We start from the raw sequence: 72,089 nt of genomic DNA on the forward strand, positions 1-72,089 counted from the left end.
ACAGGATGGACTCATGGTTAGAGAGTCCATAACTGGACAGATACAGTGGGTAGTACCCCTTTCATTTAGAGGGCTAATGCTACACCATGCACATGATGCCATAACTGCAGGCCATAGAGGTTCACAAAAAACATTGGAAATACTAAAAGATTATGCTTATTGGCCACATATGTCCCAAGATGTGGAATTGTATTACTAGAGGATGTCTAGTATGTGCCCAATTTAAACCTGCTTCACCAATGCACAGAGCTCCACTAATGAAAAGAGGCCTAACCCTTCCATGGTCAGATTTGCAAATAGACTATGTAGGGCCTTTAAAAAGGTAGAGCAGAGGAAACCGTTATATTTTGAGTGTGTTATGTTTGATGTCAAAGTGGATTGAATGTATTACTGCACCAGATTGTAGTGCGCAAACAGCAACCACATTGCTAGTGAATCATGTGTTCTCAAGGTTTGGGTTGCCACAAAGAATTGAGTCAGACAGAGGAAGTAATTTCACAAGTGCTCTAATGAGCAAGGTATGGCAAATACTGGGTGTGAAAAGGAAACTCCATATCGCATATCGGGCGGCTTCTTCAGGTAGAGTTGAACGGGGTAATAGGTCTGTTGTGGACATTTTAAAGAAATTTGTAGCTGAAGCAGGTTCCAGCTGGGATTTACGTTTACCGTTGGTTTTGATGGCAATCAAATGAACCTCGGGGAAGACGACCTTTTACACAGCTGGGAGAAAGACCTGGCTGGTGGCTGGGGAGTTTCCTGATTGAAAAAGCAGATCCCAGTGCACTGCTGCAGAGACTGGGAATTCCAGTCAATAAGCCCCGGTTTGAGTGACGGCAGATGCTCGTCCTTGCTGGGGTGATTTAAGAAGAATTCATTGAACCACTGCCAGAAGGCGACCAGCCGAAGAACTTCACATGCTGGACAGGCTTGGTAATTATATGTGGGGGCAGTGTGTATGTGTGCGAAACTATTCAGTCAGCGTGGAAGAGGGAACTCCAGTGTTTTATCAACATGTTTAATGTTGCAAATTGAATATGTTCTCGCCGCTCTCTTCTCATTTTGTTACAGATAAGGTTGTTACTGTGCAATTTCCATTTATTTCTGTAAAAAAGAGTAAGATCGTGTTGAAATGCAATTTTTATAATACACAAATATATCTGAAAGCAGACGGGTAGTGATTTTTATTTTTATCCTTTTATTTGTGCATCTACCATTACAGTACTGATAATATGGGGAGAGGTTTAGACAGTGCAATTGTCATTTTTAAGGTAGCTAAAAATAAGACTTAGCGGTAGCTGTGTGCATGATTCCATTCAGTATATAAGTGTGTGTTTTCTGAACGGAACATAATAATAACATAATGAAATAGACTGCTGCTGGAGGTACATGAGTCAGCAGAAAGAGAGGCCCTGTTAGCTCGCTGCCGTAGATAAGTCAGTAAGGACAGCCCATGGTGGCACTCCAATTGAAAATGTGGTGTTCCTGAAATGTAAGCCTGAGGCCTCTCTAGTGATCACACGAACAAACTAAGCAAAAATAAGGGGTTCTGGATATTGGGGCCACATATAAAACAAAGGAATTATGCTCACCAGAAATACCACCAATAACGCATACCAGCATAATGTATACCACCAAAATGTATCTGTGTGCTGAAATCATGTATATATACTGTAGTACTATATACAAAATCTAATCTGAATGCAAAGAGTGATTATTACTGAATTATTTTCATTTTGGCGGTAAGAAAATACCGCTAGGCCCCAAATCTATACAAAATACCCAACAGGCCTCAAGCATGGGTGAATAGGTACTGCAGGTGGCTTGCTAGGGACTGAGGCTCAGCCTTTAGCCCTGCCCAGACAAAGGCGATATGTCCTGCAGCCATCACCAGATGCCCATGGGGAAGTGGTGACAGGTTTGCAGCAGGCCCGACACAGTGGATACTTCGGTTGACCTGACTGAGGCCATTGCCCAGGCAGATCCGCCAAAAACCATTGGATGGGAGGTCCAGTCAGTCTCTCCTATTCCTTATAACTGTGATAGTACCTGCAAGGTCTCCAGATGCAGCACTGCTACGCGGGTCACACAGCCTATGCCACATCTAGGATGCCAACATTTAGAGGTTGTCCCGCAGGCCATGCTTTCCAGTTAAACTCCCCAAATGAAAATGCCCTCTAGGAAAGCACCAAATAGTGAAGGACCACTTGTAAACTGAATGCTACGCAATTCCAGCACTATCACTTTACTTTGTTTATTTGTTAGGCGTTACGAAAATGGCCAGGAGGAATATGGGCGCCGGGAACTAGAATCCCTAGGAGGTGGTTATGGACAAAAACGACACAGGGCCTAGAGGGTGCTTGTTGTACTGCCACAGAAGTTATCTAAATAGGTGGGTTTTTAAGTTTATTTCTTAAAACTGTCCAGGGACATGCAGCTTCTGAGTTCAGGGGGCATAGCATTCAACCTTCTGGTACTGCCACCCTTAAAGCGCTCTTTTTAAACCATATAACACGACACAATTGGTTTTTTATAACGCACATAATACCCACACGCAGATCAAACCTGTGTCGCTCTGTGTCGTATTGCTTTCAAGGAGAGCATGTTGTCACTGAGCTATCCTCCCGAGACAACCATAGCCAGATTAGCTCTTGGTACTCCTAGGAGTTTTTGGTCGTTTGAGCTAAGAATCCTAGTTTCCTTTGTTTTGTTGACTCTGCCAGACGTGTGAGTTATGATGAGTAGCCGAAACTCAATCATTGCCTCCATCGGGAGCCAATGGAGGCATCTCTGAATGTTGGATACAAGCTCCAATTTCCTCAGCACCATTATGGCTCCGATGGTGCAGTTTTGTATTACCTGTAATGTCGCCACTTCTCCCTTCCCACTCCCCACCAGCAAGCTACTGCAATAGTCTATCTCAGATCCAATAATTGCTCGGGCCACTGGCTGCCCACTTTTTGGTGACAGACTACTCATTTGAGCTTTCATGCAATAAGACCCCCAGCGTTTTTATCTTGTCTTTGGTTGGTATTTCATGATCTGCAATTAGGAGGCTTTTATACTCACCACTCAACCTATTCAGCCTATGATCATCAATTCAGTTTTGTCATGGTTCAAAGCCAACCCACTACTACACATCCAATCCTGAATGAGGTGATAGATCTCTTTAACCACTTTGGCATCTTCCTCGTAGTTTCCTGTCAGAGGAATGAGGCATCGGGTGTCATCCCCATAATTTGAGAATCAGATCTTTTCCTCTAGCATCTGAAATAATGGTGTAGTAAAGATATTATATAAAACCAGCGGCAAAACAGCGCCCTGCGGGACTCCACTTCTCAGAGAGACTGGCTGCGCCTCTGCCATGTTACCCAAGAAAGATTGCATCCATGGTACAGATTGATCACAGAGGTTGGCAACTTTTTGCAATCCGTTTAAAAGTAATGGGTTATCCACTAAATCAAAAGCAGCCACCAGATCCCAGGCCAGCAACATCATGGTTCGGCCTTCATTTATCTTTATCAGCAAGCAGCGCTGATTCCATACAGAATCCTGGCCAAAATGCAGACTGCCAATTGGTCAGAATAGTGTGGCTCTTTAAATGTTCCAGTACTTGTTCATAGGTCACAAAATCCAGTATTTTTAGCAGGAAAGGGAAGTTGGTTATTGGCCTATAATTTGCAGGGATCGTAGGATCAAGACCTTGCTTTCTAAGAAGAGGGTTGATCCAAGCTCCCTTCAATCGTGTAGGAACATAGCCATTAACAATTTTGGTGATAGTGCCGATCAATAGTTCCGAACATGCCATAGTGGCTGTAGCTGGAAAGATATCCCCTTTACACAAAGATGGTTTGAGTAAGATGATTCTTAGTTCATCCTCCGCAATGCTCTGCACTGGATCAGATCAAAAAGTAACAATAAAGTACAGGCCACAGCAGGTAGGCTCATATTTGGCTTAATGAAAGGACGCTCACCAAGTCTGATAGATACATAGGCTTTCAGCACAGGCCAGGATCTCTGCCAAGAATCTGTGAAATGCATTAAGTTGCCTTGAAGGCCACCTAGGAGGAAGGATCTCATGAGACGCATGCACTGAAGCCCTATCCGCTGCGCAGGCCATCCACCTGTTAAACCCACAATTGGCATTGAAGGGTCGAGGTGCCAGACTATTCACCACAAACATCCCCACCTCAGGAATAACTTCCCAGAAGAAATACACACCACCCACACGGTGCAAACTCAAATCACGCTCCACTCTGATAAGAAGGCAGAGACAAACAACTGCTGAAATAGCACAACAGCAACAATAACAAATCGAAGTTATGCAAGCGCACTTTACAAATAGACAAACAATTGCAATTCACTTCTATTGCTTTTCTGTGTGGGTTTTTTCTTATTTTTTTATACGGGTGTCCTCTTTTTTCCCTACACATCTGAACTCGAGGATGCTCTGTGGGTTTACTACCACTTATGTATGGACTGGAACAAATTAATCCCAACGAAGCATTAAATCAGGAGACAAAAGAGCCTTTGGACAGTAATTTACTCTCACTTGGAGACTGATGCAATCCAGTGAGAGAGTTTTGACATTTTTTCCCTTCAAATGAGACCATTACTGTGTATCCTTTACCTATTTCTTTTGCCTCAATACTTACCTTTGGCCAGTGCTTTAGTATCCAGGCTTGACTATTGAAACAGGGTATATGCTTGGACCTCTGTAAGACTGTTTAGATTACAGCTCATACAATGCTGCAGATAGCCTTCTGTGCCATGTCACCAAGAGGTGCCGTATTACCCCAGCCTTTAGAAGCCTTCTTTGGCTGCCTGTTGCCAGCAGGATTTTGTTTAAAACAGAATGCATTGTTTACTGAGCCAGATTGGGAAAAGGGCCTGGAGTTCTACGGTCCCACTAGACTATGGTCTCTCGATGAATGACTTCTGATATTACCAGTGGTGTTGCTAGGTCTGGAAAAGATCTGGGATTGTGGAAATGTCGGGGCTAGCTATCCTTTTGGTTGTAGCTCCTGAGCTTCTATCTGGGTCTACAGCCAAAAGACCTGGTGCTATAGCCCCCTCTCCCCCCCTCACCAGCAATGCCTCTGGATGGTACCAACTGTCAGGACAGCAAGGCTCAGACCAGGTCTTCGGGAGCAAAACAGCTGAGTTGCAGAATTCTCTTCCTATCGATATCAGATTACTGGATGATCAATCCAAGTTCTGGAAGGCTCCGACAACTACTGTATTCAATTGCCATTTCCGGCACGGACCCGCTTTTGGATTTTACACTTTTTACTCTGATCTCTCTCTGCATCAAGATGCATATTTGGCGGTAGAGCACCCTACAAACTGACGTAACATGACATATGTGTGAACCTTGCAAGTCTCGAATCTTTAGTTCAAAGAGAACCCAGACGGAACAATGCAGGCATCTTCTACTTGCTTTATTCTTTAGGGCATTTCAACAGCTCCAATGAATCATTCTCAAAACTTAATTCCAATGGGTTTCTCAAACATACATTTCATCCCCTCCCTCCTATCCATAATACTTTTGCGTTTTTACACAGTTACGATCCCCACATCGCTGGATCTGCAGAGGAGCAATTTCTGTGATGTGTGCATTGGTAATGCAAACTTATTTGGTCTTCAGGTCTTGCTCCCACGGACATCCAGTTAGTCCTCACAACATTGTCCCATTCATTAAAAAAATTGAGGTCAATCAGAAATGATAACACCAAGGACATAACCAGCTTCCTGGAATTAAAAGCCACTATTTCCATGTTGTGCTGTTAATGACTTTGAAGCCTCTATTAAACCAATCCTGTTTCTGTTCCAAGACAAACTCTATTTTATCATACTCCTGTGGCATCTCCACTAGACCAGAGCCATGAACGTATTGTACAAATGCACTGGTTTCCTCAAATGGTGGTACATATATAATAATGGCATCACAAGTGTGCTCCCTGCAGTATGATTTCCATTTATCACTCAGCCTATACCTCACCTAGTTTACCAACCAGATGGCCACACCAATGCTAACTTCTTAAAATGCCTTACTAATATGAATACATATTAAATCTATTGCTCAATAGTTAATTCAATTGAAATAGTCGGTTATCACGATAAAAGCATTTCATAAATAAGGTTTTGCAATAAAGATACAAGATCTTGGCTAATAAAAAGTGATCTTGTATAGCACACTTAATTCCATTTTGGTAAAAGCATAGCGGAACAAAAGAACTAACAGATTTGGATCTCAAACTTCATCAGCAACTTGTAGTTTCAATTGAGGGTGGCAATGTCAGAAACTGTCAATAGTTTATAGGGGTTGAACTTGCTTGGAGCTATTTAGTTGCTGGTTATAGCCCAGAGGCGTTTAATTAGCTTAATGCCAACAGCTACTAGGAGCTACTTTACGTTTCCCAACACAATGGTCGCCTCAAAAATATACCCAGGTGACATTTGGTCGCTATGTACACAAGGAACCTCTCAAAGACAGTTAAACTATTTGTAATAGACAGTTTTAAGTTTTCATGACATTGGAAGTTAGATTTGCTGCAAACTATATACTACCTACTGTATTCCTAGACGAAGCACCTGTTGACGGGGCGATGCCCGATACCAACAATCAGTGTTTAACTCATGCTCTTCAACTCATATTCCAGCACCTAGATCATTTGCCTCTTTTTCAAGAGAGACTTCTACTACATGAAAGCACACGCGTGATACACTCGCTCTGCAAAAGGTCATATGTTACAAGAGAGTATGCTCTATAGGATGTAGAGGCAAGGAAAAGTAGCAATATTTATGGTTGTGGAATGAGAAAGAGAGCATGAAGATGTGGTTGCGTTTTGCCAAATTAGATAAAAGACTGAACACTATCACTTCAAACTAGTGCGGCCAGCATCAAAATGATCAAATTGCAGCATTCTTGCAAGTTTATAAACCAACCGGAGGACATTAAGCCGCTCAAACATTTGAGGCAAACCAACATGAAATTAAATGCCATAGGTAGCTCAATCCGTCGTACACGTCCACATTGAGAATGCAGAATGTGCTGGCAATTCCAGTAACAGAACTAGGAAGGAGGGGGGACTGTACAGGGCAACAGGAGCGTTATTCCTGGCAGAATCGTATGTGCACCATGAACAAAATATTCTAACCTTTTCCCCAATCTAATAAAATACATATATAGTCTGTGCTAGTGCAAGCCAGGGGGGCACACATTTCTGTACCACTACTGTCTGGAAGAGAACATTTTTCTTTTCCAAAGTGTGCACCACGAGAACAAACCAACTTCAAGGCCTGTGACCTACCAAGGTTCTGCATAAAAAGAGCCTGTGCAGTGGGTTAATAATGTTCTAAATATGGTATTTGTCCAGCATTTACTCACAAGAGTAGACATATTTTAACTTCAAATGTGTGCAGCGTGATTAGTAGTCCCGGAGTAGAGTTTCTAGCGCAGTTATGTGCTCATGAGTTGGTGGACAGGACATCATATCTGTACTTGGATATTGTGAAATGGAAGAGTTTCCCATAAAGTGAGGGGATGTCATCGTCAAGATACTTCCTGAATCCCACACCCTCATACATCTTCTTGGCTTCATGCTGCACCATTAATGTGTTCAACACAACGGATTCAAAGTCATGCTGCCGAGCAAAGTCGATCACAATCCTGGACAGGGCCTTGGCTACACCAAAGCCCCGAAAGTCCTTTCTGACCGACATTCGCTTCAGCTGTAACTCTGCGTCCTGGCTTTCTATGGGCTTGGCTGCCACAGTGCCTACAATAACGTCTTCAACTTCTGCGACCCAAAAGCAAGAGCCCTTACTTTCCATGTACGTCTTCTGAATGTCCTGCAAGTCTCCGGTCAAGCACTGGTCAATGTAGAGAGACCAAACATAGCCCACAAGTTGCCTCCCCGCAGCCAGAAGCAGCGTGATGGCCAGAATAGGGAGGAGGAGGCTTTTGGAGCTGACCAGTAGTATAGAGAAGATGCACAGGATTACGAAGATCACCCAGGGCTGCTTCAGAACATGCAGACACACCGAAGGGATATACTCGTTCATCCCAGAGGCAAACATCGCCCGCACTGCGTCATAGTCCGAGTCACCATATTTCCTGATCTTGTACTTCACCATCTTGTCCTGCAGAACAGAAGAAGAATAGAAACGTATTGTGTAAAGCCAAACCATATTGTGCGGCAGGTAGAGGGAGACGCACTGCATTGTGGAACCAGCAACCTAGTAATATACTTCTGAACACTCATAAGGTTATTGCATTTGAGAAACATCTGCAATTAAAAAGATGATCTAAGAAAGCTGAAGTATGCAGAGGTATAGCACTAAACATCCTTTTAACATTGTAGACCGATGCCTAGCACTTCTGGTAATTTGTTCCGCTACTATGGCATTACTAAGTGATGGAAACAATCATGCACAGTGCGACCCGAGAATTGCCTATCCAGAACCCAAACTAGGCCAATACAGCAATCCAGAATGGGAAACAGAGGAAATGCAAAATATGAAAAGGATGCAACAGAAAATAAAAACAGTATACTAAGCACAACAACAGATCATTAATGCTTTTACAGCGTCCCTCCTTCCCCTCCCCCCTACCCGCGGTATTTGCCTTCAGGGGACCAGATCACAGAAACCAAAGTATTAGAAAACTGTTTCACCGTGACCAGTGCAGTGCGGCATGTTATAAGCAGCAGTTTTGCCATAGTGCATAAAAGATTGGCTAATAAATATGTTGCCCTGGTGCAATAATGGAATGAAAATGCATCTTTTTTGCCCTGGTGCTTATTGCACTTGTCATGGTGCAATAGTTTTCTAATATTTCCAAGTGTTTTTATAAATAGGGAAAACTTTGCCCTAGTGCTAATACGGTGCAAACTTTGCACTTGCACAGGTGCAAAGTTTCTGCAATCTGGCCCCAGATATCAAGCTGTTTTTCCATTAACATTTTCTTTGACTTTTATACAAATCTTGCTGAAACTTTTACGATGCTTGAAAGTCTGATACAACCCGACGGCCCCAATAGATGGGGCAATATGTATGTAGGAGGATAAGTACATTCTACCCTTTCTTAGGAAATTAATACACAAAAAAACACACAAATAAAAATAGATCCTAAAAGAGACTGACCACTAACTATTGTAGTTATCACTCAAAAAAAAAAAATGCAAACATTTCCAGGTGGAAAAGACAAAATATTTTTGGTTTTTTGCTAAGTTTTCATACATATTTATTTTGAAAAAAATAAATAAATAGATTGGTGGGATAAGGGTATAACTTAAGATAGTGAACGTGGGAGCATGCAGGGGGTCACCGCCCACATTTTGTTTTTTAAAAAAAGTGCAATCAAAAATAATTATGGTAATTCGACCAAAAAAAGAAAAATAAAAACCTTCGCACCTCCACATTTTTTTCGTCACATTTTGCACGTACGTCCACTATTGTCCGAGTTGTACAATCACGGTTTGGTTATACTGATCACTTTGCGGCTGTCGGGTTGTACCACCTGCTTAGTAGATGATATAAACTATTAATTCAGACTAATCCCACTACACAGTGTCTGGTTATGCCCGGCAGAAGACAAGGTTCACTTGCAGGGAAGTAATATTTGTCCTCGTTATGGTGAGCCTCCCATCAGCTTTGGACACAACCGAGAAGGAGAGAGAAGAGAGACCTTTGCGGTGCATACCTGTATTCCAATGATGGAAGTAGTGTGCAGGGTATGCGAGACAGGTAGTATGTGTGCAGCTAGGTGAATGTATCGTGGGGGGATAGCTGCATTCTAGTGTTGTAGGTGCCAGGCGGAAAGTCAGGGTTGATCACAAATGCAGTTAGCATGCAGGGACAAAACAACCATACAGTGCCATGAAAGGACATCAGAGCATGCCTCCTATACAGGCTCGCATGCAGTCTCCATGGCATACCGACGCAGATGAATCTAAACCTTATATACAGATACTTATCTTTCTAGGATAAAAAGAGTAGATTTTAGTTGGACCCTACAACTTAAGGTTAATTGGGAGAATCTCCTTAAATAACTTACCGGTTCACTTGGTCTGGCTAAGGTACTCTCTTGCATTTATGATCACCCGTCATTGGCCAACAAATTGCTCAACATGAAGCTGGCCTCAAAATGTGCACAAGCCAATTGACTTTTGGTAAGTAAGAAATGGTGTGTTTCTGTGTAGTTGTAAAACTGAGGAGGGTTGTAACTTTTTAGGACTGGCTAGTGGCTTCCAACTTAAAATATACCAGTGATTAGACTTATGGAGTGTCCTGTATGTTGGTCTTCCTCTAGAACTGGTACCAAGGATGGACTGGTGCGGCTGAAAAGGAGGAGATGGCAAACTTCTACTTTCTTGCTTTCAGCAGGAAATGGTAGCAGGTTGTAGCGCTGTGTGATGTTGGTATAACACTACGTGTTGGTGGTTAGGTTTGCCAGTCTGAATTACATAGCAATCACTCCACAGAACCCTTATTGACCCACATCTCCAACATTCATACCACACACACTCATCCATCCTCATCCTTCTCAAACCCGTCATACCATCAACACGGTTTACCAAATCACTCTCCTCCACTTCATAAATCTCGGAATCCATGACATAACGCTGATCTAGATGGCCTGTCTTTTTCCATCCACTTGGACATAGGAGATCTCCTCCGACAGCGCTCTCAGAAGCGCAACAGGTTTGGTATTTGGCCCATGCCTTGAGAGGAGAAACGGCACCGGAGATCATCCCCAAGACAAGTCCCACCTGCATGAAGCCTCATTTACAGGGACAACAGAGTGCAAGTATAGAAAATAGCCCACCAACCCAGTGCCCAGAATTAGGTACATAAAGAGAATGTTACCAAAAGTAAGTTCAGGCTTCCCCAATCAACCCAGTGAGTGCAGGTCTTCCTTTTAGGTGTGGAAAATGGGATCTGAACAGCCAGGGACTTGAAACGTGGACCAACAGCAACCCAGGTGACAGAAAAAAAGGAAAGTTGTGGAGTGCTTTGCTGGATGGTATCTGTAGAGAAAAAGGAAACCGAAAAAAAAAGAAAAAAAGACAAAAAAGGAAAGGACATTTTTTTACTTGCCGATTTGTTTTCTCATTTTTGTGTTTTAAAAAAAAGAAATAGATGGGGAGTGGGGTAAGAGCATAACTTGATTATGGGGAAGTGGGTGGGGGTGGTCTCCCCACGCATTATTCTTTTTTCTTAAAGTGCAAAAACACCCAAAAAACATTTTGGTTATTCATTAAAAAAAAATGCAGATTTTTTTTTATTTCTGTCCCCAGTTTTTTCATGGACTACCTTGCTGTATGGATGGATGTAAGCTTGTCTGGAATGCATTAGGTCAGAGAGAATGTTGGAAGGTGTGAATGTTGATGTAGTGTGCTAGCTTTCCAACCCAAGCAGTAGGAAGATGTAGCCTGGAAGGGTTGGAGCCAGTGGGTTTCTCTCCTGTAACTTAAGTGTAACTAGAATAAAGGGACTGTTAAGCAACTTACCAGAGTATCCTAGGAGTGGGACCCTCAAGCCAGAAGCAATGGTGAGGAATGACCAGAAAGGCAGGAGAACACAGCAAGGGAACTCCCAGAGGCTCGAACAAAGGAAGGCAGCCCACCAACAAAACAAAGCCCTATAACAAATATTACAGTGGGGGCAACCCGTAACAGTCGGAGGAGAAGCAGAGGCATTGTACTGGGGTTTCAATACCTTTCCAGGCCATAGCGGCTTTCAAGACCAAGCTGTATGATCAAGGCGAGCAAGTGGCCTGGAGATGGTCCCAGCATGGAAGGCCACACACCCAAAAAGGGGGGCTAACAGGAAATCAGCACAGCGTCCAGACAGTATGGCCAGAGCTGCTCCATAAAATGCAGAAAAGGCCCACAATCAGCAGGAATCCTCCAGCAGGTAAGTTAAGTTACCCGATGTCCAGAGAAATCCAGTCAGATTTGCATATAGGCTCAAGATCTCACCTAGGTATACCCGCCACTCACAGGGGTTGGCCTAAGAGCCTGCCAATCAAACTCTGGGGATAAAAACAAAGGATTAGGCAGCAGGCACTTGTGTTGGATCCTAAAACTGCCACTCACCCCAGACCACATCCACAGCAGGTGAAATGGCTGGGCCAGGATCTGCTATATACCTGTAAAACCACTATGGAGGGTGCAAGCTGGGCTCACAATGAACACGTGCACACAATGGCCAGTTAAGGTCTACATCGTTAGATCTCTTAAGAAAGAAAGCTCTAAAACAAAAAAGTCTAGAGCTGGATCCACAATTGCTACCAAAAGCGTACAATTTGCTTGCACCCCTTGCAAAACCGAAACTAATCCCCAGCTGCCAACCAGTCTACTCCGAAAAACAAATATAGGGCAGTAAATCAAATATAGGGCAATACATTCATCCAAAGGCAAAATTATTTGCCTAAAAAGCACCCCTGGCCCATGAGCCTTATGGACAACCCAGGACCATATAATAAAAAAGAGTTGCAGTGAAAGGGCGAGTTCAGTAGAGGTCCCTCTGGTGCCACAAATAGGTAAGACTCAAAAAAAGCAAAAGGAAAGCTACGGAATTCACAAAGAATGTATAGTGTCTGAACAGCGGCTCCAACTCCACCTGCTAGGGATGGAAGGAGATTCTCAAACTCTTCTATCCAAACTAACCGCCCCAGACCACCACTCATATTGTTCTTTTATCCAGTCCATACCCCAGTTATATATTCTGTTGGAGTAGATCAATCTTATCCCAATAGAAAAGAGACAGTGTTGCAGTTTTGCATGCATCTATTATAATTGAGGGTTACTTTTAATGTTATTTTGTGTCTAATGCGATACATTTTAGATTTGCATCCATGTAGCAACATAAATTGTGAGGATATAATATGGCAGCACATTGTGAAATTTAGCAGGATGAGATGTAAAGCACAGATGTTTCATATAAAGAAAGACATTTTAGCACATGTACATGAAAATAAATGCGCCCATGCTTGTCCGGGAACTGGCAAGCCAAGGGAGGGGATATTGGTTGGCAGCGTTACAGCTGAAACCACGTGGGAATGGTTACTGGGAGCTAAAATATGATGGCCCAGGCTTTTTGGCCTGCAAATTGTTGAGCGGGGGAGCCAGAGAAGCATCTGCCACCTGGTACTGTCAATCTAAGGGTGGTAGCTAAATGGGAGCCAAAATCATCATCACGGGCCTATGACAAAGTTAAATGGATTAGCTGGAAAAGATTATAATGGGAATAGAGGCCACATGGATTGAACTGTTTGTAGAGCATGATGGAAAGTTGAGACTAACGCAAAGAATAAATATCTATAGTATCAGAGTGCGTAGAGTAATGAGTTAGTTCCCGATTAAAAGAGCCTTTTGTTTAACTCTTAGCCTCACAAAAGTGTCCATACATAAGCCATGCGTGTCAAATTTAGCATTGCACATCTGCGTGGAAGCTGTACTAAACATGTATTCTATACCATGTTAGGGTGGGGTCTCAAACTAAAGAACAGGTTTGGGCTTGCATTTGCAATGTCAGGAACATTGTATATTCAAGGGTATGGTGCTGTAGTGAAAGGCAGTCAATGGGATTGTGGGGATTAGATTTCCTTGTATAGGGCCAACCCATTTATATTTTGGGTAATGACTCGTTAGGGAACATGAGGGAAATGTGGGAGTGTGCTAGGTTTTCGGGGAAACTATATATTCTGTATCTATTCAGTGGTTGAAGAGAGACTCTGGTCAGTTCAGTCTCCAAGGAGTTGTCGAGCCATTCTCCCAACGACCGTTGAGAAATAAACCTGGTTTAATGGCAACGTACATCACTTCTTTTTTAAGAAGTAGGCTATTTTAGAGCGTCAACCCTTCCTTACAATTCTCACTTTTAACTCTTCACCACGCGGTATACATCAACAAATTAAACAATGCCCTTATGTAAAGGCTCCTAACTGTAGGACTGTATATACACCCAGTTATTACTTACTGTACAGTTTTTGTTTTATTTCTGTTCAAGATAATAGTTTCTTTTTAGAACTAAAAATATACTTTCTCCTGACCCAAGGTTCGCAACCAGTGGGTCATATTTGACAGCAAACGTTGGCAACATCTGCTTATCTTCACTACCAGCTTCAAACTGTTCAGTCTCCAAAACTGAGCGCGCGCGCACGCACACACGCACACACACGCACACGCGCACACACACACACACACACCCCCCTCTCTCGTTAGTTTATTAGGTACTCATAGTATTTAAATGAAATGCTACTGTACATTGCTCTTGTTCCAAGACTATGCCTGCGAAAAGGCTGGACCATGGTAACCTAAAAAGAAGCCTAATGCTAGAAAAAAAGGCCTGGTGACAGTGGAGAATCGACTTCACTGTGTGGATGGTTAATCTGAAGAAAGAAGAAATGAGATGAAAAGAAAAGACCAACGAGAAGGCCATGAATGTGCCCAAGAGCTGCCTAGTTTGCAGAGGGGAGTACAGGTTGGTGCAAGGTATCCTGGGCATCCATGCCTACCTTTCAGGTAGATTAGCAGAGGTGGGGAGAGGGAAGGAATTAGAGAAGAGGAAGGTCTTGAGCAGCTTCCAGAACCTTGGGCGATCCAGCTCAAGTCTGAGAGGGGGAGGCCATTCCAGACTGACGCACTTGCAGAGGAGAGATCTACCCTCCAACTCTGTTTGGAGAAGCGTCTAACCCGCAGAGACTTTGAGGAAGCTGAGCAGAGGGCTCCAGAAGGAAGGTATTTAGGAAGAGAGAGTCTTGGATATAGAAGGCCACAGCCCCAGAAAGCCTTGTGGATGATGCAGAGCTTCTTGAACTTGATCCTTGCGGACACTGGGAGCCAGCAGAGAGTTCAGAGATGAAGAGATGTGGTCCCTGGGCTTGAGGCCAAGGATGAGTCGCGTGGTCCTGTTCTGGATTAGTTGAAGAGGGAGAAAAGCCGAGTTAGGAAGATCGAGGCAGAGGCTGTTGCAGTAGTCCAACTTGGAAAGAGCCAGAGTGCTGGAGACCGTGAGCTTCTGGGGCAAGGGGAGAAAAGGTAGGATTAACAGAGGAGGTGCATCTGGAAGTGGGCCTTCTTGGCAAGGTCTGTGATGTGTGGAGAGAAGGAGAGAGTGGAGTCAAAGATGACGGCAAGGCTTTTTGCCTCACAGGAAGATTAGAGGAGGGGCCCAAGGAGGGCGGCTAGAGGAAGAGAGGAAAAGTGGGAGCAGGGGCCCCAATGAGAAGAATCTCTCTCCTACTGGCATTAAGGTAGAGGTTGTTAGTAGCGCACCATCCTTGAATAGCGGATAGACGGACAGGAATGAGCGAGGAGGGAGAGGTGGCTGATGGTAGTCTGAAGGAGAGCTCTGTGTCATTCGCAGAACACTGAATGTTAGAGGAGAAAGTAGAGCTCAGGTGTGCCAGACAGACATTTAAGAGCCAGGGTGAGAGTAAAGAGCCCTGGGGAACACCACATGTGGAAAGAGGTGGTGGAGAGAAAGGACCCAAGTAGGACCTGGGAGGGTCGGTCCAAGGGGAGGAGGTCAAACACACCAGAGCCTGACCAGTGATACCAAGGTTCACACAGACGGTTGATCAGGGTGGCGTGACTGTGTCAAAAGGCAGAGGAGAGGTTAAGGAGGATGAGGACAGAGTGAGAGCTGGAGTCAAGGTTAGAGAGCAGATCTTCACGGGTGTTCACGAGAGCAGTTTCTGTGCCTCTGGCCGGTCCGAAGCCAGACTGATGGTCATGAAGATAACCAGCAGATTCAGTGTGGAGGGTTGAGAGATGGCAAGTTTCTCTAGGAGTTGAGAGATCGGGCGATACTTGGCAGGCAGGAAGGATGAGCGGAAGGCTTTTTCAGGAGGGTGGGCACAAGGGAGTACTTGAGAAGAAAGATCAAGTGGCAAAGGAATAAATCGGCCAAGGCTGGAGCACGGGATACAACGCTGTCCTTAATGGTTCTGGTTAAACAGGGCAGCACCTGTTATGAAACTTTCATAGACCGGACTCGTCCAGAAACATAATCAGGTGTTATAGGAGAGAAAAGGAAGGATGACCGGACAGGGCCTGAGAGAGGAAGAGGGAGAGAGAGATGAGGAAAGGATATTAGCGTAACAAGGTGTCCTGAGTTTTAGAGGCGAAATGAGGATGACAAGGCCATACAGAGCATCTGGAAATTAACAGGAAAGGCAAAGCCTGCAATCGGATTGGCCAATTCCTTATAGATAAGAAGTTTGGCCATGCTGTTAGGGGCCCCAGACGCGGGCGTGTATGTTGCCTCTTTTTTGGAAAAGGAGAGTCTGTATTGCCTTTGGAGGAGGTGGCAGGCCAGTTTGTCAGAGGTTGTGCCTGAACCCCTTGGGGTTTAATGCCCATTTGGAGCAGTCCAGACCATGGTACTTTCCTTAAGTCCCATATCTGGGCACAAGTGGGTAATGCAACCCTATGCAGAAGCAACCCAGGTTATTGAAACCAGTGGGAACTTGGTTCAGTTAGTTGAGTCCAGGGTGCTCTCTCCGAGCCCCAACTTTGGAATCAAGTTGTCTGAATAAGTAACTTGGATGGGTGTGAGAGACGGGCCTCAACGGCCGGTGGGGGGTGTCTGTACTTCCGCTCCCTATATGGTGGAGGAGAGGCACAGGAGACCCCAGCCAAGATTCTCTATTCGGTAGCAATGGTCGAGCAATCAAGGCCTAGCTTCTCAGGAGGTGATGCAGGCTGGTTCTTAAGTACAGTGTATCCCCCAAGCCCCCACAAAGGAATATCCACACTCTGTATTGGTTAGAACACAGTCTTTATATAATCAAGAGTTAAGGTTATGTACATTTATCATGATAACTCACTTTGTACTCTGGCAAAATCTACAATGACAAATATTTACAATCCTAAAGTGGTACCACCCTAGATCTCATTGAAGTGCATGAACAATACTGTACAATGTCACACAGACCAATAGAGTGAAACCAGCAATAGAGAGAGGAGAGAAAATAAGATGGTTGAGCAATAGGCAGAATACTGGCCCCTACCACTGGACACAGTTCTGTGTGGAGATCCCCCCCACCTGGGCAACCTGTAAAGAAAGATATAGCACAAGCCCAGTCCATATATTGCTCTGCAAGTCTTATCCTCTCCTATAATGTTTTTACCCCCCCGATGTACCTGGTGGAGTCGAGCTCCTCGAAGAGGCGTCGACAAACGTCGAGGAACTTGCTGTTCGGCGACGGGGAATCGACGGCCCTTCTTGAATGCCTTCCCTTTCAAGCGGGAGGCACGGGGCGTCGAACGTCCGTCGACAAACGAGGTAGAACGATGTCGAAGAGGCGGCAGCTTCGTCCGAGCGGTGCTTGTCGGCGTCCTGCAAGGCGGAGGTATGCGGGGCACCTCGATGACAATAGTTCTGGACCGCAAAGATTGTAGAGACGGAGGCCCAGCAAGGGCGTCGAGTCGTCCGAGTCTTTGAGGTCGTCGGGTGGCGGGAAACCCACCGGCAGGTTTCTCCTTGGCGCGTTGGTCGGCCTTGACTTTCTCCGGCAGGATAAGCGGTCGACGAGGCGGTCGAGAGAGTCCTTCGATGGAATGTTCTTAGGCAAAGGAGCGGACGGCTCTGGTTGTCGGCGGCACGGCGTCAAGTGGTTCCCACGGCTGGGCAACACAACTTCGACGGGCCTCCAGCGGTTTCACAAACCTGCGAACCCTGGTCGACGGCAATGGACTTCGACGGCGTCGATGTCCGGGTGCTTCACTTCGATCTCCTCAGCGGTCCCGTCTCGGGTCGACAGCCTTTCGAGGGTCTGCCTTCCAGGGCGCTTCGGCGAAGATGGAGCGGTGCTCGATGGTCCCTCGGAGCACGGGAAGAGGGCGCCTTACCAGGTCCTCTCTCGGGTCAGCCCTCGACGAATTCGTCAGCCTTCGGATCGGTCGAAGCAAATGCCACAGCAAGTCTTCTTCCAGCTGTAGTCGAGGATCAGCAGTTCCAGTTACTCGTAGAGTTGAGACTCAGCTCCCTGGCTGCTTCAGGAGCACAATGGTCACTTCTCAACCAAAGGTCCCTTCTGAACACTTTTCCAGTGGTGAGAGGTCCCCAGATATACTATCCTCTCTCTCATCCACGCTGCTGGTACACACTCAGCAGCCAATCATCCTGCAGGGCATTCATGCAGTCCGTCAGCCAATCAGGCACACAGTGCATTCAGGCCACACTCCTCCCTTCCAGACACTCACAACAAGAAAGGTGGATTGGGACAAGTACCCAGCCATTCAACACTACACACTGCATTCAGGCCAGTTTCGGGCAGGGCTGTCTCAGTCTTTGTCTCTCATGCCAGAAACCAGACAACCACAACAAGAAGTGTATATTGGTCACACACTGCATTCACCCAGGTCCCACCCACAGGAGGTACCCACAACATACAGTCACTGAGAAGGCTCCAGTCAGTCTAGCTGGGCCTTCACAACAATACCATACATGGAACTTCCACCCAACAGCCAGTCAGGGGGAAGGGACAGAGACAGGGCTTCCCAGGACTTTGGGAAAACAAGATAACAGGCAATAGAAAGCAAGAGGCCACAGGGGCCATCTTGTTTCCTATCAGGAATCAACAGATCCCAATGGCAGGGCCAGGGTATCCCAAAATGGAGGACACCCGGAGCACCTGTCAAATTCAGCACGGAGCTGCCACCAGCCCATACCCTGCTCTGGGGCCACCCACAGGTGCCCAAAAACATACACTAGGGGCACAGGGTTGTACCCCTACCCATGGGTGCCATAAGGGTATCCCATGGATCTGTTCACCAAACCAAGAAGAGAGAGCTGCACTGCCAGGAGTCCCACATGGACTCCGGGGCAGAAAACATAACAGAACACACGGTAAAAACAGAAAAAGGACAAGGATTCAGAGGCCCTGTCCCTCAGATGCATTTCCAGCATCACAGTCGCCCCCCCCAGACTGAGGTGGAGGGTGTCTAATCTCCCACGGGATAGACACCCTCATCCAGACGGTCAACATACCTTCTGGAAAGGCCATCTGCATTATCGTGACTCTTCCCTGGTCTGTGCTCTATGGTGAAGTCTAGCCCTTGCAGGCTAATGGACCACCTGAGCAATTTCGGGTTCTCACCCTTCATCTGCATAAGCCATTTCAGGGGCTTATGATCTGTTTGGACCTTGAAGGTAGACCCCGTAAGGTAGGGCCTAAAACGCCTAAGGCTACAAACTATACTAAAACACTCCTTTTCAACAGTAGCCCACCTAAGTTTAAGTTCTCTACCCTTGAGTTGTCTACTGATGAATATGATAGGGTGTTCTCTCCCTTTCTCATCTAATTGGGACAAGACAGCTCCAATTCCGGTGTCGCAGGCATCCGTCTGGACGATAAAGGGTCGGCTGTAGTCAGGCGCACTCAACACAGGTGCCCTACACAGACTTTCTTTCAAGCCATCAAAGGCCCTCTGACAGTCTTCGGTCCAAGTAACCTTCCTAGGCTGCTTGGGTGACGTTAGAGCTGTCAGAGGTGCAGCTATGGTCCCATAGTCTGCCATGAAATTGCGATAGTACCCAGTGAGGCCCAAAAAGGCTCTCACCTGGGTTTGAGTAGTGGGAGTCTCCCAGTTCTGTACATCCTGTACTTTACTGGCGAGAGGTTGGATTTGACCCCCTCCTACCTCATGACCAAGATAGGTAACTTTCCCCTGAGCTATCTGGCACTTGGTGGCCTTGATAGTGAGGTTAGCCCTTGTCAAGGCCTGCAACACCCTATCCAGATGTGTCAAATGCTCTTCCCAGGTGGAACTGTAGACGGCAATGTTGTCTAAGTAAGCCACACAAAAGGCTTCCAGCCCACTGAGCGCATGATTGACCAATCTCTGGAAGGTGGCAGGGGCATTCTTCAACCCGAAAGGCATGACCCTAAACTGGTAGAGTCCCTCAGGTGTTGAGAAGGCCGTCTTTTCCTTGGCATGGTCCGTCAGAGCTATTTGCCAATAGCCTGAAGTAAGGTCAAAGGTGCTCACAAACTTGGCAGCACCGATGGTGTCCACGAGCTCAGCAGCCCTGGGCAATGGGTGCGCGTCAGTCTTGGTGACGGCATTGACTCCTCGGTAGTCCACACAGAACCTCCAATCCTTGGTACCCGCCTGGGAACTTGCCTTGGGGACAAGGACCACTGGACTGGACCAGGGACTGGTTGAGGGTTCAATAACACCCAGATCCAACATCTTGGCGACCTCAGCCTGGATGTGGTTCTTAACGGTATCTGACATACGGTAGCACCTGCTTTTGACAGGCACACTGTCACCAGTGTCAATTTTGTGCTTACACCACGATGTAAGGCCTGGCTTCAGTGAAAACAGAGAGGCGTACTGTTGGAGCAAAGCCCTACAGGCCCTCCACTGAGCCATCCTGAGGGTTGCTATGCAGCAAATCAGGAAGGGGCTCACTCTCATCCTCTTCTTGCCCAGAAGCTAGCAAGAGACATGAGACTTCCGCTCGCCTGTGGAAAGGCTTGAGCCTGTTGACATGGAATAGCTGAGGGGCTACCCCAGGGGCTCCCATGTCAACCAGATAATTGACTTCGCCCATCTTGGAGATGATCCTGAAGGGTCCAGTCCACTTGTCTGCCAATGCCCTAGGCTTGGTAGGCTCCATCACAAGGATTTCCTGTCCCGGAGTCCAATCCACTTGCGTGGCTTTAAGGTCATGCCAGTACTTATTCAATTCCTGGCTGGCCTTGAGATTTGCTGTTGCTTGACCCATCATTTGTGTCATCCTCCGTCTGAGGCCTAACACATAGTCCCCCACTTGCTTGGCGGGACCCGGAGGGGTGGCTTCCAAGCCTTCCCTGATCAAGGCGAGGGGCCCCCTTACGGGATGTCCAAAGAGTAACTCAAAGGGGCTGAAACCAACACCCTCTTGAGGTACCTCCCTGTAAGCAAACAGCAGGCATGGCAGGAGGAGATCCCATTTCCTCCTTAGGGGTTCTTCCAAAGCCCCAAGCATGCCCTTGAGAGTTTTATTAAATATCTCAACCAGACCATTGGTCTGGGGGTGGTAAGAGGTGGAGAACTTGTAGGTTACCCCGCACTCTTTCCACATGGTTTTCATGTAACTAGACATGAAGTTGGATCCTCTGTCAGAGGCAACCTCCTTGGGGAATCCAACACGGGTGAAAATGCCCAGGAGAGCCCGGGCAACCACCTTGACCGTAACCGTCCGAAGGGGTATCGCCTCAGGGTACCTGGTGGCATGATCTACCAAGACCAGGATGAACCGATGTCCACCTGAAGTGGGAGGGTCAAGGGGACCGACGATGTCGATGCCCACCCTCTCAAATGGGGTGCCAACCACTGGCAACGGCTGCAGTGGGGCAATGACACTGCCTCCAGTCTTGCCAGACAACTGACAAGTTGGGCAGGTCCTGCAGTGGGACTCCACCTCTACTCCCATCCGTGGCCAGTAGAAATGGGCAGAGAGCCTCTGCTTAGTCTTCTTGGTCCCAAGATGACCAGCCAAGGGCACCTCATGCGCCAACTGCAGTAGGAAGGGCCTGTAAACCTGGGGTACCACCAACCTCTTGCGGGCACCAGGTTCAGGCTTAGTGGGCTCACTAACAAGGAGCTCACCCTCCCAATAAATCCGGAAATTCCTAGGCACCTCTCCTTGTGCCTGGGCCAGGGCCTGTTTCCTCAGTCCCTCGAGAGAGTGGCACTCTCTCTGTCCCTTACAGAAGTCCGCCCGGGAGGGTCCCCCTTCAGCTAACAAGCATTGATGGTCGGGATGATCCTCCGGGTTGAGAACCTCTCCCACAGGAGAGTCTTCTGCCTCTTCTCCCAAAGGAGGGGTTTTCCACTGGACCCAGCCCGTCCGGAGCATGGATCCCAATGGGTGCAGCAGGAAGAGAAGGTGCTCCCTCCACAGAGGTGGCCTTCTTGGTCTTCCTCCTTCTTGCCTTAGGCCTCGCCTTTGGCTCGGGTATCTGACCCACAGCCAGACTCGGTGTCACCTGTGATCTAGTGACGGCAGCAGCAGTCATGGGAAGACCATCCGAGATCAACCCCAACTCTACTAGATCATTTCCTAACAAAATGTTAGCAGGGACATTGTCCTGAACCAGGTCAGGAAGCTTCGCTGTCTCGTCGCCAATCTTGAGTGTGACTAAGGCTACAGGTGATAATTTGGGAGGCCCACCAGCTAACCTGGTGGTTTGCAGAGGAGCACCTTCATAGTCCTCTGGCCTGAGCAGGGTCCTGTCCACCACGGTCATGCTTGCCCCAGTGTCTCTCAAACCAGTAGAAGGCTGGCCATTCAAGAGGACACTTCTCAAAAACCTACGGGTGTTCTGTGGGATAGTCGCCAGTACTTCCGCGTACTGGTCCCAGGCCCCAAGGGACACTAAGGAAATCTCCACCGGAGCACCAAATGTGATACCGGCAGAGGAGGGGAGGACAGTGGCCTCCACCTCAGACACGGGGTAAGGGTAGGTCAGGCTGACAGTCTGTACTCCAAGTGCCTTACCTTTACACTTGGGGTCACCCCTTTTGTGATCCAGAGCCCCACAGACCCAAGCGCCAGGAGTGCGGGGTACGGTACTGGAACCACTGGGAGCCTGCTTTGCAGCAGGTGGACCACTACTCTTATTCCCACCCCCAGATGACTTATCCCCACTAGATTTTTGGGTCTTAGGAGAGGAAGGTTTTGGTTTACCCGACTGTGACTGCTTGGGGGACTCCTCAGCTTTCTGAGAGGCCCCCTTCTCTTTGTCCTTGTCCTTCCCACTGGAGTCCTTAGGGGACACCCGGTGGGAGACCCACTTGTCAGCCAACCTAGCCAGCTTAAAGGGGTCCAAAATGTTCTGGTCAGCCACATACTGACGCAGCTCTGGTGAACAGGCTTCAGAGAAATGCTCAAAAAACAAGAGGTGGGACAATTCAACAAAAGTCTTAACCTTGTATCCATCGATCCACCCCATCATGTTCATGTGCGCAGCACTCACCCAGTCAACCCAAGACATAGTCTCCTTTTTCTTAAAATCCCTGAACCTTCTAAGGTATTGGGTAGGTGTCTTGCCGAACTTGGCAATCAAAGCAGACTTCATACACTCGTACTGACCCCTTTCTTCCACACTCAGCTTCAGAATACAGTCATACCCGGTTTGAGGCACTCTGCTTAACAAACACTTCGCCCAATCTCTTTTATCCACATCATGAATCTCACAAGCCATTTCAAACGCTTCAATCCATTGGAGGATATCCGAACCCTCCACAAATACGCCAACCAAATCTTTCATAAACTTGGTGGCTGGGGACCTGACACTCTCACTGGTCCTAGCTGAAGTCTCCACTCTAGCTTTCTCTAGCTGGATCCTCTGACATTCAGTGTCCTGGCTCTTGAGTTCAAGGTCCTTATTTTTGAGTTCAAGATCCCTATTCTTGAGCTCCACTTGTTGAGCCAACTCCTCTTTCTTAAGCTCAGCATCTATTTCCAACTTGCGGTATTCAAAGGCCAATTTCATCCTTAATAACTCAAGCTCTAAGGAATTGCTGGAGTTTGGAACAGAGGCAGCAGGAATGGCGGCATTCCCAGAAACAGATTCAGCTGAAACCCCAGGGGCAGAGTCCTCATTGGTTGCATTCCCCCCCTCATCAAGAATTTCACCATCAGTCTGGTAGTCCACCAGGGCAGCTATCAGCTCCGCCCTAGACTTATCCACAAAGTCTAACTCCCTAGCTTCACAAGCACTCTGGAGAGCCTCCAAGCTCATCCGAGTTAATTTGCCATTCGCAATAGACTCCATGGTTTGTAATGCAGTTACCTTGTACACAACTAAACCTTAATTCAATAAAGGGCAAATATCCTTTGTAAGTGGCACGGTTATACACTGATTCTTAAAACCATAAGCATCCCACCGCTTGCCACCAGTGTGAGAGACGGGCCTCAACGACCGGTGGGGGGTGTCTGTAGTTCCGCTCCCTATATGGTGGAGGAGAGGCACAGGAGACCCCAGCCAAGATTCTCTATTCGGTAGCAATGGTCGAGCAATCAAGGCCTAGCTTCTCAGGAGGTGATGCAGGCTGGTTCTTAAGTACAGTGTATCCCCCAAGCCCCCACAAAGGAATATCCACACTCTGTATTGGTTAGAACACGGTCTTTATATAATCAAGAGTTAAGGTTATGTACATTTATCATGATAACTCACTTTGTACTCTGGCAAAATCTACAATGACAAATATTTACAATCCTAAAGTGGTACCACCCTAGATCTCATTGAAGTGCATGAACAATACTGTACAATGTCACACAGACCAATAGAGTGAAACCAGCAATAGAGAGAGGAGAGAAAATAAGATGGTTGAGCAATAGGCAGAATACTGGCCCCTACCACTGGACACAGTTCTGTGTGGAGATCCCCCCACCTGGGCAACCTGTAAAGAAAGATATAGCACAAGCCCAGTCCATATATTGCTCTGCAAGTCTTATCCTCTCCTATAATGTTTTTACCCCCCCAATGTACCTGGTGGAGTCGAGCTCCTCGAAGAGGCGTCGACAAACGTCGAGGAACTCGCTGTTCGGCGACGGGGAATCGACGGCCCTTCTTGAATGCCTTCCCTTTCAAGCGGGAGGCACGGGGCGTCGAACGTCCGTCGACAAACGAGGTAGAACGATGTCGAAGAGGTGCCAGCTTCGTCCGAGCAGTGCTCGTCGGCGTCGGCGTCCTGCAAGGCGGAGGTGTGCGGGGCACCTCGATGACAATAGTTCTGGACCGCAAAGATTGTAGAGACGGAAGCCCAGCAAGGGCGTCGAGTCGTCCGAGTCTTTGAGGTCGTCGGGTGGCGGGAAACCCACCGGCAGGTTTCTCCTCGGCGCGTTGGTCGGCCTTGACTTTCTCCGGCAGGATAAGCGGTCGACGAGGCGGTCGAGAGAGTCCTTCGATGGAATGTTCTTAGGCAAAGGAGCGGACGGCTCCGGTCGTCGGCGGCACGGCGTCAAGTGGTTCCCACGGCTGGGCAACACAACTTCGATGGGCCTCCAGCGGTTTCACAAACCTGCGAACCCTGGTCGACGGCAATGGACTTCGACGGCGTCGATGTCCGGGTGCTTCACTTCGATCTCCTCAGCGGTCCCGTCTCGGGTCGACAGCCTTTCGAGGGTCTGCCTTCCAGGGCGCTTCGGCGAAGATGGAGCGGTGCTCGATGGTCCCTCGGAGCACGGGAAGAGGGCGCCTTACCAGGTCCTCTCTCGGGTCAGCCCTCGACGAATTCGTCAGCCTTCTGATCGGTCGAAGCAAATGCCACAGCAAGTCTTCTTCTTCCAGCTGGACGTCGAGGATCAGCAGTTCCAGTTACTCGTAGAGTGGAGACTCAGCTCCCTGGCTGCTTCAGGAGCACAATGGTCGCTTCTCAACCAAAGGTCCCTTCTGAACACTTTTCCAGTGGTGAGAGGTCCCCAGATATACTATCCTCTCTCTCATCCACGCTGCTGGTACACACTCAGCAGCCAATCATCCTGCAGGGCATTCATGCAGTCCGTCAGCCAATCAGGCACACAGTGCATTCAGGCCACACTCCTCCCTTCCAGACACTCACAACAAGAAATGTGGATTGGGACAAGTACCCAGCCATTCAACACTACACACTGCATTCAGGCCAGTTTCGGGCAGGGCTGTCTCAGTCTTTGTCTCTCATGCCAGAAACCAGACAACCACAACAAGAAGTGTATATTGGTCACACACTCCATTCACCCAGGTCCCACCCACAGGAGGTACCCACAACATACAGTCACTGAGAAGGCTCCAGTCAGTCTAGCTGGGCCTTCACAACAATACCATACATGGAACTTCCACCCAACAGCCAGTCAGGGGGAAGGGACAGAGACAGGGCTTCCCAGGACTTTGGGAAAACAAGATAACAGGCAATAGAAAGCAAGAGGCCACAGGGGCCATCTTGTTTCCTATCAGGAATCAACAGATCCCAATGGCAGGGCCAGGGTATCCCAAAATGGAGGACACCCGGAGCACCTGTCAAATTCAGCACGGAGCTGCCACCAGCCCATACCCTGCTCTGGGGCCACCCACAGGTGCCCAAAAACATACACTAGGGGCACAGGGTTGTACCCCTACCCATGGGTGCCATAAGGGTATCCCATGGGTCTGTTCACCAAACCAAGAAGAGAGAGCTGCACTGCCAGGAGTCCCACATGGACTCCGGGGCAGAAAACATAACAGAACACACGGTAAAAACAGAAAAAGGACAAGGATTCAGAGGCCCTGTCCCTCAGATGCATTTCCAGCATCACAATGGGGACAATGTATGTTACTAAAATGTAGTGGGACACCAGAGCACATGTATAATGAAAGGTAAAGTCAATTTCCCCTTTAGACAGCGTATCCCCAGGAGGTTATGGTGAATTAAATAAGGGGGAACTCTGGTATGGAGTTCTGTGAAAGACTTTCAGTATATGTTTGAATAGTGTTCATGGGTACAAACATTTAAATGTTGGGGAGGGTGTTGTGAAAAATGAAATCAGCAATAAACTCAATGTTAGGTACATGGTGAGTCAAGCATGCAGCCCATTGAACACAGACATTTGACAAAAATAACGTTCTTTGGTCATTCGTAGGTAGCCAGAATTCTATTCAAATTCATACAAAGCAAGCAGGAATCGCCACTTGTTCCATTTTGTCCCCTTAACCTTTCTCATTGGGGTATTTCAAAAGAGTTCAAGAGGAGAGTAGGAGAAGGCCCAGCTTGGAGTGATGAATTATGAGAAATAATGTATATGGTTATTCTAGGTTTTGATCATGTGCTCCTTTGCACCGTCAGACAAGTCTAACATACTTTTAACAGGGATGGCAATAAAGAGTTGATCAAGAGCTAAAAAGCAGTTCCTGGAAATCAAGCATTGCACAATCTCTGGAACAAGCAGCAAGTATACAGCATGACACAAATCTCTCACACTAGACGCAAACTATAGGTTTATGCTCAATATATATGACCTCAATACGCTTTAATTCTATGGCAAGACTGGAGGCTCGTATTATGCTTCTCTAATACAAGAGAACAGCATCTTTAAATACAACTAATGAAAACCTCCTATAACTCTTTAAACTGCACTACATTTCCCCAAGAACATTGGGGAACAATTACTGGTTTTAAAATATGCAACAGTCTCCACCAATCACAATACACTCGGGGAATACAATGTCTCACCACAGGAAACTTCATCCAGTTTCTTTGATGCTAGAGAGCAAATAAGTGGCCTTTGTAGTGTTGTATTTGGAATGTTGCTGTAATATAACGTATTGAGAGAAGCCCGGAAGTGGGGTTCCCGGGCTTCAATAGCTCTCCTCAAGGAGAAAGCGAGTGGGAGGAACAGAAAACAACCTGGTCCCGCAGGCATTCAAACATATCGTCCCACTACCTTATGGCCCGTTAGTGACAGGAATGCAAGCAAGTCCTGCTTTCAGTGGGTGCGGCTAGGGCTGGGCGATAAAGACCAAAAGTCATATCTCAATATTTTGGGGCTGAATGGCGATATAGGATGTATATCTTGATATCGTTTATGTGGGTTAAATGCTCAGTTATAAGCCGCAAACTACATCTGAGATGTGACTTTATTTATAAGACATTGATCAGAATAAAGTACAAATACAGGGTTCCTGTTTGGGAATACACACAGCTGTGTAAAAAGAAAAATAGTATATTTAACAATGTGTATATCTCGATGTTAACGATATTGTCCCATCCTATCAATTTTGAAAATATATCTATACCTCCAAAACTCGATATAATCACCCATCCCTATGTTCGGCCAACCTTGATCCCTGTAGACTGCGAGCTCAGCCCCACCTCTCACAAGATCAGGAATCGGAAGAACAGGTGACCAGTGGGCGTTCCCATGGACAATTCAGTGAATAGAAAGCAGCACAAGATGGATTACCTGCTGCTGGGGCACAACAGTAAAAAGCAAGCTAAAAGTGGAATATCCACAGTCACATTTGAGAAAGCAAGGGGCAACAATGCCAGTGTTGGACCCAAAGATAATCACACTCCTAGGCAAATGCGGAAAAGATGCGAAGCAGAGCCCAGATAAATTGTGACCTAGCAGCCAGGATAAATTGTTGAAGTTTGCGGGGCTACAGCCAAGATTATGTAAATGGCCCAGAGGGCTAAGGATGAAGACCCCAAAGAGACAAGCATTTTGATGGACTGGATCCAGAGAGCAATTTGTATGCCGCGGAACGTGTACTGCAGCATCTATCTTGTCTTCTCTCCACTCACCATTGCTGAGGTGGAAGACAATAAGAGAATCAAACAGTCTAACTGTCAAGGCGATCCTTGTCCTGCTCCTATCATTAAGGATTCTGCCCATGGCCTGGCCCCATTCATCACTGGCTTCATTAACTCATCTTTAAAAACAGGTACTGTCCCCGACAACCTCAAGGACGCATGGGTGATCCCACTGCTTAAAAAAAACATCCTTTGACCCAAGCATACCCACCAATTTCAGACCCATAACCACTGTTCCGTTCTTGCTTAAGATCTTAGACTGTGCGGCATACCTGCAGATCCAAGACTACTTGGAATCCAATAACCTCCTGGGTCTGCGGCAATCAGGATTCCATCCCAGACATGGAACTGAAACAGCCTTTATAGACCTGAAAAATCAAATTGAGGTCTTGAAAGACAATGGGAAACTAGCCCTGCTACTACTCCTAGACCTTTCTGCTGCCTTTGATCTGGTCAATCACCAAATCCTATGCCGACATCTTCATTCTGCTGTCCACTTCTTTGACTCAGCCACGGCATGGATCAAATCCTTTCTGAGTAACAGATCTATGAGGGTCTTCTTACCCTCTGCAGCCGCTGACCCCCCTCCGATTCACTGCAGCATCCCTCAAGGTTCCTGTGTGCCACCTACACTCTATAATGGTTTCACGAAACCTCTCTGATGTACTTGACTATCTGGGTGTCTCCTACACTAACTATGCTGATGACACCCAGATACTCATTCCCATCACTGGCGATTATATGGCTGATACCAAGGCGTTGTACGACGTCTATCTGGTAATCCAGGCTTGAATGGCCTAACACGAATGATGTCTTAACGACAACAAGACAAGCTCCTCATCTTGGCCTCCTTCCAACGTCTCAACAAACTAGATCCATCCTACCAGTCATTCATCATAGATGGAAATATCATTAAGGTCTCTAAAGACACAAAAACATTAGGTTTCTATCTTGATGCCACTGTCACTGTCGCGACAAACAAATGCAGTTAGATCAGCCTCTGTGTACACCTGTAAACTTATTGCAGCTTGTAGACCTTTTCTGACTACTCCTAACAGCATCACCCTACCCAGAACACTAATTGACTATTGTAGTGCCCTCTACCTGGGGACTAGTCAAGGGAATTTGACTAAACTACAAATCACCCAGAACAACGCCATCAGGGCAGCGCTAAACATTCCCAAAAACCACCACATTTCTAAAGCCAGAACTAATCTACACTGGTTACATGTCAAGCAGAGAATCTCACTGAAAACACTTGCCCTCCCTCACAAATACCTGGCGAACAAGGCCCCCCCACCTCTGCAACCGACTCTCCCTCCACACTTCCACCCAACCTCAAAGAACCACCCAGACCCACTGCCTATCGATCCCAAGTTTCAAACGTCAAAAAGCTGGGGGCGTCAGCTTCCCTGTCCTAGCATCTAAGCTATGGAACACTCTCCTTGCTACCGTCAGATCTGAGAACTCATTTAACACCTTCAAGTTGAAAACAAAATCATGGCTCCTTGTTCAGAACTGAGACATTCCGCTATTACTCCATGCACCACAGCTCGCAGTCACTTGCTTCTGCCTCCTTGTTAATTTTATGGCATATTCTACTAGCCGAACTTTGTTAAGACTATGACCGTCGTCTATTCTCCCCGTTATGTTCTGATCCCAATGCAATGACCCCTGCTCGTGGTTACATGTCTGCCTTTATATCGTATCACTTCAACTACTGCTGTAAATACTTGTATGCAACTATGTATGTAAATAATTTCAAGTTTTACGCCCTGATAACCCTGGGCCTGATGCTGTGCGTTACAAATAAATAAAATACAAATACATAGTCATTTAAAACAGAGCAGATTCTTTGTGGCAGCTGCACAGCAGTTACTGCGTCTGTGAGCATTAGCCGGCGCAGGTATTAAATATATATAGTCACTTACACCAGAGCAGGTTCTGTGTGGCAGCTGAACAGCAGTCTATTAAATTTAACACACCAGAGCAGGGTCTGAGTGCCAGCTGAACATCAGTCCATTTAATATATAGTCACTTACACCAAAGCAGGGTCTGTGTGGCAGCTGAACATCAGTCCATTAAATATATAGTCACTTACACCAAAGCAGGGTCTGTGTGGCAGCTGAACATCAGTCAATTAAATATATAGTCACTTACACCAAAGCAGGGTCTGTGTGGCAGCTGAACAGCAGTCTATTAAATATGTAGTCACTTTCACCAGAGAAGGGTCTGCTGTCACTGCCTCTGCGAGCATTAGCCAGCGTCATGTATTTGATATACACAGCGCTGGTCATTGGGCCGGCTCTCGCCAGATCTGTGATCCGGCACCAGATGTGTAGCCAGATCTTGGGATCCGGTCAGAGTCAGCCGCCCCAAACCCCTGCTGTGCGCTGGGGAGAAGGGGGAAAAAAAAGCACCCATGAGCAAACTGTAACTTCCCTATGGTGACCCCATGCAAGAGGAAGTTGCAGTCCTCAGCTTCTAGCCGGTTTATTTATTTATGCAATGTTTGTTGGGCACATGGACCCAGATTGCATAAATAAATAAAAAAAATATACAGGTATCTGAAAACATTGCATAAATAAATACCCCTATTAAAACGATCACACACGATACAGCCACCAAATTGATTTCAGAGGGGAGCTGCAGGAGCTGTGCCGGGTGGGGTACAAGTAAAAGAAAACACTTATGGTGAACAAAAATCACCCTGTTTGAATAGTGCCCAAGGGGACTTTTTGTAATAAAATAGGATGCAAATTGTGCATTTTAAAGAATATTTACTCATCAACACTGGTCAAAACTATTATCTGTATAGTGAAGTAACTCCTCACCAGTGGCATGGAAGTGGTTTAATATAGAATTGATATATAGTTTGGAAAAGAAGCAGCATGAAAGAAATTGAGCCGTTTTAAACTATTATTTTGGCTATTGCCTTTGATCGGAGGTCAACTGCCAGCTCCGCCCCCCCCTAACCCAGCCTCCTTGGCCACCGTCCCCCAAACGTGATCCCCACCCCAACCCTCCCCCACCATTTTTTTTTCCATTTCCACCACTAAAATATATATATTTATTTATGGAAATGGAAAAATGTGGTGGTGGATCCCTCAAGGTCCGTGTGGGGGCAGAGTTTGGGGGTCGCTGCCTGAGGAGGCAGTGGGGCAGAGCTGGCAGTTGACCTCCGATCAAAGGAAGTGTCCAAAATAATGATTTAAAATGGCGCAATTTCTTTATATATGAATTTCACTTTAAACCACTTCCATGGCGCTGGTGATAAGTTACTTTACTATGCGGATAATAGTTTTGACCAGTGTTACTGAGTAAATATTATTTAAAATACAAAATTTGAAGACCATTTTATTCAAAAAAACGTCACCATTGGGTACTATTCAAACAGGGTGATTTCTGTTCGCCAGAGGCAACTTTTTATTTTACTTGAATCGCATCATGTGTCATTGTTCCAATGTTAATGGGGCCATTTATTCATGCCATGTCTGTGGATACCTGTATATATATTTACCTTGAATAAATAAATAATCTGGGTCCATGGAGCCAGCAAACATTACATAAAGAAATCGGGTCAGGCCGAGGATGCACTGGTTACCCCTCACAGGGGGTCACCAGAGGAAGTTACAGTTTGCTTGTCCTGCAGCTGTGACCTGGATCAAAGTACTGCAGGGGGGCGGAGCAGCTCATTGTGGCCATGAGCGCTCTGCTGTCGCAGGTGGTTTTTTTTCTCCATGTAACGCAGCACAGAGCATGGGGTTTGGGACGGCTGACTCTGACCGGATCCCGAGATCTGGCTACACATCTGGCGCCGGATCTCGGATCCGGCGAGAGCCGGCCCAATGAGCAGCCCTGTATATAGTCACTGACACCAGAGGAGGGAGGGTCTGTGTAGCAGCTGCACAGCAGTCACTGCCTCTGTGAGCATCTCCGGAGCTGTACCGAAAATTAGGTTTGGAGCAGCTCCTGTGTCTGCAATAGCAGCCAGCGGCAGCCCCGCGTCACTGCCAGCCCTGATGTTTAGAAAGCCACGGCCCATAGCTCTCAACTCACACGCTTTTGGCGGGTGTCACCCGCCTTCTAAACAGCTGACTCACCCGCCAAGCCTCCAGCACGCCCATTCATTTCAATGGGCTTCTCACCCGCCAAAAATAAAATCGGGTGTTTTCACCCGCCTTTGTGACACAAATGGTTGAGAGCTATGAGCCACGCACGTGCAATGTTCACTTTGAGCACGCGACCAGCGCAGCACAAGCTTCAACCTGCACCTCCAGAGGACGCAAAGAGGAGAAGGCCTGAGCGAATGCCAATGGGTTCTGAAATAAATGCGCGCAAGATGCGCTGCAAGAGCAGGACGCGCAGGCGCTCACCTGGTGCGGCTGCTGCCCGGAAACCAGCGCTTCCGGAACCGAGGACTTAAAAGTGCGTTCATTAACAATCACCCGCTTAAAGTCCACATCAGACCCGCTTGCATTGCCTGTTTGTTTAAATGTTCGCCGACACATTCTGAATGGCCTTCACGCTGTTTTGTGTTTCTGTGGAGTCGTCGTGACGTCGTCACGTAGGACGTCGACGTGCTCGAGGAATAGGGGTCAGGGAGGGGGAAGTGTTCCATGGCGCGTGCACGCGCACTTGTTTATGTGTATTGCGCATTTATAAGGCGCTTGTGCATCTGGGAAGTGTTTCGAGTCGTTAGGTCTATTAAGGTGCCAGCGAGTTTGTTGTTCCTATTTTGAGTGCAACACGCAGCCCATCTTTACGGCTGGTATTATCAACATCTCCGGCTCACCCCTAACAGAAGCGATGAACTGAGCAGGCCGAGGGAATGTCAGGGCAGGTTCGGCTGCCAGCAGCAAGGCGGGTTATAGCCCATCGTTCCTCACCCGTATCTGTGCAACACGGCTCTCACTGTTAAAACAGCAATGAATTCGTCCAGTTGGAAATTAAACCCCATGACCATCTCATTTTTACCACAGCCGCATGCCTGCTCCTTTTCATGCACTGCTGCAACAGCATGAAGTTCCCATGCCAGGATTTCTGTCATGTACTGCCTTTACGGGGGGAGGGGTTCTGATTTGAGCATTGCACGGAGATGTGCTTATTTTTCCCGCTCAGTGCTGCCTGGCAGTGCATTGAGCTGTACCGCCCAGAGCCTGTTTGTACCACAACAACCCGCAAGGTCTGGGCATGCGGCTCCAGCTTCCCTGCAGTCGCCCCCTTACTCTGGAACTCCCTACCGCCCCACATCAGGTCCATTGAATCCCACTCAGCCTTTCGCAAATCCATCAAAACTAACCTCTTTTTCTGACTGTTTTAACCGGGTGTTTATGACAATTTGCACCTGCATGTACTCTGTGTTACGCTGTAAACAACTTTCTCTGAACTGTAACAAGTAATACTGGGCAGCTTCTTTGTAACCCTTAATCAAGCCTTCTTAAACTCTGACATAGCGCCTCGATGCCTGCGAGCTGCCGTGCGCTCTACAAATGTAAGTAAATTACTGAGATATATTTTTTGATCCCCCTGGGCCCCTACTACGCTAGTATACAGTGAAAAAATGCAGTAGTCTTCTCAGCAAGTACCCCAACCCATTGCCCAACCCATCCGTTGGCCAAACACTAGCGCTTCCTTTTTTTATAAGTAATTCAAGAGTCATTTGATTAACATGTTTTGCATATATTTTTTGTTTTTATTGTTTTGCTTAAATGAACACATTTAAAGAAACAATATATCAATACACATAATTATATTTTGTAAATATAAGGTCTCAGCAACGGTCTGTCAACCTGCTGAGCTCTGCTGGTAGCCATCTACTATAGAGCGAGTTTATGCATCCCTTAATGTACTAAAATCACTGCATTACCAATAGTACTTTGGGTGCACCACTGCCATAGAAGTGATTTAAAGTGGAATTCATCTTTTTCTTCTTGCTGTGGGTGCCAAGCCGCTACCTGCATGAGGCACCATATGTTACAAAGAAGCCAGGGGCCCTCGCGTCTGGCATGGCAGCTGTGGCAGAGTCTGCTGCTACTTCAGTGCTGTCACAGAACTGCAGTAAAAGCTAAATGGCTATTACTCTTTCCGAAAGTTAGTGCAGTGGCTTAAGCACTACCGTGTCGGATTCTATGTAAGATATGTAGATGAATGATTGGAATGCCAGCAGGCTGGACTTCTAACTATTCTAGGCAGGGAATAGAAAGGGTAACATTACTCTCGCTCTTATCATTTTTTGTCTTTGTCACTGAGGTATGAGTCATGGTTTCAGGTATGTGCCCCGATTGCTCTCTGTCCTACCTGCCATCTGGGGTGGATTGGCCTATAGGGAACTTTGGAGATTTCCCAGTAGGACCCTTCAACCTAGGGCCCTTATGTGGGCGGGGGATCGCCACTGGACGATGATGAATCTGAATCACTTCAACGTCTACGTGAGACTTCCACGTACCTAATCTTATGGTGAGTTGACTTCTCCTTGAGTCATCTGGCGAGCACCTTCGCTGGGTGTTGTCTATCTTCACCCGTTGCTGTTTATATCTTTGGGGGGGATTATCATTTTTTGCTGGTTGATCTGTCTTCTGCTGGTGGGAGACCGCCAGTACCTAGAACGGGAGGTTTCCCATCTCCTGCTTTGCTTCCTGTGTGTGCAAGGCTTCTGGAAGTATGCAATACGGACCGAAAATGGTTATCGCGCCCACATTTGTCGCAGGTGTGTCCTACAGCTGGGCATGGACTGACGTGAGGGAAGTTGTATCCGTAGTGATAGTACTTTTTCTGATCCTGCATCTGCGTCTTCTCAGCCGACTTCATTTGGCATCGGGGTGCAGCAGGTGCGGTGTGTGTAATTTTAATACTGCTTAGATTCAGTTTGAATTGAGAGCGCCATTTCTGCTCTAGCGAGCTGCAAAATTGCTTACAAGGATCTTGGTTTCTGCAGCAGTTTCTTGCGAAATTCAGGTAATTTGCAGCTGGGGATCATTTGAGATTTCAATGCTTCTGTGGAATAATGTTCAAAGATGCAATTTTTCAGTCTTTTGCGCAATCGCATGACAAAATTGTCAAGTGTTTATCCCTTTTCTTAAGTAGAGGTGTGAGATATGTCGTTCGTAGGGGGAGTGGTGAAGTAGTTATTTAGCAATCAATGTTGCCCTGGAATGTGTTAGTTCTCTCAGGCATCTCAAACATGATGTTGCATACAGTCGGCCCCAGTGAATGCACCAAAATGCCTCTTAGGCGGCATGCCTCCCTTACCCATGTGCCACCATAAGCCACCTCCATCGTGGTGCCAGGCTGCTACTATAGGAAATGTCAAAAGGCAGGAACGCCTGTAGTTGCAAAGATTCATGGCTCCCTTGCTCCCTGGCAGTGTGACTGGGTGCAGGGGGGGTGAGGAGGTGAGGCGGGGCGGAGGCCCGGCTTGATGAGTCGTGTCTGCTTCATTGTCAGACATGGTGACACCACATGTGTTGCAGGGGAGCTTATTATCTCACCGGACTCTCCCTGAACATGTGCGCTGTCAGTGGTGATGCTGGGTTCTCTGTAGGCACGCTGCTTGCCACGTGGGGGGAGGCGAGCCAGTGTCGTGTGCACAGCGTGGCACTCCTGGAATATGGTCGCGGAGCAGGGGCGCAGTGTGCATCCATGGCAGAATTGATGGCTGCAGTGACAAGCAGCCCCCCCTCACTGCCGTGCGCAGCTGAATGTGAGCGCCACTCGAGCGTCGGGTTCTCAGCAGGTCTCGACAGGCAGGATTGGAGAACGCCGAAAAGAGAGCAGGGCTCGGCATGGGAGGCCGTCGGCGCTTCCTCCTCGCCATTGTTGAGTATTGAATGCAGCATGCCATCAATGTGAACACAATGAAACACGGAGACGGTGTGTATGCGTTATTCTCCTTTATTCAACTGATCTATGCATCTCGATTCTCTGGTGGTAACCCTGCCTCTGAACTTCCCTAGCAGTGAGATAGGACAGACAGACTAAAGCGTGTGTCTGTTGACAGAGGACTACAGTTCCTTTCTCTCACTGGGGCAACATCTCCATCCCATGTGCGCGAGAATGTTGCCATGTATGGTGAAGGGGTGTTTAAGGGGCGTGGCGCGTCAGTAAACTAATTCGAATGTAGGTGACATCTGCTGTGTGATTTGAGAGGTATGCTCGGATGGGAACCCATTATTTCTTTTCTCCACCCAACCGTCAGAGAGCATAATAATCCCTTTGCATTGCAATACTCTCGTATATATTTTAAAGCACGTTATGGATGCCACAGGGGCCATAAGTACTGTGACGAGGAGAAGGACTAGGACTAATGTAGATTATGCCAAGTAATCCGTGCATTACCACCACATCACTCTACTTACTTGTGAAGTATTCGAAAGGTTAGTGAAGGATGTGTCTAAATAACGACTTAGGCCTCAGGTGTGCTGCAACACACTGTTGATGTAGGCCACCAGGAGCCATGGGCACAAAAGGAGCAGTCTTAATGCTTTGTTACGTGTTGCAGATATAGCACAGGCATACATGCCAACATTCTGTAGCACCTGGGAGGGTGATTATGTTACAGAAAGCGGGAGCATCGAATTCACTCCTTGTATTTCATTGGTGGTAGAATTCTTTTAAGAGGGTGAACAAAAATAGCAACAATTTCAATTTTTTGTTAGAATGTATGATACACGTCACAGCAGGTAGGTAAGAGCGCATGACATACAGAAGGTAAGGGTGGATCCACTGACACACCCTCTCTCCCAGCCAGCCTGCATCCGACTGCAGAGCTCTCAAGCTTCCCCTTGGCCATGCATGAGAAGGCGATCCAGTCTTGTTTTTGCTTGGAATTGTAGTTCTCCTAAATTCCAGATGGGAAATAAAAAACATACAAGTTCCAGAATCCAAGCTGAAAAAAGTAAGACTGGTTGGCCTTCTCATGCATAGCCAGGTGCAACTTTAGTGCTCATTAACCTTCTTACATAGAACACTCAGCAGCTTACTGCCACAAACATTCAGGCCAACCCCCATGATTTAAGTAGGAGAGTACTGATTTTTCTATTGGAAATAAAACTTTAAAAAAATGTTTTACCTTCTCCTGTCTAAAATAATGTTACCCTCAATGCAATCCAGTGGGAAAATTCATTTTTCCTGCTTTTGGTGACTAGATCTCTCTCCCGGGTGCTGTAAAATGTTGGCATGCATGCATGCATAGGATTCCTATGACAAATGCAGGGAAGGCAGAACAGATAGAAAGTACATCACAACACATATTGCCCCTTATTGAAACATCAGAAATTGTAATTGTTTATTCATTTATAGTGCACACTCGGCCTGTAGGCATCTGGGCGTAGTGCATGTTGCATATATCAAGGGATCATATAAATGTGTACAAATATAAACAGGCAAAAAGTGACATCAATGTACATATACACTAGGGGTGTCACAGTATTGGTTTTATGGCGGTATGATAACCTTCTTGCCAAATGACGCTATATTATGGTTATCGCGGTATTGCAGGTGTAGTTAACTAATCTTAACAAATATTTTCCTAAAGGTCATACATTGTCAGCATTTTGAAACTTGTCTCTGCACATATTTAGCTGATCCTCCAGGAATGTAAGGTGGCTGCAGATTTGGCCTTCCATGGTGCTCACTCGATCGCCTTGAATGAAAGAGTGATTAGTGGAAGTGTTAAAATGCACATTTTTAGCATTGAGCTTGCTACTTGGTCACAGGTCGTCGCTTTGAAAATCGGTCTCAACATGCATTATTTTGGAACCACATGGCATGGGCATTATGACCCCTCGCTGCCATCAGTCATAAATGTTTGTTTTAATAGAAAAGTCACTCATGTGATGTCTGAAAGCCCATGTCATTGTGTTTCTTTTGTCAAAATGTCATAGCCAACACACACTTACCGAAAGGTTGCATATTGATCAAATCACTATAGCTTGCCTGGTGTATTATAAAGGTCTGATGTTGGAGTCACCACTGATCATGTAATCCTAACAGGACAGTGTTCAGTAGGCGCTGTTCATTAATTTCTTGATTCTTGCAATACATGTTCATTTACCTTCTTAAAGATAGTGGCACAAAAACCTTTTCAAAATGACAAAGTTAAAGTACATATCGGCACAAATATGGCCTGGGCCACCACCTCACCACAGCCCCATCATTACCATTTTCCCCAGGTCTGAGCGCATTAGGACCCTTGTCATGTGAGTTGAGACGGAGGAATGCTTTCATGGGTGGTGTCACAAATCGAGGATAGACCTGAGAAGTATCTCACCCCCATTCCTCTGGATACTTCAAATTGAATGTAGAATCATATGCAGAAGGCAGGTGAAGGATCAAGCGAAACAACAACTCTAGTGCCAGTGTGCAAATCTACACGATGGACAGTGAGGGGGGAAGTTTATATGCTAGCGCAAAGCACTGATGGGCCCAGTGTTCATACAGTCGACAGAGCTAACATTTTTTGTGGACATGCATCAGAAGGGCATCCAGTTCATTTCCCACTTGGAATTCTGGGATGTGCAGTTCCCCATCTTTCAAATTGGTGGAAAAACTACAAATCGGCTGATCTTTAACCTGACTCTACTGATCACAGATAAAGAGCGGTCACAGCATCAAAGCTGCTTTTACTAATGTGGCCTCACTTTCCTTATGCTCTTGTCTGTCAGTCCACCAAACAAGGCCCCCTTGGCAGACGCCACATCCCACAGTGCAAGATCCAGATTGCGCAGCACTTTCTTACTGCAGCCTTTCCAAATCAGATAGAAAAGCTCCCTTAATAGCTGCAGGCCCTAAAACTCTATACCGGTATAAACAACGCGACGGTTATTTTAGTTCAATTAAGTTGTTCACAGTATCTATAACAGTGTACCCCTAATATATACAATAGATAGCTTTCTAGTTCTTATTTAGGTGGAGTCTCCAGAAAGCAGTACCGTAGGCAGGCCCGGCGGTTACCGGTCTAGCGAGTGCAGCCACTTCTTGATGTCAGTCTTAAAGCAATGGAAAGGAGATATGACTCTTAATGAATCAGGGATGGAGTTCCATAATTGCGCGGCCAGGACTGGGAAGCTGGCCCCTCCTGTTTTCTTAAGTTTGAACTTGGGAATTCTAAGGCTGTTAGAATGTGCTGTTCTGATGGGTCATGTAGAGGTGTGTTTGGTAAATCTGTCATATAGGTACAGGGGAGCCTTGTTGGACAGACATTTGTGGGTGAGGTTGATTTGAGCTTGATTCTGTCGATTATGGAAAGCCAATTGGTGTTGCGTCTCACGTGAGAAACATGCTGAGATTTCGGTATGCCTAGAGCTGCTCTTTGGGCATTGTTTTGGATTGTCTGCAATTTAGAGGTGTAGCGTTTGCTGGTGCCTAGATATAAGGCGTTGCACAAGTCCACTTTGGAGAGGATTAAGGCTCTTGAAATTGTAATACAGCTGGCCGTGGACAGGAATGGTTTGCACACACTAGAGAGAGTTAAAGATGCATAGAGAAAACATAATCCAACATTCATGCTCCATCCAGAAAACTAATGACCTCCCCACCCCTCCCCTGCACATGAAAGATCCATCAGCTACCCCCACAAGTGCGGAAAAACTATGTTAATGGGTTTCAACAGCTACACAGTCAAGTAAAAGCGCTCTTCAAGCAAGAAAAGCGTTGCACATACCGGCACACATCCCAAGACTGGAACCCATAGACCTCCTTATGAGCCAAACTGCTTCACATGCCCTACAAGACTCTGGACTAAAACTCCAACCTCCTGTCATATCCTTCAATGCTGAAGCAATACAAAAATTATTAAATCGTGCTGAGGGTGTACACTGCGACAGCAAAAAGCAAAAGCATACCAAACCAATAATCCATTTGAAATACATGTAAAGCAGAGTCACTCATTGCCTAGTAAAGCACACATGGATAGTAAGTGCAAGAACACACACAACAGGAAACATGTTGCACTAAGCTGTGTGTGCGATTCACCTGCAGCAGGGATACCTATTCACAAAAGAAGAGCAGACCCACATCACCAGATGTGAATCTTTCAGACAGCAGGTATGAAGTAAAGAATTGTGCAACACTCACAGGAAAGCAAGGGGAATGCAACATAGGTAATGCTGTACCCAAACCATAACACTGCATCACACTAGCAAGCAAACTACCCACCAAAAATTTAAAACACTGATGCCTCCCCCGCCTGTTTTACGAGACAGATGACTGTAAATGCAAAAAGCACAATGCAGTCCCTCCGACCCACAAGCCAATAAGAAGGCACAAATATGCAAGTGGAAATACGTTTCTTACAAGATTGATGGTCCCGTATCTCACATCTGCCAAGTGCTTGCCAGCTGTAGGAAAACATGAATTGTTACGGATGGCCTCAAGAACACACCAACTCTCAAAGACAATTCAAGGGTATTGATTGAAATAATTGAGGAATGTTCACTTAGGGCCATCCATCCCTCTTTCATATTCCCCAGTCGATTCCCTCCCTAGCCCAGGTGTCCCTAAATCCCAAGATGGTCACTTCAGATATGTAACCCCTACTGTCTAGGTGACAGGCTTGTTGGGGTGCCCTAAGGGCAAACACTCATTCTCTCTCTACCACTCGGAACACTCTAGTTGAATACTAACCTCAGTCCCACAATAACATTTTTACAAGAAGAGGTGCCTTCCAATCACCCAGATCTCACTACATCCTTTACTTGTGCTCTCTTGTGCTTCTCCCCCTGATATTCTAGTTCTTCTCTCCCTACCGTCTACTCTATTCCTATGTTGCTCCTCCCTTCACCTAAACCTGAAGAAACACATGGCCATGACGTTTTTAACCTTTTTTGCACTTCCCCTGCCATTGTTTTCCCTCTCTGCCGGTTGGTTCTCCATGCCACTTCCTAGCTTCCTTTTCTCCACGCTGGGTTGCAGGCATTAATAAGCAAAAAGCATGCTTTTATTATGCAGGTCTGTTGGAGTTTGGAACGGTGGACCGCCAAAACTATAGTCAGTGTGTATGTCCGCCGTTGTTGGATACTGGTGGCTTATCAGAGGCATAGTTAGGTCCAACGTTTGTATCATGTAAGGATTTCATAATAAAATGAGTCCTAAAACAAATAAAATGAGACCTGCCATCCTTGCAATAGAAATGACATGTACCAACTTTGACATTGATTGGGGATTTCTTCATCCTGCTCACTGTCCTGTTTAGAAGGGAGCCAGACTCCATAATACAAATGTGCAGTCACATGTTTAGCTTCCTTCGCTGTAAGAAACTCAAAAGGATGGAGCTGAGAGTTCAACAAGAAAACTTTCCCATTTTTTGTTGTGCATTCATTTCCCGAGGAATACAATAACCCACAGAAAGTGTATCAGAAATGAATTTCCATCAGTGCACTATTCTAAGATGTGTTGTGGAGTACACAGACCGCTGTTAATGCGCTGGTGCTTCCGTGAAGTCTGCCTACCGTGGCTGCTGCGTGTGGCAGGGTCAGACCTGTCGGTCGCCTTAGCCTGGGTAGGGAAATCGCCCCTATTAGTGTGTACTTACGCAGATAAAAGTTATAGATTTAATTTTAACATAGAGGGGCTGCAATTAAAGAACATAATTGAAATTGTAAGTCCAATTCTCACTGAAGGGCATGCTGAAAAGTACCCAGGTCTGCCGCCGCTTGGAATTTGCTAAAAAGTAATTACATGTCATGGTTAGGCCAAATGGCTTTAGACCACACTGAAATTCTCCTACATTGCATCCAAAGCAGATGCTTAACAAGATGCACCATAAATTCACGTCAGGCAACCATTAATGAACAAAATGCATTAATTTCAAAGAGAATCTGTCACCCAGATTGTGATCCATCAATTCCAAAAATGTATTAGCCATTGGATGTCAACAGAGATACTGACTGACATTCAGATGCTCAGCACCAAACAGCTGCCTTGGATTCGTCACTGTTAAAGATTATTAAGGTAGTAGGCGGTAATGATGCAGTGGGTGTACACTCAATCCAAAATACACAATCAGTACGACAGGGATCTGCAGAGGGGGTGTGGCTTAAACTACTCCTCATGAGGAAAGTAACATAACTAGATAATGTAATTACAGAGCACTCAGCCAAACCAGCCGCCCAGCGCATCAGCGGACAAAAATGACTCTGTACCAGTGTGCCGGTCACATGACCGCTGATAGGCGGCTGTGGTAAGGGAACACCGGACGGAGTGACATGCCTGGGAGGACCAATCAAACAGTAAGTTCCTGAGCTCTGGGGAGGTGGTCAGCCTCCAAGTATCCACGAGAGTTTGCGAAGGTCATCATTCAACATGTATCATGTGAATGTCCACTTTCTCACCAGCTGCAGGGTGTCTCGTGTTCCATTCTCAATAGTGCTGACCAATGGCAGTGTGTTAAAAGTTCCGGCAGTCAGCATAAATGTTACTTAAATAGACAAAAGTTTTTTGCAGGGAGGGATGTAAATAAATGTGGTGCCACATGGGAGGTATAGTAATGGGAAAATGTTAAACTATTTGCTTCAACTACACTTCACTAATCAACGTAAAGTTCGAGGCGGTGATGTCCACGAACCATTCAAATCCTTGGGAAACATAGAAAAAGTGAACTGTCCAACTTGCAAGTGTTTTGATGGATTTCCCACTGACACAGAGCAACACAGCTTCTATCCCCGGGTCCGCGCTTAGAAACCTCTGGGTATTACGCGCGTTATAAATAACCTATCATATCATTGTATTTCTTGGTACAAAACTACATATTCCAATTCAGATGTCAGCCTTTCGATCAGAACCAACCACTGTTCTGTTTGATTTGTGCTCACAGAGCTGTAATAAAAAGCATTGCCTCTTGCACGGTGCTTGCTCCACTTTTTGAGCTCATGGTTTTTTATTATGCTCTAATTGGTGGACCCCTGACTACATCTTTGGAGGCCCCAGCGACATCTCTGTCCTTTCTGTACCACTGAGGGTATCCAGGCCTCCCTCCCTGGGGGCGAGGATCTAGCGACCGCAGCCCTGGCTATGCAGACGCAGAGGTTCACCAAGGTCTGCCAGATCCCGAGCGTCATGCCACGCTTATTGAAAGGGTGAGCCTGTGGATGAGGCTCAGTACCGAGGGGACATAAGGGTATCCAGGACGTGAGTATTCTAGTGCAAGAAGATGCTGCAGAATAGGGCATGCTTACAGAGGAGGGGGCATAGATTCTTTTGATGGTGTATAGGATGCATCCTCAGGAGAAGGGAGGACGATAGGCTGTAATAGTGTAGATATTAGAGAGTACCACCCGATAGGGAGTGGGCACGCCTGAGATAGAACGGGAGGGGTGTGTAGTGTGTGACGAACTCCCTTAGACAGGAGAGGCGCTTAGTGCAGATTGTATAGTTGCATCATTGGGGTAAAAGTTGTGCTGTTTTTTTTTGTTTAGGGACACGCGTGTGGTAGTCATTCAGTGGTGAGGGCTCGTGGTGGATGAGCCATCACCAAGAGGTATCTCGTGTAAACTAGCAGGCTTTGGCATTTTAACAGCAGGAGTGTGCCAGTGATGCATGGTTAGACACTGGACACACTTGCGCTAACATAGGGAACGGTGAGCCCATGAAGAGGGCTCTCCAGTACTAACCTTGAGTTAGTGTCGGACCTGTGGAGAGGGCCAGAGTGAATGTTGAGAGGTGTGATTGGGAATAAAAAAGGAAAAGAGGTGCAAAAACAGGTGGGGGGGAAACAGGGGAGGAGAATAAAAAGAAAGGAAGTAATGGCTTATGTGGACAGCCCCCTGGACCACATGTGCCACAAATTACCACAGTATCGTGATAAACTATTAAAATACAATTTTCAGTTCACCGAAGACACTTCAGGGCAGTGCTTCAATGCTTGGCATAGGGAAGGGACATTTGACAGTAAGATAATGGGGACTATGTTCTCATACCTATCAACGAAATATAAAGGGTCTTAGCCAAAAAGCAGGCAAAACATATTGGGACTCTGAAAATTATACAAGGAGACTAAAGGTGAAGAATTCAAGAATGAAAAGATCGTGGGAGGGTGAGGACCGAGCTCACCGCCCCGCTCTATGGGTTATATCCCGCCTTGCAACCAGCCGCAGGGTATACTAACCCTCTGCAGGAAACCTCAAAGGGAGACCATGGGAAAACAATGGGGGAAAAGAAGCACAGAGAGGAGGTGCACACATGGGGCAAAAGAAAATATCTCGCAGGCATTGTAAATAATGTGAGCCAACAAGTGGATGTGTTGTTCAGTGAAGCAAAATGGGTGATGGAGGAGGCGGTGAGGAGGAAGAGCAAGGGGGATAAGAGAGACAGGCTATCACGAAGAATACAATTCAAATTAGATGTGGAGGACAAAGAAGTAGAAACAAAACAAGACAATGAGGGGGATGAGGAAGATGTAGCTTCAGGCGAAGTGTTGCTAGTAGACAAATTAAGTGACGGGGACAGTGATGTATGGACACACGACAAAATTAGGAGAAGAGGAAGAAAAGAGCAGAAATGAGAGGACAGTGACTGATGTGACAGGGACTAGTCCACCTCCTTACATAGTAGGTAAGGGAAGGTAGAAAATAGGTTAACATAAACTGTCAGAGAGGGATGGGACCTAAGACACGCATAGTGCCGTTACTACAGAAGGGACAAGGGGGAGCCTATAATGAGCCCTCGCAAAAAATGGACTGGACACTCTAACATGTAGCTTGCCCTGCGTCATTGCCGGGCCAGTAAATGGGTAGAGGCACTCCAGTAAAGGACAGCAGTGGTAACACTGGCCATAGGGGACATGAAAAGTTTGGTTGCCGCAGTTATAGGAAAACTGGCAGACAAAACTTGGAATCAGGTTGGCTATAAAGTAATGAAATTGAGCACAAATGCTCATGACAGAGCTCCATTTAATAATTGTCAAGCACACGTCTGGGAGGTTTTAAGAAGCATGTATCCAGACCGCTATGTCCTGGGGACAATGCGAACTTATAAAATGAAAGATGACGACCTAAGGCGAGTTTAGGATCTATGGACTCAAGAGATGCGAAGGTCCTGGGACGAATGCATGCCATTGTTCTATCACATACTAGTAAAAGGACAACAGAAGTACAGGCTTCCTTGGATAAGGTAGTGGGTGGAGAAGCTAGGGGATGGCCCGAAATACAAGCAACAATAGTACATTACTATATCAGGAATCAGGAAAGCGGATGGCAGGCATCCAAGAATGCCACGAAGGCAGAAAACACATTAGTTCAAAAGAATCCGGCCAAATACACCATGGAAGGAGCACTGTTGGTGACATACGGGAGGGTTTCCCGTAGGACAAACACCACAACAAGGAGGGTACATGCAGCCACAGCATGGACCACAATGGGGAGCACCACCACAGAGGAATTACTTTCCTATAGGAAGAGGATTTTCACAACTGGGAAGAGGAGGGTATTTAGGAACAGCTTACAGGGTTTTCGGACCATGCTACATATGTCGGAACATGGGACACTTAACGCGCATTTGTTAATTTGTGCAAAAGGCACAGGCAATCCAAGTACCGCAACAGCAGGGGCTCCATTGGCAGCAAATGCAGTGTTCTCCAGGACAGTTACAACCAGTGCAGATGCCATTACAGCAGGGAGGAGTGCTGGTCCAAGGAAGGACAATCAACAGCAGGGTAATGGTCCCAGCGATGGTGTAGCCACCCACAGCGGCAGGCGGATCCAAAGTGGTGCTACGGCAAAATGTGGTGCCCCATTGCACAGGGGTCAGTGTGGTAGGACGGAACCCTTTTCCCTTCCCACTGAATAACACACAGCAATAGGTGGGCCCACAAAAAGTCAGAGCATGTTCAGTCCTAGCAGTAACGGACGACCCCAAAGAGGAACCCGAGGTAGCAGTGAAAATAGGACCAAGAGAGTTCTTGTTTCTCATAGATACAGGAGCAACCAAATCCTATGTCAGGGAGGGGGGATTCCCATTATCTAACAAAGTGATGGATACGCAGGGCTTTTCTGGGGCAGTGGTCACGGTTCCAGTAACAAGATTTACCATTAACCATAGGGACACAATCAATGTTCCCTCTAAGCTGTGCGCATGTACGCTTACCCAGCTTCCTTCTGAGTGCCGCTCAGAGGAGTTTTAACAGCGCACACAGACATTGCTCACCTATGCTATATTATTGAATAAGACACAAGCCCCAGCAATTACCTGCAATTTGCTTTCACTTAAAATAATTAACTGGTCCTGATATTCTGGTCCAGCTCATTTACATTACCCTACTATGCAAGCGTGACCTTAAAAAAACGAATACAGCCACAAGAGGTAAAAACTAATATGAAAAAATGGCTCCATGAACAGAAAAATCTAGCTAAGATATGCCTGCACACATTAACCAAATACTGTCCCCTCACCATCCATGACTTCTATGCTTTACTCTGCCACACATTTACTTAGACCTCTAACCTCTACACAAGATCCCATTTAGATATTACCCGACAGCCATGACTCTTCTTCGCTTGGCTCTGCAAAAGTTTACCAGACTTGTAGCTACATGCACTTGTTTTAGGTTTGTTGTAATTTAATTAATGTTAAAGCAACAGACGTTCTATTATTCATGGTGCCTTAGCAAAAGTGCCCTTTTGGAAGGTCTTCCAATGATTACACTGGCACCCCTGAGATGTGTTCTGCATGCTGTAGCACGTCTTGTCAAAGGACTCTGGAAATTCGACCCTGACGCTCTTCCAACTGCACTGGCCCCTGCTGCAAGCCCCTACAAGGCTGTCACCCTGAAGTCCCCAAGCTACCTGACTGAGAAAATCAGCATCTCTAGAGGCCTGCATTCCACCAGACATCAGGAAATGTGCAGCCTTGAACTCTGATGGCGGAGGAACAAAAGAATGAGCTGGTCATCAGACTCACCCCATTGCTGCTACCATTCAGGAAAGAGCTTAAGACCTTCCTTTTCAAGGAATGCTTCTCTGTAACACATAGGCTCACACGCCCTCCATTCCCCACCATACTGATACTCTGTGATCTGCACCTCAATGTCTCCTACCCTGGTTGCTTATAGATCCCTTGCTGCAAATTGCCCACCCATTAGCTCCCACTCCCTTTTTCTCTGCTTGCCTTACTATGATTAGAAAGCGCTCTGTTGGTTCCCAAAGCTTGGTCTGCGCTCAATAAATATCCTAATAAAAATAAGTGTCACCCACAGTATGTTTCCCAACTATCATCTCAAATATCGGATACTGACTGTAAGTAAGCAGGCTACTTGGATGTCTAACCTCATCCCATGCTTTCTATTCTTAGAACATATTTGCATTTATTGTTTGCTTGTTAAGCATGTATACAATAAGAATATACTGTTATAAAGCGCCCTTTATGACACTCAAACCCTTTAAAGGGGTCCCCTTGCAAGTTAATGCATTATAAAACTGAAATATTAATTTGCTCTATGGAATTTGAGTAGGCAAATGTCATGCTATACTATAGTAGTAGAGCAACAAATATTCAGAAAGTAGAATGTTTTTTACACACTCTGCATCCTTTCCAAGTGTTCAGAGTTGCATTGGGTATACACTTCTACAAATGATATTGTAAGTCGCTGCTCTACAAAAAACGGTTTCACTTATCAGTTGTATAATCCTACCCAACTATATAAGGGTGGGATAATTTTCAAACAATTTTGTATGGACTGCAAAATAATAGTGTACATGCAGATTCTGGATGCGTGTATTACAGGGCGGAAATTCTGACTAACAACTCACCCGGATAACTAGAAAGGACAAGGAAGAGTTCTGGAAGGCAATTGGAGTTCGGTGTCTTAAGAGCGGTTCACAGTGGCTGGGGGCTTTGCAACACAGCTTATTCACTAGTGAAACAAAACAAAAGTACATAAACCAGGCAGAGGGAAGCAGGTGTCCACTTGGGAAGAAATTGGGCTGAACCAAGTATTTCAACTGATTCAACAAATTGCTTCACGATCCCTACTCCACCTGCCTTAATCTAAAGGAAGTGTGAGAAATGGGACTTTCAACTGGCTTACTCTGAAACAGAACCACATGTATGTCCTGAAGATGGCTCTAACATTTAATCAAGTGAGCACGTGGGTACAAGTGTATGTCACGAATAAAGAGCCGAAACATGTGTCTACCCGAGGAAAAAACCCAATATTTCCCACTATCGAAAAAGACACAGAAAAGTAGCAAAGTAATCTGGACTTGCAAAATTAAAACTGTTGTAGAGTTGAAAAAAACAATGCAGAATGAGGCTGTAGTGCAGATTACTAATTAATCACTGTTTTGCTCTGCTCTGTGATAAAGGGTGGGTGAAACTATAGGCGGAAATATGTGCAGAAATATGTGCTATGTCCTTTTACTTCCTGTGTCAGGGTAACAGGAAAGGCTCCGACAAGAATTTGCTCCCTACTTGGAGTGAAATGAGTTTTCGGGGAGTCCAAAAGTCATTAGCTTTGGTAACATAGATACTGTATGCTTATTACAAATGTTCTTTCCCATTAAAATTCATCTTGCGATTGGGCAGAAATATTATTAGAGTTCCTTCCTATGCCAGTGCTCTGCTGGTCACTGATTCTAAAAAATATAAGTGGATCTTTGTGGGCAGAAGCCAGGGGTTGGCTAATATGTGTTCATTGATTTCCATTTTTGTTGCGCTCATTGTTTTCTTTTTTGGGAGTAAAAATTGATAGTGTATATGTCTATTAGATGTAAGGAGGGTTTGAGTAAGTGTTGTCACAACTCATTTGACAACTTAATGTGGATAGTCATCAGAAGCCAGGGAATTTTGATAATCATATTATGTGATGCAGTTATTCTGATGCAATTATCATTCTTACACAAATTATGAAAGGCATGTTCTCCTGGCCCTTGAAGTACTTCATTAAAGTGGCACATGAAGTCCTATTGGCATGTTTAATTGTCACATTCCTTTTGTTTGCCATTATTCCACCTCCAAATATTGTACCTGAGGACCACTCTGGTTGTGACGGTGCACGGTACAAAGACCTTTAACACTAACATACTGTCTAATTTTATTTTGACAGCTGCATCAGTTATGAAAAGCGATATGTTTTTCCAGTGGCATATAGCACACATGTTTCTCTACACAGGATAACCTTTGCTAGCTACTGTGGCAGATCTTGATATATTGAAATGGTTATTAAGTTCCCTTTATAATCACATATTTATGTTTATTTAGCCTATTTGTTTGAAAAAGATCTGTAAGATGCACCTTTTACACAGATTTGTAAAGAATTGCAGTGGTTGGGAAGGGGAAATTCAAACTTTCTTCGGAGACGGTAGCTCACTAATTAGGCATGCTCACTAAGTGGCTTACCTGGTAAGTCAGTTGCACACATGGAAAATAAAGTGTGCACGAAAGGCAATGAGTTGCGCACTTGGAGAAAAATAATTTGAGGGAACATTGGACACAATACATTGTGGCAGCCTTACTGTACTCCAAAGATACACCCATTATTATCTTAAGGGAGAGACCTGCTCAGCAAACTGAATGAAACCATATCATTGACAGAGAAAGAGATAGTGCACTCCCACCTGGCATTTACTATACCCGGGTAGCAGCTCTTCTTTTGGCAGCACACGCCCCTTGCGAGTACAGTCACTATACCACAGCATGTTCCTTTACGGAAGTCGAAGTTCTGCTGGGATAAGTCCTGGGAATACAGGCAAAGGTGTTCTGACTGGCTTCAGAATTCCTATTCAGACCACGGTGCCAGAAGGGTGACTTAAAGGGGAAAACAATGGTGTCACAGCTGGAAGAAGCAGTAATACGCAAAGACACAGTGATTCTGTGTGGAACAGACTATGGCAACATGGTGTGGCAAACAGAGCGACTTCGTCTCAAGGCTTGTTCAACTCACTATCTGAATTCTTTCACAGTAAAGTAGCAGATATTTGGCGCCAACATTTTGGGAAATTAACAGGTGATGGTTACCACCACCCTTGGCGATGACCTACACATGGAGAGCAGTTGCTGGAATAGGTTTCCAGTCTTCAAGGCCTCTGACATCAAGGTGTTGGGCATCTGAAGTCAGCCGTCCCCTCTGATCAATTCTTTTGACCATCCTTAAAATGATTCTGCCATGTATAGTGCCTTGCATTGTAGAGGCGGTTAACGCCTCTTGCCGGGACAGTGTGATACCTTTGGAGCTAAAACAGGCTACAGTGATCCCACACCTGAAGAAACTATCTTTGGATGTGACAATACTGGCTAATTTTCGTCCTGTCTCACTGCTTCCTTTCTCTATAAAGTTATTAGAGTCTAATTGCCCCACTGCTTTCTTCTTTTTTGGACTCATCCTCTTTCTTCGACCCCTTTCAGTCGGGTTTCCGCTCGGGCTGGGTTAGAGTGTCCATAATCAATGATTTGACTATGTTAGCTGATCAGGGCGGTGAGGGAGCCCTGATACTATTAGATCTGCCACGCCATTTGACACCGTTGACCATGCCGTCCTGTTATCTCGCCTACAGGAAGCAGGCCTCTCAGGACTGCTCCTGGCTTGGTTCTCTTCTTTTCTTACTGATAGTGGTCAATCTATTTCTCTACCTCCCTATTTTTCATCTTCTCAAATTCTATCTTGCTGTGTTCCTCAGAGTTCTGCCTTGTCCCCCATTTTGTTCAATATCTATACTCAGCCGCTGATTCGCCTCATCCATTCCTATGGACCCAGACTCAAGAAATCTGACTGTCTTCACGTATCACGGAACTAGATTTGAGCACACTCGACCGCCCCAAGGTACTGCGTATTGCCCAGTATTTTCAACACGATAATACAAATGGATCTATGCAATGTGAAACATCAAGCATGTTGATGATCTGCTAATATGCAGTGAGACAGAAGAAGAGTGTAGAACAGACTCAGTACACGTTTTGTCACTACTTGAAGAGAAAGGGTATAAAGTGGATAAGTCAACATTACAGTATTGCCTAGAAGAGGTGTTCCTTGAGTAAATAATATCCATTGAAGGGCGTATAATAACAGCTGAAAGGAAACAGGCCATTAATTCCATCACCCGTCCACAAACGGTGAAAGAGATTCAGAGGTTTCTAGGTCTGTGCAATAACTGCAGCACATGGGTATTTGATGATGCCACATTTACTAAACCCTAACTGCAGGGCCTTAATGAAGCACAAAAAGAGAAGAGGGACACAAAATGGACATCCGAGATGAATGACAGTTTCACGGAACTAAAAGACACACTGGCACATGCACCAGCGTTAGCTACCCCAAATTACAGCAAATAATTCTGTTTGTTCTCGGATTCAGCTGGCTCAGTGATAACGGTTGTCCTCACACAAAAGAAGCCGCAGCGACACCAACCACTAGCTTACTACAGTGGAAGCCTAGACCCAGTAATGCAAGGACACTTCCCTTGTGAACAATTGCTTGCTGGTGAAGTTTTGCAATTTAGAAGGCGTCAATGATTACCATGGGGTGTACCGTAGTACTGTATGTGAAACACTCATTATTTGCCATTCATGAACAATTGAAACCTACACTAACAACCCAAAGAGCATTGGAGTATGAGGTCATATTAACCAACCCAGCCATAGGGGTGGTAAGGTGCCGAAGTGCAAATCCAGCAATCTAGCTAGCAAAAACAATACACAAAGGGGATTACATACATGATTGTGCAGCACACATTGACAGGACGGAAGGAAACACACAGGTAAAAGGGGAAGAAATAGGAGCAGACATAGTCTATATTGACTGGTTATCGAGTATTGACCCAGAGACAGGAAGGAGACAAATTGGTGCAGCAGTAGTGTGCTGCATAAACAGGGAATATGTAATAACATCTCAGCAGTGACTACCTTCACATTACTCAGCACAGGCAGCAGCATTAGTGGCAATGATAAGAGCACTAACATTGATGGAAGGGCATGCAGCAAATATCTTCTACGATTCTGCCTATGCCATGTCAACTATCCATTTGGGACTGACACGGTGGGAAAGGAAGGGGTTCAAAAGAAGTGTTGGGTCCTCTGTACAACATGCAGAACTACTTAAATAATTAATTGAAGCCCTAAATGTTCCAGTAGAGGTGGCAATAATAAAATGTGCCGCACACACAGGAAAACAAGACAGGATATTATTGGGGAATGAAATGGCCGACAGAGTGGCAAAAACAGCAGCATATTTACTGGAGGGAGGGGGAGTTCAGAGATACCCTGGAGAAGGGGAAAAGGTGCCACTCATTGCAGCAGAAAGGAAGAACAGTGGGGAGGAATAAAGGGAGTACAACTTTAACACGATCCCCATAGTACACATAATAGAATTACAAGGAGAGGTACCAAAAGAGGAAAACGATATGTGGATAAAAAGAGGATGTTCACTGTCTCCAACTGACTTGATTTGACGACAGAATAGTAACATTGTTAAATGTAGCTTTAGAACAGCTGCATTTCCCCACCCATGTGTCCAAAGAAAGCATAACTGAAGAACTGAGTTAGGGATGGTACATTCAAAACATGCATGAGCGAGTGAACGAGTTAATGAGAAATTGTATGGTTTGCAAACAGTTTCTGTCTGGCTACATTTTAAAAACAAGGAACAATACCACAGCCGGGAGGGCCCTTCCGGCACTTGTATATTGATTATGTTGACATGCAAGAACTATGTTTAGTTTAGTTTATTCATTTATATATGCCTCCTACAGCTACCTAATCATAGTGGTCTCCATTTTCGCGTTGGCTTGAGGCGGGGCCCTGTGCAAAGAATGATTATGTGAAGTTCCTGGTGAGGGAAGTATTCCCAAGATGGGGTGTATGCGAGGAAATAAGGCAGGTAATGTCCAACACTTCACCAACAATCTCTTTGAGGAGATAACACGTCTCTTAAGGCTCGAACACAAACTTTGCACGGTTTACCAGCTGCAAGTGAACAGAATTGTGGAGAGAATGAATGGATTAATAAAAGATCGATTGGCTAAGGTAACAATGCTATGCGGGGAAATTGGCTTTTTTGTCTCCGTCTTGCACTTTTCGCCCTGCAAAATTCACCTTCTGGGGATTATCACTGGACTGCGCACAAAATTGTAATGGAAAGGAGAATGCATGCACCTGTCCCGCCTTCACGTTCAATTTCGGATGCTCTTCCTAGCTCAGAAGTACTTGGCAATTAAATGAAAGACTATTTAATTGAGATAACCAATGTGCTTCTCTACATATTCTGACAGGTCCAGTAATCTACAAGTGAGCCAACTAACATTGAAGAGTGTGCACAAGCCAGTCAAGCATTTCCACAAGCACAGCCTCTTTATCCAGAGGACAAAGTACTTAGTCGAAACACAGTAAGAAAGTGGAAAGAGCCTCGGTTTTGTGGTCCTTTTGAAGTGGTCTTCTCAACACCTGCGGCAGTGAAAATAAAAGAACGTTTGCATGCATTCACCACTCAGACGTTCACTGAGATACCAGCAGCACATTGGGAAGAGGAGGAATCACTTGATGGGGAGTATTAGCCAAATTACATTAACATTTTGTACTATAATAAGGTGTTATAAAAGACCCACATGTAAGGAACTCACAGTGGCAACAAGTAAGACAGACACAAGTGATCACAGTTCAAGGGTGTTTATTCAACAATGAATGCTGTCTGCAGGTTGGAAAATGCTAAATCTAAACCTAAATCTAATATGGGAGCAAGCGTTGACCATCAAATGAAAAATAAGGCAGTCCTAGTGGTGTTGTGTCAAATAAAAGGACCTATACTAAGAAACCTATTGCCAAACCTTACAACTAATAAAAAAAGGGTTGTGGGATAGCTCTCAAGAAAAGAAAGAAGTGTTGTCAAATAATATGTCCGGATGCAGTAGCCTGGGTCTCCCATCCCCACGTTTTGAACACGGGGTAAAATGGGAGCTTGGAGCACAGTCTCTGGCTTCTCTAGCACAAGACTTCAGTTCCAATGGCAGTTCTCAGGACCATTGTTGGCCAAGTCTGCTTTCCTTTGAAAGTCTCTTGCCTTCAAGGGCCTGTTGTGTTCAATATGCAAAAAACAAAAGTTCCTTTAATCAAACAAATAAAGTTCAGTTTCCAATGCTAGGGTGATAATGATTCACCCTGGATCCCCCACTTCTTGGTGTTGATCCTTCTCAATTGCATTCCACAGTTCACATAGGGTGAGTTTTTCACCCCTGTATCCCCCTCTTCTGGGTGCTGACCCTTCACGTATGGTATTCCTCAATTTTTATACCAGTTCTTTTCTCAAAGAAGTTTGGATAATAGCTTTACCCCTGGTTCTCCCTCGGTCGGACCCCTCTTGACTGCCAATACTTGGGTGAGGGCTTCACCCCTGGATCTCCCTCGGTCAGGCTCAGATGTTCTCTTTAGCAGGATTTAGTTTCCCTTAGTTTTTCAATGTCCTTTCAAACAGTTCGTCGTGGACACTCGTCAGCATCCCTAGGTTGGGTTCACACTTGCTAACTTCACATTCACAATTGTTTGCAGGATTCACCTCCCTTCCCTTCAAACTGCTTGTAGATCAAAGTCTTTCGATTGTACAGAGATTTTGCTTGACCCATCCGTATGACTACTTTGACCTATTTCGCTGGCCCTCCTACGGCCTTCTTGTATTTGTAGTTTCGCGCAGATGGGGATTGACCAGAGTCTCTTGACTTTGCACCCGCGTGGTGCCAGTTTCCCTTGCAGCTGGTCTCACCTTTTCCACTATTTACAGTTCTTTCATAGTTCATCCAACTTGGTTTAACACTTGCCACTTTGCGATTCTCACTCAACACACCTTGGTTCTTATCATTTCCCCTTAGACTCACCAGCTGTGATGAACCGCTCGGCTTTTCTTCCTGGAGTCAAGGCCGGTACCATGGTGCGGGGGCTCCCCTCGCTCCTGCTTGTCGGCATATGCTTGTCCCATGTACCATTGTCATCTGTTGCAGGATACTTGTCCTATTGTTTTCAGTCTTAGGCTCTCTTCTATGAAGGTTCCGCGGGTTCTGGGACAAAAAGGGCAAGGTCACTTCTCTCTTCGCCACCCTATCGATTCCTGCTGCCTTTTGCTTTCTCTTGAACTGCGGCGCTTGATTAGTCATCTTGTCGTGCTGTTTGCCTTGCTCGTACTGCACTCTCTTGCTCCACCTTTTATCCTTGTGGTGAAAAGGAAGGGCCGTCAGGTGTGTGTGTGATTCAAGTTAATTTCCTGACTCTGCCTGGCCCTCGGGTTGGGACATGTCAGGTACACAGTTTTATTCGATCAATGTTTGTGGTGTGCGCAAGTGTTCATGTCAGAAAAGGGGAAGGGTTGAGTGTCAGAGTACCCTACAGAGTCAGAAGGGAAAGATGTGTTATATGGAATCATATCCTCGTATTTGGATTTAGGGTGATCTCGGAAGGGTATGTTTTGGAGGGTTTGTTAAATGGACGAGAATGACCGGGATGGAGAACAGAACAGAGGGGATTGTGGGAACGGTAGTGTTCTGTCAAAGTGGATTGGATGTTTGGAAGATGACAATCAGAGGGACGGGATTGGTAGGGTTTGTGGGGTACAGGGATTGTGAAATAAACAAGGGGGACCGTGTGAACTGTATAATGTTACCTGAGGGCGGACACAGAACAGAAAAATAGGGTTTTTGGAAAAGACGGTTTCTGAATGTGACAGGGTTTAAGATCATAAAGGATTGGCTCTGTTTGGAGATATTATTGGGTTTAGGTAGGTGAGATGGTTTATTGGCTTTAGTTACAGGAGATTTATCGGGAGGAGGATGTTTAGAATTGGAGTATCCTACACAGGTCTCAACGATCTTATTTCTTCTTCCATGGTAGTATACCGTGTCTCACCTGGGCATACCGCCGAGCACAACACCGGGCTCACATACCCATGTGATCCTCCCTCACTCTTCCACCCCAGGGTTGGTATCTGAGAGCGCCAGCCCTTCTCTGGCCACCTGAAAAAGGGATTCTCGAGGTCTTGCTGGGAGAATACCCTCAGGTTTCTCACACACAATAGAATTGGAGGCTGGACAAAAAAAAGACGAGGGGGTGAGATTAAAGAGAAGAGTGGAGTAAATGCAAAAAGAGATGTATTTTTTTGCATGTTTGTTTTCTGCCTCCTTCTCTTCTGGCATTTAGCACATAGGGATAAAGTGGGCCCATCAGCTGGTGGTGATAGGGAGACATGCACTAAGTGAAGTATAAATAGCCCAATAGAATTATACAAAATTGTTGGGTAGGGAGCAGACCTGGCCTCAGAATACCTACGATATGGGGTAATGAGAACAGGTACCCACTGTCCATGAAGGAATATACTGTAAGACCTCCACGGGGTACAAAGTGCCATGGTGACACACCAGACCCTTCATGCAATCCAGGGTTTGGTGCTGCACAATGGGAAGTGGGAAGAGGAATGGCACAGTGCCGTGAAGAAGGGTGGGTGGGCTTCGAAGAAAGGATGGTTAAGAAAATAAATGTGAGGTGTGAGAACATTTGGCACAGTTATGTACATGCATTAACATGGATAAACAAAAACCCTAGCCACAGAACATATAACCGCTCACACAGTATTCTTTGTGTTTCAGAGCAAATGGAACAATAATGCTGGGGATGAATACCGGTTGCAGGAGGACGATGTACATTGCAGCATTGCAAATCAGAAGGGGACTGCAGCTGAGATTAACTCCTGGTGGGTTTGTGGAACGAGAGCAATACGGCCAGCTACTTCCAGACTGGAAGGGGGTGTGTGCAACGGTAACACTCTATAATCCTATCTTTGTTGTGCCCCGCCCAGACTAGTTACCACTCAATGAGTTGTCCACGTGCAAAGAGAAAGTTCCAGCAGAAATACAAAGAAACCAACACAAGGTAACCAGAAAGAAAAGGTCAAGCAGCAACTATATCTCTGCAGAATTTGACAAGAGCATGGAGAACATTCCACCCCATCTGAAATTATTCAGCTCAGCATCTGTCTATTTTTACCTCACTCCTGCTTCCTGGGGTACAAGCTGCTGCCAATGCAAAATGGTTGCAAATCAAGCACTATGAACTGCTTCAACTGGCAAATGCAACTGAAACGGGACACAACGTTTGTGCGTGAAGAACTACGGGCCCTGCGTTCGATGACCCTCCAAAATCATTTCATTTTGAACCTCCTGACGGCAATGGAGGGAGGGGTGTACCATAAGGTAGAGAGCATGTGCTGTACCGCAATTCCCCCTAATGATTCTGCAAATGAAACAATCAAAGACGCAGTAGAGGAAATAAGAACAATACATACGAGAATACTCAAAAAAACACAATTAATTTCATTGGCAACCTGGCTGGATTATTCACTTGGGCACCCAACTGGCTTGAAGCAGCATTTAAGATAACTGTCCCTGTGCTTGTCATGATCCTCATCACCACTTACAGCGTTCATCTGATCAACCACTGGTGTAAGTGCCACCAGCATAAGACCAGTTACATAATGGCATTACAGAAAAATGAGCTTGAAGAAGTATTAGTTGTGGAAAACTCCAGTATGAATGAAAGAGAGAATGAAGTAGAAATAATGTTCACAGCACCGCCACCAGACTTGCAAAATTACAAAGCATTATGTTGAGAGTGTTCACCTGATGTAACAAAGATACTGATTTTTGGGTAAGATTTGGATGGGTATGAGGAGGATGGGGACATGACCACGTTAACAAGGTTGTGGGTGCGCAAGGAAAAGGGAAAAGATTAGAGGGACTGAAAGGTCGATCAAAAGATCAATCAAAGGGGGACATGTGTTAAAGGCGCAAATTCAATCACCAGACATAAGACTTAATCAGCACAGAAGAATTTCAGTCAGTGAAATAGAAACACTATCTTCTCAACGTCAAAACACTTAAATCGAATCAGCATAAATCACATGTATCTCCTCCATCCTCATGTTTTTACTATTGTAATTTATTGATATGGTAAAACATTAAAATCCATGTCTAATCAAGATTAACTATTTTCTCACAAGAGCATTTTACATAATGCAAGTAGAGTTAAACATTTGATTTTCTATGGGCTACTCTCCCCTCTGCACTTCTTTCTGGGTAAATCAGTCCTTTTGTTTTCCAATCTCCAGTTTGTTGTTACCCTTCCAGTCGCCATCACCCAAATCCATATGTCATCATTTTATTCTTCTGTTCTATGGGTATCACATTATATTTCCTTCTAATCCAACCTCTTGTCTGTCGGGGGTGTGGGTTTCCAACCACCCGACAGGAAAGGTGGGAGAGAGATGCTGTACCCTTTCTCAAGAAATACCAATTTTGGTTTTACACTCTAATTGCTGACTCATTGTGGCTACTTCTATAAAACGTACAATCCTAGGTTCTATAAATCGAGGTGAACATTTGTAGATGTTTGATAGTTGAATTCTGATAAGTCTTGATGATTCTACCCATTTTCACAAATTTCAGGCCATTTCAAACATGATGAAATATCATTCTTTTTTCAAGATTCTGATAGAGCTTACTTTTCTCTACAAACTGTCCAAATATGGTTTTCTAGTCAGGGGTCCACCAATTAGAGCATAATAAAAAACCACATACTCAAAAGTGGAGCAAACACTGCGCAAGAAGCAACACTGTTTACGTCAGCTGGGTGAGCACAAATCAAACAGAACAGTGGATGGGCTGTGATCGAAAGGCTGACACTTGAATGGAATATGGCCAGTTGTTTTATACCAAGAAATACAATGGTTGGAAATCCAATGAAACATTTGCAAGTTGGTTCACTTTTTCTGTGTTTCCCAAGGATTTGATTGGTTCATGGACATCACCTCCTCCTGTTGATTAGTGAAAGCGTTATTGAAGCAAACAGTTAAGTTTCCCATTACAATACCTCTCCATGTGGTACTACATTTATTCACATCCCTGCCCGGAACAACTTATTAAAGAAGTAACATTTGTGCTGACCTCTGGAACTTTAATACACTGCCATTGGTCAGCACTATTGAGAACAGAACACGAGACACCCGGCAGCTGGTAGCAAAGGGGACATTCACACGATACAGGTTGAATGATGACCTTCGCAAATACTGTAGTGGATACTTTGGAGGCTGGCCATCTCCCCATAGCTCAGGAACTTACGTCTGATTGGTCCTCCCAGGAACCTCACGCCGTCCAGTGTTCCCTTACCACAGCCACCTGCCTATGGGCATCGGCAGTCATGTGATTGGCACACTGGTACATAGACATTTTTCCCTGATGCTGTGCTAGGCGGATGTTTTGGCTGACCGCTCTGTAATTACATCACCTAGTTCTAGTTATGTTGTTTTCCTCGTGATGAGTAGTTTAAGCCCCCTACACCCTTTGCAGATCCCTACCGTACTGGTCACATGTTTAAGTTTGAGGTTTCCCAAGTCTAGCCCGCCCCAAGGGAATTCCCACTAAGTGTGTTTATGGTGGCGCTATTTTTGTCCTTCCCCTTCTTTAGTAAATCATAGGATAGTAGTGTACTCCGAGACCTCCGGTCGGCCCATAGAGCCGAGGTTTGCTCAGAAGCACTTTAAGGCAAGATAGCTGCACCCGTGAGATGGATAGGGGGTGCAGATTTATTACTCCAACACCAATCAATAAGGATAACTCAATGGTTTGGCAAAGGGAGTCCGTTTAATGACAAGTACAAAAATGGGGATTTATGGATATCAGCAGTGATGCGATCGTCCTTCTCGCTTCAACTCCAACGAACTTCATGCAAGTCGTAACATTTATACTAAAAAATCGTCATCATTGACGTGTAACACTCAAAAGTGAACATGCAATTCTATTGGTTAGGAAAAGGTAACTTTACAATAGGTATTTTATCTGTGTATGGTAAGTGAGGGGATTGGGTAACCACTGTCAGGTGGGCGTCTAAGCACTTCCTTCAAAAATGACTACTATAGACGTCACTAAAAGTACAACGTCTCATTGGTTCTATTAACTATAGGACCCTAGAATATTTGGTCTATTGTGATTGGGTTGGCACCAACCCCATGCATACTTTTCCACTTCGCTTAGCAGCACGCAGAATGGTCAGCCAGGTGCGGGGTGCCCCTTAGTTACCCGGCCTTCCTCCGATTATGGTTACAATAAATCATCACTTTAGTAGCCATGTGTCAATTATTTCACTGAGGTTGGCCTCGAGACTGCATCTTCTGTCTGGAAAGTTCATATATCTCTGCCTGGTCAGGTGCCAAGGTAGGTGTGAGCCCTGGCTTCTTCTTGCTAAACTGGTCACGTGATTCCGACACCGTGAATTTGACTCTTTTCTCTCAATTTTTGTATTTGATTTTGGTTTCACCCAGTACCTGCCTTCTTATCTACCTTTCAGAGGCAGGTTATTCTGTTCTTAGTTTCAATTAGATGCAGCTACTGTTCGCATCTTTTATTGGTATGACCTTGGTCTTCCTGGCACAAGTTGCCTCTGCTGATTTTCGTTTCAGCCGTCTCTTCTCGTTTTGTTAAATATGAATCTTTTCTTGTATGGCCTTTAGTAACCTGGGTTGAGTATGCTTCTTGTGCAAAGTAGAAATATACTTATAATAATGTTCTTCGTTTGAGGAAGATTATGTATAATGGCGCTTGCCGCACTACTCTTTTACTAAGCATAGCAAGCTGCACTGTTTTCTTAGCTTTCTTGCAGTTCCAAGCGTATTTACAGGTGTAAACTGGTCGACCATCTTCATTTTGCTTACAGCTTAATTTTCTTTTGACATTGTTCTTTTACTTTAAGTTTACGATATCCTTATTTATGGCGTTTCGTCTCTTTGTGTCATTCTCATGTCATCATTTCTTCTATCTGTGAGTCTGTCCGGGCCCTTGTGACATCACCATTAGTCTTCCATCAAGACTTTTTTGGATTCTTCCGGGACTGTACTTAGGCAATCTTCATTTCGTTTCATTTGTTGGTAGGGTTTTCTTAATGGATACCTTATTGTTCATGGTTTTCTGGGGATCGGTACTTCAATAGGTGCTGTTCTTCTGATAGGCACTGGGCACAGTCCTATTGCGGCTCTATGCTGGTTTATTTGTTCGTCATATGTCGCATATCTTGGTGTGAACATTCCTGGTACTTCAAAATGGGCGACTGGAGTGCAGGCTTTATTTGGGACCTTCTCTACACTCCCCCTTCTGGGCGATTCATTGACTACGTTCACCTCCGTCTTTGGATTCATCTTATTGTTTCTTCTGTATTCAGCTTCACTTCATCACCTGGGTTCATTCCTTCTTCATCTTCTGGTCTGAAGAAGTGTCTCTTTGGAGTCCATATTTTTATTACTCCTTTCAGGCTTCCTGCTGTCCTTACATGTTCGTCTTTATTCCATGTCATCAATTGACATTGTCCTCTTGGGCTGCAGTAAACCCATCTTCTGACATAGTTTAGATGTTTCCTGGGATAGAGAAACTTTGTTCCTTCTGGTGCCTGAATGCTGACCTTCACAAAGTCTCTTATTTCTTCATCAGTCAGATCTTTAGGCTTCCATCCTGGCTTGACATCAATCATGATCTTCATCCCTGTGGCTTTTTTCGCAGTTTTCTGGCACTGAGAGATTATTATCTTGATAACACAAAATCCTAGCAATATCATCACTAGCAGGGCTCCAAGGAACTTGAATGCATCTGCCATCCCTGCGGGACCCCTGAGAATAGTGATCCAAACCAACTGTCATCATCAACTTCGTCTGTTTCGACAATCATCTGATTCTGTAGTTTTGTGAGCATACCTATGTCTTCTGTTAGAGTTCCATTTTCCTCATCGTGAGAAGGTATAAATGTGCAACGTGATTCTCAGATTTTTGCACAAATTCCTCAATCCATGGCTGTGATCATGTCAAGCACATATCTGTTATGGAGAGTCATCAGTCGGATGGCTCTTAACTCTTCCTTGATTGTATTAAATCCTTTTATTGTCGTGTTAATGGTCTGCAGTAACTCCCATCTGGTTATCTGTAACCATTTAGTATTTGCTCCAACTTGGAATCTTGGCATGAAAATTGTCGCGAACATTGATGAGGTGAGGCTAAACAGCCTGTGTTCATATGGGATTGCATGAAAGGCTTCATCTGATTTGGCAGAGAAGTAATCTTCCCTTTTCAATCGAGTCATCAGGTCCACAGATTTCCTTTTCCTCAGTTGAGCATCTGCTTTCGGAAAACTGTCAATATTCAGGTCACTTTTTGGGATCAACAATGCTGGAACATGGACATTGACTATGGTTCATATACCTCCCCAGTTTTTCGGCAGTCCGATGTATGCTTTGGAACCACATGCCCAATAATGATCCATAATTACTGCAGTTCTGTGCACCATTCCTGGGGCGTCAAAAACTCGTCCACAGTTCCGATTCTCTCCCATTTTTCTTGTGCCATTATTCCTGAAGCAGAATTTTGGGCTTGCCAGTGGCACTATCTGCAAGGGTCCTCCTCTGTCTTCGACCCATGTCAGCAGTTTTGCAAGCTTTGGCCATAATGGCTTACATCCATCTCTTGATGGTAGGTTCGTATTGACCTATGACCATCCATGCTCTGCAAATCACAGCTCCTTTTCCCCATCCATCTGGTGAAAGCACTGTTCCCCAAATCTGCGTTTGGCCTCTGTTCTTCCAACTTCGAGCCTCTTCTGGGGCTTTTCCTTGGATATTTAGCTTCTGATTTGCTTCTCTTCTTATTTCTGCTCCTTTAACTCCAGGTTTCTCGTATCTGATAACAATGTGTTTTGTTTTTCCATTGTTTCTCGTCTTCATGTCCTGGACATAATCGTCTTTATTTGGGTTGGTTGCTTCAGTTGCCCATTTTAGTGAGGCATCACTGCACATGAACTGGCCTCTAGTTTTGCACATGACTACGTGTGAAAGTCTGGACATCAATTTCTGCAGCTATTAAGATCTTGGAGTTCCCCATGCTGTATGGTAGGAGTGCACAAACAAAGCATTCCCCTTCTGAACTTCGTCTTCCAACTTCTTTCATGTGCTGATACCAAATGTTGTTTCCCAAATGTGCTGTGCTGTCCAATTAATCGTTTAGTTCACCATCGTCTCCATGCATGCTTCTCTTGATTCTTAATGTTTTCATGTAGTTTGCTATAATTATATCCCTGACTGCATCTGTATGGCTCCTTCTTACTGGAGGATTCTCAGGTATCCTGGTCCATGGTGCAGGCCTCCTCATCTGTGCCATTTGAGTAGACAAAAGTCTGGCCGTTCTTTCCTTGTCCTCATACATCTTTTTCCTGCTGGTTATAAATGCCCATCTCATCCACCCTGACATTGGTCCAGCATATGGCTGTACTGTAGAACTTGCACTTGTCCCTTTCACTGAAACATATACGTTTTTTCACTGCTGTCTCTGTGGTTTTATTCTTCAGCTCCTCTAGTCTTTTCCTTTCTCTGGCTATGAATGGCCATACATTGTCTGCTATCAGTTGTGCTTGTGCAGATATTTTCTCTGAGTTTGCTCTTGTCTTTCTTGGTGTTGGCTCAAGAGTTTCTGATATAGCTGTTTCTGTTGGCTTTCTTTCCAGCTCTTCTTGTCTTTCCACTATGTCTGCTTCCTTCATTTGGCTCTTTACTTGTAGTGATATTTCCCATAGTAGGCAGTCTCTTCTTCTCTGAGGCTTTGAATTGTGGTTCTGCACTAAGCCTGTTGCGTGTGCATTCCGTGTTTGCATATGTGTGGTTGTCAGTAACCTTTTTTCATTCACTCTCTGCTGACCCTGTCTCCGGCTTTTCGAGTTGCTTGTTAACACAAGTGTGTGTGTCATTGCTAATCACATCCATCTGAATTTCATTCATTCCACCATCAGATCTTCTAGGGACTGGAATGACTATGTAAGGTCTGGGTATTTTCATGGGTTTCATGTGCACATCATTAGGTGGGTGCCCTGGAATTGGAATGCTTTGTGCACCAATAAAAAATGCAGTTCTAATCGTTAATGACAGTAAAACAATGATGAATATAATACACAAATACATTATGCCCCATTATGTCAGGCGGCAGCATTTACTTGCAGAGAAACGTGGACGTCTTTCCACCTGCGGGAGGACAAGGTTGCTGCTCTGCATCCCCATCTCGATCATTCACCAAAGTGTTAACTTTTACTCCTTTAAACAATATTCAGGGTAATTCATAGAATTTCGCAGAAAAGTGTCGCAAGCGGCAGGCGCAGAGTGTCCGCGTGCGATTGTCTGCGCCAGGCACGTGCGCTAAAACCGATTTCCGCGCACAGCGTATTCATGGATTTTAGGCTCCCAAACCAGCCGTGGCGCAGAGTATCGCAGCGACCCTGCAGCAGCGCCAGTAACGCCCCCAAGAACGCCCTCGCGCAAGGAAAAGCCATCAAAATCGCTAAATCATCGCAAAGGGCTGCGCTAACCCTGGACCAGTTTACAGGGCTGCCAAACAAGGAACGCAAAGCGGGTAACGTGCATATCAGGGGTACGCGTGAAGTTATACACGCGATTAGCCAGGCTGCCAGGGTACGTGTATTTCAGGGGTGCGCGGGAAGTTCAACACGCGATAGTCCAGGGAACGTGTATTACAGGGGTACGCGGGAAGTTCAACACGCGATTGTCCAGGGAACATGTATTACAGGGGTACGCGGGAAGTTCAACACGCGATTGTCCAGGGAACGTGTATTACAGGGGTACGCGGGAAGTCTTACATGCGATTAGCCAGGGCACGTGTAATACAGGGGTACGCGTGAAGTTATACACGCGATTAGCCAGGGTACGTGTATTACAGGGGTACGTGGGAATTATAACACACGCAATTTGGCTGGGTACGTGTATTACAGGGGTACACGGGAAGTTCTACACGCGAATCGGCTGGGTACGTGTATTACAGGGGTGCGCGGGAATGATCACACGCGATTTGGCCTGGTACGTGTATTACAGGGGTGCGTGGTAATGATCAGACGCGATTTGGCTTGGTACGTGTATTACAGGGGTGCGTGGGAAGTTCTACACGCGATTGGCCAGGGTACGTGTATTACAGGGGTACGTGGGAATTATCACACGCGATTTTGCTGGGTACGTGTACTACAGGGGTACACGGGAAGTTCTACACGCGATTCGGCTGGGTACGTGTATTACAGGGGTGCGCGGGAATTCTCACATGCGATTTGGCCAGGTACGTGTATTACAGGGGTGTGCGGGAATTATCACACGCAATTAGGCTGGGTGGGTCCTCACAGGTGTTCCCTGTACACCCTCCACGGCCCCAGCAGGCAGCCCACAAAACAGGGGACTACCCTGCACACCTGCTCATGTCCCCCTGCACCCCCAGCCCCCAGTAGTGCAGGGTCACCCTCCACCAGGCCCCCACTCATGTCTCCCACCACCCCCACCCCCCAGCAGTGCAGGGGCACCCTCCACCAGGCCCCCACTCATGTCCCCCTGCACCCCCACCCCCCTGCCACCATGGGCAGCCCCCACCAGGCCCCCACTCATGTCTCCCACCCCCCAGCAGTGCAGGGTCACCCTCCACCAGGCCCCCACTCATGTCTCCCACCACCCCCACCCCCCAGCAGTGCAGGGTCACCCTCCACCAGGCCCCCACTCATGTTTCCCACCACCCCCACCCCCCAGCAGTGCAGGGTCAACCTCCACCAGGCCCCCACTCATGTCCCCCTGCACCCCCACCCCCCAGCAGTGCAGGGTCACCCTCCACCAGGCCCCCACTCATGTCCCCCTGCACCCCCACCCCCCTGCCACCATGGGCAGCCCCCACCAGGCCCCCACTCATGTCCCCCTGCACCCCCACCCCCCAGCAGTGCAGGGTCACCCTCCACCAGGCCCCCACTCATGTCCCCCTGCACCCCCACCCCCCTGCCACCATGGGCAGCCGCCACCAGGCCCCCACTCATGTCTCCCACCACCCCCACCCCCCCAGCAGTGCAGGGTCACCCTCCACCAGGCCCCCACTCATGTCTCCCACCACCCCCACCCCCCAGCAGTGCAGGGTCATCCTCCACCAGGCCCCCACTCATGTCCCCCTGCACCCACACCCCCCAGCAGTGCAGGGTCACCCTCCACCAAGCCCCCACTCATGTCTCCCACCACCCCCACCCCCCAGCAGTGCAGGGGCACCCTCCACCAGGCCCCCACTCATGTCTCCCACCACCCCCACCCCCCTGCCACCATGGGCAGCCCCCACCAGGCCCCCACTCATGTCTCCCACCACCCCCTCCCCCCAGCAGTGCAGGGGCACCCTCCACCAGGCCCCCACTCATGCCTCCCACCACCCCACCCCCCTTCCACCATGGGCAGCCCCCACCAGGCCCCCACTCATGTCTCCCACCACCCCCACCCCCCAGCAGTGCAGGGTCAACCTCCACCAGGCCCCCACTCATGTCTCCCACCACCCCCACCCCCCTGCCACCATGGGCAGCCCCCACCAGGCCCCCACTCATGTCTCCCACCACCCCCACCCCCCTGCCACCATGGGCAGCCCCCACCAGGCCCCCACTCATGTCTCCCACCACCCCCACCCCCCAGCAGTGCAGGGTCACCCTCCACCAGGCCCCCACTCATGTCTTCCACCACCCCCACCCCCCAGCAGTGCAGGGTCAACCTCCACCAGGCCCCCACTCATGTCCCCCTGCACCCCCACCCCCCAGCAGTGCAGGGTCACCCTCCACCAGGCCCCCACTCATGTCCCCCTGCACCCCCACCCCCCTGCCACCATGGGCAGCCCCCACCAGGCCCCCACTCATGTCTCCCACCACCCCCACCCCCCAGCAGTGCAGGGTCACCCTCCACCAGGCCCCCACTCATGTCTCCCACCACCCCCACCCCCCAGCAGTGCAGGGTCAACCTCCACCAGGCCCCCACTCATGTCCCCCTGCACACCCACCCGCCAGCAGTGCAGGGTCACCCTCCACCAGGCCCCCACTCATGTCCCCCTGCACCCCCACCCCCCTGCCACCATGGGCAGCCCCCACCAGGCCCCCACTCATGTCTCCCACCACCCCCACCCCCCAGCAGTGCAGGGTCAACCTCCACCAGGCCCCCACTCATGTCCCCCTGCACCCCCACCCCCCAGCAGTGCAGGGTCACCCTCCACCAGGCCCCCACTCATGTCCCCCTGCACCCCCACCCCCCTGCCACCATGGGCAGCCCCCACCAGGCCCCCACTCATGTCTCCCACCACCCCCACCCCCCTGCCACCATGTGCAGCCCCCACCAGGTCCTCACAATCCCCAATCATGTGCGTAATGGTCAGCCTCCACAGCCAAAAAGCCCTACCAAGTAACCCATTCACCCAAATGGAAATGAAAACACATGTTACACCCCCAATGTTCATGAAGCAAATGAACCCATGTCCGTTACACACAGATTTTCAAATTGAATGGGAAAACACACAACATGACATGCATGAAACCAATGAGATGAAACCACACAGTGAACAATGGAAAAAAAAATGTATTGGACAAAAATACAAATGGTAATGAAAGAAAAATAACTACAATGTAAATGTGAAAAAATAAGCTGCATGTCCGCATAAAAACACAAAAGTAGAAAATCAAATCCATAAAATATTGTCCAAAGTGAAATGTAAAAACTCTCCATGCAACAAAGAACTACGTACAAAAATAACAAGGGTCCATCATCACAACTGACCTAAGGAAACCTCCTAAAAAACCTACCTAAATATCAACTATATACAAAAAGTGGAGCAGTGTCCGTCGACTCCAAATCATAAGAAAAAACAAAGGAAACCTAAAACTAAAGAACTATATACAAAGGCAGCGGGCAAGTCCAGCGGCTCACTCCGTGGTGTTCCGGGCCAGGGCATCATCGAACTCCTGTTCGATGTCCCGGAGGCGGTCCAGTTCCATGGCCCCGAGGGTCCGCAGGGACGACGCCGTGTCCTCCTCCAACCCCCTGCGGATTGCCTCGAGGCACTCGGCCCGCCTCAGGGCCCTCCGCATGGAGTTCTCCGCCCTGACCATTGTGAGCCGCGCCTCTTCCGCCCGCCGCCGCTCCGCACCTATGGCGTGGCCCAACCGCTGCCACACGGAAGACACTCTCTGTCCTGGGTCCTCCTGCCCTCCGGCCGATGCCTGCCCCTCCGATGTCGAAGGCCCCGAGCCTTCATGGCTCCCACCATGTTGCTGCTGCTGCTCTGCCTCTGCCCGTGCACTGCCTCCTGCTGCCTGCACATCCTCCGCCGGCTGGGGTGCAGTTGTTGATGTGGCCACCCCTGCTGGACGTCCGACTCCCGACTTTGGCAGGGATGCCTCCTCCACCAGCCTGGCCGCACTGTCAGAGGCAGCTCCACAGGGCACCCAGGTGACTGATGGGTGGGAAGATGGCACAGAGGACGACTGGCGCGTAGGGGGTCCAGTTGAGGAGGGGGTCGGAACAAGCCCCATCAGACGGAGGAATCCGGTCTGGGTGACCTGTTCCAGCAGGCTGACGTGGTCAACGAGCCATTCGAGATGACGTGCAGTCTCTCCATGAAAAGACTGCAGGTCACCTCGCATGGCCCGTTGACGCAACGCCACACCAGCCAGGACAGGCTCAACCCGGACCTGGATAGCCACGTCCGCAGGCAGAGGAAGGCCAGTTGACGTCAGCTCATCCCCTGCCTGGAAACGGGTCTGGACGTAGGCATCCCTGCTGGTGCAAGATGATGCAGGGACAGGATCGGGGACAGGATTGCACACAGGCACCTCCGCGGCGGCCTGTGCTGCCTCCTGTCCCTGGTCCTGGACTGCACCACTAGCACCAGTGGGATCCCCACCTCCAGACCCCGTCTCTGGTGCTTGCACGGCCTCCTCCTCCACCAGAACCCCCACCAACCTGGATGACTCCGTGCCATCTTCCCCTGTTGGGCCCTGTGGGGTCCCAGCTGCCCCTTCTGCTGCCGAGGAGTCCAACTCCAACCTCCGCCTCTTGGACCTCCCCCCGGCAGCTGCGGCCTGGGACGCGGCACCGGACTCCTCACTCCCCGACGAGATGACAACACGGGAGGGGAGCCGGGCCTTGCGTCTCCGGCTGGCGGTCGGATCCCCGCCGCTGTGCTCCACAGCACCTTCTCCGCCCTCTTCATCAGTTGACGCTGCAAACAGGGAGAAACAAAACACAGGCATCAGGGCACTGTACAATGGACACATACACACATGACAGTTGCACATGAGTGGCATTGGCAAACCTCAGACATGTCATCACAATCCCCAACACACATGTCATTGCAACTCGCACACATGAGCCATACCACAGCCATATCGCAACTGCCACCACCATCCATACACATACAACAGCATGAGCAGCCAAAGGTGACCCAGACATCACATGCAACACAGGAAGTGCACCACACATGTACACACACCACCACACTTGCATGCATGTGTACACCTCGGCCAAGTGTCGCACTGTTCAGACGGGCATCCATGTCACATCTGCCAATCAGGCTTACACATACCGCAGTCACATGCATCCATGTTGCATCACTGTTGCACCCTTGTCAAATACACACACATGCACATGTACACAGTGCTCATACATGCAGCCCAATACAACATACATGCGTGACATCACGGACATGTCTACTTACATACACATACATACAAACATGTGTGCACGCACAACTGCATTTGCCATGCAAGCCTACACACACAAGCACCATCCATGTCTCACACATTACAGCCCTCGCATGTGTCAGCCCCACGGCCATGTACACCCCCACCCATACTCGACCCCATACAAGCAGATGTGCAACCTGCACAATACCGAATAATCACCACACGCACTGCTCACAATCAGGATGCATGTACACTCACCGCTCGACTCCAGACGGGTCTGCTTCTCCAGGACCTGGACGTGGAGCGCTGGGGATATGTGTTCCAGGACCCCCATCTGTTCTTCCGACAAGTGGCCCCGGCGCCCCTTGGCATCCGCTGCCTTCAAGAGGCGCCGGGCCTTGTTCAGGGTCCTGGACCTGAAGTCCTCCCAGCGCTTCCTGACATGTTGTAAGTCCCGGACTGCCACCCCCTCCGCGTTGATGGCAGTCACGATGTCAGTCCAGATCCGAGTCCGTCCTTCCTTGTCGGCGCGGGAACTTCCGAAGAGGGCATCATACTGCCCCAGGACTTGCTCCACCAGGACACCAACTTCGGTGGCACTGAAGCTGGTGCCCCTCTGCCTCTCTGGCCGGGGGTTGTCAGTGGTCACAGATGGTGTTTGTCCCGACATGACAACCCCAGAGGCAGGAGTGGGTGGGCAACTGGGTCCTGGGGCAGGGCTGTGGAGCGATGGAATTCCAGTCGGGAGTCTTCGGTACCAGCAGGGGTGGTCACAGCAACAGCACCCCTGGCTGATGTGCAGGCAGCAAATGGCAGTGCACGTGGGCAGCAGGCAGTCAGGCAGCAGCAGATGGTAGGTGGGAGCGTGCTCGGGGCTCTGGGGGGCAGTAGTTCGGCCTTCTGGGCAGGAGCGTGGTCTTCCGTGTGCTTACGCGTGGCCAGCTTGGTACGGAGTGATTTGGCACGTGAAAATCCTGCACGTCAGCGTGAAAATCGAGGAAAGGCCCTTAGCGCGTAAGCGCGTCAGCACGCATACGCGATTCTATTGGCCCAAAGGCCCTCAGCGCGTAAGCGCGTCTGTGACGTGACCCGCACGGGTGTTTCCCACACAGCACGTGATGACAGAGCACACGTGGAAAGACTGCACATCAGAGTCTCATCGCGTGTGATTGGTGGAAATGGCCCTACACGCAGAAGTGACAAAGCGTGTAATTGGAGGAAATGTCCCTACACGCAGAAGTGACAAAGCGTGTAATTGGAGGAAATGTCCCTACACGCAGAAGTGACAAAGCGTGTAATTGGTGGAAATGGCCCTAGCGCGTACACTCCGCGTAAGTGACGCTGGACGTGTGGGCCTGTATAAAAGGTACGCGTAGAACACCACTTCCTTGTACGTGCTTTTCGTGGAGAGCGAGTGGGTGAATTCTGTACTTCTTGTCGTTTCACACGCGATTTACTTCACGGCGTTTCAAGTTCGTATTCCCTGTTACCTCTGACAGCTTTTTCTCTTCTTTCGCTTTTACTGGTTTACCTGGGCCTGTTCCCTCAAACAGTGTTCCCTTCTACTGTTGTCCTGTCTCCTCAGACAGCGTACAAATCTTCTTTTGGCGGGGTGTTGCCAACCAAACGTGCTCCTTTTACACGCTCGTTTACCAGGCAGACGGTGAGTCACGCACGTATCTAACATCTGTGCTTGCCCCGTGTGTAGCCTACCCCTTCAGAGGTCATTCTAGGCTGCGTGTGACACGCATACGTTCATTCTTGTGTTTCTGGGTGCCACAGCGTAGTGCAGGTTTTTCTTTCTGCACACGTGGTCTAGGAGGGGTTGCGTGCACGTCATATCCCTTTTTTGGGCCTCCTGTGCGTTGCGTGACCCGTCATCTTTCCCCAGGGGTTACATTCAGCCTTGCTAGAGCACTAGGGTACAATTACCATCTGGTACCCAACCCCTTTGACCCCCAATTGCCCAGGACAATAGTCTACATCCACTCCCATACGCACATTAACATCAGTGCCATGGCTGGGAGGCGAGGATTCCGTAAGGGTGGCAAAGGTGGAAGAGCCACAAGTGGTGGCCGTGGTGGATCCGGTAGGGGACGTGGTCGTAACTTGCAGGGTGAGCCTGTCCCCCCATGTGTGGAGGACTAGTCACGGGCACCCATAATCCCCCCCCCCTCCCCCCTCCCATTGAGGCTGATGTGGCTGACACCATCCATGCTCAGCCCTTGTTGGAGCAGCCCATTGTGGCATCAGACCTGGCTGACTCCATGGCTGACTTCCAGGTCAGCAGGGCTACGACACGTGCGCTGGTGCACGTTGATGCCAT

The 72,089-nt window shown here is 47.0% G+C and overlaps 1 protein-coding gene and 1 long non-coding RNA gene across 4 annotated transcripts; one reads left to right on the plus strand and one right to left on the minus strand.

Moving 5' to 3' along the window:
* Window positions 1-5,422: 5,422 nt before the first annotated feature.
* LOC138516920 (probable N-acetyltransferase camello) lies at window positions 5,423-32,803 on the minus strand. Of its 3 annotated transcripts, none has more exons than XM_069632379.1 (2): window positions 32,654-32,803; window positions 5,423-8,142 (listed from the first exon to the last, which is right to left on the minus strand). In XM_069632379.1, exons 1-2 carry the CDS (start codon window positions 32,786-32,788, stop codon window positions 7,468-7,470), a joined length of 810 nt encoding a protein of 269 aa, XP_069488480.1. In that variant the 5' UTR covers window positions 32,789-32,803; the 3' UTR covers window positions 5,423-7,467. The 3 variants fall into 3 exon arrangements, with proteins under 3 accessions (XP_069488480.1, XP_069488481.1, XP_069488479.1); XM_069632380.1 differs by lacking the exon at window positions 32,654-32,803 and adding an exon at window positions 32,381-32,612; XM_069632378.1 differs by lacking the exon at window positions 32,654-32,803 and adding an exon at window positions 10,870-11,114.
* A 2,861-nt stretch (window positions 32,804-35,664) lies between these two features.
* On the plus strand, window positions 35,665-58,206 carry LOC138516921 (uncharacterized). Its single transcript, XR_011282330.1, has 2 exons — window positions 35,665-36,149; window positions 56,819-58,206. It is a non-coding gene; the product is annotated as an uncharacterized lncRNA (long non-coding RNA).
* The last annotated feature ends 13,883 nt before the right edge of the window (window positions 58,207-72,089 follow it).

The sequence above is a fragment of the Ambystoma mexicanum genome, chromosome 6q, assembly GCF_040938575.1.
Source record: "Ambystoma mexicanum isolate Mex_15411 chromosome 6q, UKY_AmexF1_1, whole genome shotgun sequence".
Taxonomy (NCBI): domain Eukaryota; kingdom Metazoa; phylum Chordata; class Amphibia; order Caudata; family Ambystomatidae; genus Ambystoma; species Ambystoma mexicanum.

Excerpts from the sequence above, each read along its gene's own strand:
- LOC138516920 (XM_069632378.1), bottom strand. The coding sequence starts at position 11,088 with ATGTCCTTTCCTTTTTTGTCTTTTTTTCTTTTTTTTTCGGTTTCCTTT. Across the intron at positions 8,143-10,869 it reads GAAGCCTGAACTTACTTTTG|GACAAGATGGTGAAGTACAA; the intron begins GTAACATTCTCT and ends TCTGTTCTGCAG.